This window comes from Pleurodeles waltl, chromosome 8, assembly GCF_031143425.1.
Source record: "Pleurodeles waltl isolate 20211129_DDA chromosome 8, aPleWal1.hap1.20221129, whole genome shotgun sequence".
Lineage (NCBI taxonomy): Eukaryota > Metazoa > Chordata > Amphibia > Caudata > Salamandridae > Pleurodeles > Pleurodeles waltl.
In genome coordinates, this window is record NC_090447.1 from 591,200,751 (window position 1) to 591,272,839 (window position 72,089).

Here is a 72,089-nt window from a genome sequence, read left to right on the forward strand (position 1 = left end):
ACATCCTGGTCCTTCCTGGGCCCCAGCAGCACCCAAAATCCACAGCTGCAACTCTTGCAGCTAGCAAGGCTTGTTTGCAGTATTTCTGTGTGGAAACACCTCTGCTTCCTCCAGAACGCCGTGGGACATCTTCTGACCAAAGGAGAAGTTCCTGACACCTTCCATTGTTGCGGAATCTTTGGATTCTTCCACCCAGAGGCAGCCCTTTTGCACCTTCATCCGGGGTTTAGTGGGCTCCTGCCCCCCTGGACACTTGCGTGACTCTTGGACTTGGTCCTCTTCCTTTACAGGTCCTCAGGTCCATGAATCCGTCTTCAGTGTTTTGCTGGCTGTTGTGGTTCTTGCAGAATCCCCTATCTCGACTATACTGTCTTTCTGGGGTAGTAGGGTAATTTTACTCCTACTTTTCAGGGTCTTGGGGTGGGGTATTTTGGCACCCTTGCTGTTTTCTCACAGTCCCAGTGACCCTCTACAACCTACCATAGGCCTGGGGTACATTTGTGATTCGCATTCCACTTTTGGAGTATATGGTTTGTGTTGCCCCAATGCCTATTTCTACCTATTGCATCCTATTGTGATTCTACATTGTTTGCACTACTTTCCTTACAGTTACTTACCTGATTTTTGGTTTGTGTACATATAATTTGTGTATATTACTTACCTCCTAAGTGAGGGTATCCTCTGAGATACTTTTGGCATATTGTCACTAAAATAAAGTACCTTTATTTTTAGTAACTCTGAGTATTGTGTTTTCTTGTGATATAGTGCTATATGATATAAGTGGTATGGTAGGAGCTTTGCATGTCTCCTAGTTCAGCCTAAGCTGCTTTGCCATAGCTACCTCTATCAGCCTAAGCTGCTAGAAACACCTCTATTCTACTAATAAGTTATAACTGGCCCTGGCACAAGGTGTAAGTACCACTAGGTACCCACTATAAGCCAGGCCAGCATCCTACAACTTCCACACTAGAGGGAGTTCTATGGTGATTTCTGAAGCCTGGAGGTCCTCTGGGGTTCTTCAGAGTTTTTCCAGTTGTCCAGCAGCTCCTCAGCAGCCATTGTCTGGTCCTGGGTGCAGCAGGCAGGGTTTGGTACCTTTTCTTTGTTGCAGCAGGTCCACAGTTCTCGTGCCTTGGATATTTTTGGTGCTGGTCTTCTTTTGTCCATTGAATCTGATTTATTGGTCTAGGGATGCCCACTAAATACTGGATTTAGTAGGCATTTTAGGGGGAACCAATGAGTCATCTAACTTTGGGTGGCTACACCCAATAAAGTTACCACTTCCTGTGAGAAGAGTCACTTCCCTATCCTTGATTGGCTATTTCCCTTCCATCCAAGATGGAGGAAAATGAAATGGAGCGCACACCACACAGACAACACCTTAGGGGTGATGCATGCCAGGTAGGGCCGCTCCTCCTACTCTTTTTTGAGTTACCCGCCATAGCGTTTGCCAAAAGTAGGGGTTTGCACAGGGGGTACCATCTGCTGCTAGCAGCAGGCCTGGAGGTCTAGTTTCAAAGGTGTTAGCCATTTGAAGCTTGCCATCACAGCAGTGCACATCCCTGAGGGACGGGGTGTTGGCACCTCCACCGAGGAAGGGCTTTGTTCTACAAACCAAAGAGACAGATCTCTCCCTCAGGGTTTGTAGATTGGATCTTCAGAGGTGGCAGGCTGGATAGAACCAGTCAGCAACCATGCCAGGGTAGTTAGCTTTTGCAGGGGGCACCTCTAATTTGACCCGTGAGTACCTTTTATAATAAATCCAACACTGGCACCAGAGTGGATTTATAATTCTAAGTTGTTTGAGACCAAACAACCCAGTGTTCCAAGTGGCCATCATGTTGCTATGAAACTCGTACTGACCATTGTCCAGCACCTGTATTTTAAAATGGCTGCTCTGTTCACTCACTCTATCCTAGTATGGACAAGGACACAATGGGGCATATTGCTCATGCAGCTATGCCCTCACATACATTATGTGCACACTACCTTAAGGCCAAAAGACCAGCCAGAGGGGTGACATACCTATTTGGTATGCAGTGTACCGTGGACAGGGCACAAAGGCAGTGTGCCATATTGAGCTTTCACTTTAGGTTTGCATCAGGGCACTCAGCCTGCAATGGCAGTGCTGGGTGAACCTGGATGCAGGGCCTTAGAGGGTTGAACATCAGTGCTGCTGCCCTCAGAGGCCTACCCATAGTGCCTGGGCACTTAAGTACCATTTACTAGGGGCTTATGGTGGCAGCCAAGGGTGTCTCCAATTGTGCTAATCCATCACAACAGTTTAGGAAAAGAGCTCTGACCCTCGGAACCTGGTTAGCAGGGACCCTGGGCTCTATCAACTTCTAGGCTACATCAGACATCAGGCAAAAACTGGGGGGGCTAACCATGTCAAAAAGAGGCCTTTTCCCACACACACACCATTCTGCAAAAATAAACATCTTAGAAAGGCTTAATGTTAAAAACAGAAAATATAAACCAATTAGACCAAAGGCAGGATTTTACAACATCAGTAAAAAGTGCTTTCCTAATAATGCAATTTAGCATATACATTTGCTTGGTGCAATCAACTAATGAATGCCACTGTGTAAGCAAGCAAATTAAAAATCACAGTTTGTTTAAAATATACTGTTGGATACCTGTAAATGTTTAATGCAACAAAATGAAGTGGCTTATTTTTTACCCAACCACAAAAATGATAGTTATGCATGTTTCCCATGCTGTTTTCTCAGAAAAGCCAGTCTTGTAATCAGTTGGGACACTTCAGGTTTATAGGCACATTGGCCCTCATTACAACCCTGGCGGTAAATCCCGCGTATCGCCGTGTTGACGGCCGCCAAGATACCGTGTCCGCGGTGGTAATCCACCATGGGTATTATGACCCACACAGAGAATACCGCCACAATACAGACACCCACACTAGTCCCCCAGACCAAAGGTCATTGATAAACTGGTGATAGCAAAACCCACACCGTCATGCCAACAGGAATACGCCCACAGTATCACAACCCACGAATCAACTCAGCGGTCTTTCAACTGCGGTAAACCATTGGTGGTACACACCGCTGCGCTCAAAATACTCACACACTTATAAAACTAAACCACATTGGACAATTCAAAATACAGACACCTGACACACATACACACCACACACTCACAACACTATAAAACACATACCCACACTACCCACAACCCCTTACAACTAAAAAAAAGAGACCAAGCACAGAGAGACAAGCAAAGAGCACACACAAAATCAGAGGCACAGAACACCGTCACTCATACACCATCCACGCACATCACAGTATACACCCCAACACATCACCCCACACATCACCTCACACATATCACTCACACCACATCCATGGCACCCCAAAGATACCCCAGGTTTTCTGAGGAGGAGCTAATGGTCATGCTGGAGGAAATCATCCGGGTAGAGCCACAGCTATTCGTATCACAGGTGCAGCAGATGTCTATTGTGAGGAAGATGGAGTATAGCGAAGAATCGTCATCAGGGTCAACGCCGTGGGACAGCATCCAAGAACCAGGGATGACATCAGGAAGAGGTGGAACGACCTACGGGGGAAGGTGCATTCTGTGGTTTCAAGACACCAGATTTCTGTGCAGAGGACTGGCAGTGGACCCCCACCTCCTCCCTCACAACTAGCAACATGGGAGGAGCAATTATTGGCGATCATGCATCCTGAGGGCCTCACAGGAGTAGCAAGAGGACTGGACTCACATACCCCCACCCATACCTTCACTCCCATCACCTCACATATACCCCACCATCACAACCCACGCATCCCAATACCAAGCCCTGCATGCAACAACAATACATGGACACCCATCACAGCCCTGCATGGATACCCATCACCACAGCAAGCCCAGTCGATAGACTCACCCAGCCCACACAATCAGCAATCACACAATGCCAAGGCGACAGGGAAAGGACAATTGTACAGGGAAACACACCCATTGCACAAGATGGCATATACATATACAATAACAATGCATTTCCATCCCAACAGGACCCCTACCCAACGTCACCGGAGAGGAGGTGCCACCAACATCCATTCACCCCACAGAAGAGGCCCACAGTGATGACAGCAGCTCTTCACACCTGGATCACGATGACCAACCTGGCCCATCAGGGACCTCTGGACAGTCGGTTCCCCTGCCACAGTCCCAACCCACCACAGAGCCTCCCCCCTCAGGAAACACCAGCACAGCACCCACCCAGCGGGCCCATACCTCTGTCCCTAGGGCACATCAATCAGCAGTGTGTCCACCACTACAGGGACCCCAGGCAACCCCACTAACACAGGACAACAGGGAAGCTGGAAGGACTGCTTGCCACAGGGGGAGGACAGACCCAGGGAACCAAACCTCCAAGAGGCACTCTCCAACATCATGGGAGCATACCACCTTTCCCAGGAGACCATGGGCACAGTACTGGCCAAGTTACAGGAGACCCAGCGGCTGCAGGAGGGACAGTACCTGGGGATCAGGGAGGACCTCACAAAAATCTTCACCATCCTGGTCACCATTGCAGGGGTGCTGGCTGACATGGGCAAGACCTTGATGGAGGCAGTGGCACAACAAAGTACCCCTGACACTATCCAAACCGAGTAACAGCCTTCCACCTCCGCCGGCGCTATTAGACAGGAGTCCCCGCCACAGGACCAACAGGCTACCCTCACGCTACACCCTGCAGAAGGAGAACCACCCCACAAACCGTCCCTGTGATCCAGGCAGAAGGCAGAGAACATTGCCAAGACCCCCGCCAGGAAATTGGAGTCTCCTGATAGTCATCCTTCTGTCCCACTATGTTACCCCGTCCACCTTGAACTGCCATTGCTCCCCTTCCTATGACCCCTTGGACAATGCACCTGTGATACCCAGAGACTGGACTCTACCCTGGACTTTTCTCCACCATCACCCCAGCCCCTTGCACATACCCCTATACATATTAGCACATAAATAAACACCCTTGAAAAAAATACCAATCTGGAGTCAGTCTGATGATTCACAAGTGTATTAGTACAACATTATCAAAGCATTGCAACATCTATGTTAATTGAATTATACCAATGTATGGCAGTTGGTGGGCAGCAGCACACGTAGAAGGAGCGAGAATGGGGTACACAGATCTGAAAAAAGGGAATCCAAAGGAAACAGTCAGTGGCCATAGACAGAGGGTTATGTCCAAAAGTATACTGAAATGTGAAGAGAAGTTACAGTCTCTTACCTGTGTGTCACTGGAAGTACTGCTGGATAATGTTTGTTCTGTTGTCCATATCTTCTTCATCTGCCTCCTCTTCCTCATTGTCCTCCGGCTCCACCGCTGCCACACGACCATCACCAGCGTCATCCTCCAGCAGAAAAGGCACTTGGTGTCTCAAGGACAGGTTGTGCAACATACAGCATGCCACGATGATCTGGCACACCTTCTTCGGTGAGTAGTACAGGGATCCACCTGTTAGGTGGAGGCACCGGAACCTGGCGTTCAGGAGGCCGAAGGTCCTCTCAATAATCCTCCTTGTTCGCCCATGTGCCTCATTGTAACGTTCCTCTGCCCTTGTCCTGGGATTCCTCACTGGGGTCATTAGCCATGAGAGGTTGGGGTAACCAGAGTCACCTGCAAATATCAAGGGACAACTGTTAGACACACACTAACCCTTAGGGACAACCCCATACCCAGACACCTACTTATACTGTGTGGGGACCTTGGGCTGACCTATTAGCCACACCCGGTGCCTCTGGAGTTGGCCCATCACATAAGGGATGCTGCTATTCCTCAAGATATAGGCGTCATGCACTGAGCCAGGATATTTGGCATTCACATGGGAGATGTACTGGTACGCCAAACACACCATTTGCACATTCATCGAATGATAGCTTTTTCTATTCATTTACACCTGTTCATTTCTGCGGGGGGGGACAATTCCCACATGTGTACCATCAATGGCACCAATGATGTTGGGGATATGTCCCAGGGCATAGAAGTCAGATTTCACTGTGGCCAAATCCTCCACCTGGAGGAAGATGATGTAGCTGTGCATGTGTTCCAGCAGGGCAGACAACACTCTGGTTAACACGTTTGAGAACATTGGCTTAGACATTCCTGGTGCCATGGCCACTGATGTTTGAAAGGAGCAACTTGCCAGGAAATGGAGCACTGAAAGGACCTGCACTAGAGGGGTTATTCCTGCTGGCTGGCAGATAGCTGACATCAGGTCTGGCTCCAATTGGGCACACAGTTCTTGGATTGTGGCACGATCAAGTCTGTATGTGATGATAATGTGTCTGTACTCCATTGTCGACAGGTCCACCAGGGGTCTGTACACCGGAGGATGCCGCCATCTCATCATCTGCCTCAGCGGTTGTAGCCTATGGAGGAGAACAGTGAGCAGAAGGTCATTGACCACATATATATCACAACTGTGTTTAGATTAATGTTACAGAAGCAGTGTGTAAATTCAAGAGTCAGTATATGTGCCAATATGTGCTGTGACACTGTTAGGTGCCATGCCATGTGCCCCAGCCTGACCTGTGAGGAGGGACAAGGGGAAATGAGGTAACTGCGCTGGTGTTGTGCTGCATCGCGGTAGGCATCGATGACCGCCGCGCAACTCCACATTGGTTGTCATTGGGCCCTATGGGTACCAGGAGTCAATGACGATGTATGCCTGCGGTGACGGTACGCACCACTGCGGACGTCACCACCATTTTCTACCTATTCTCTCACTTGCTACCTGACCATCAACAGGAGGGGACATACATTACAAGTGCTGCTGTGACCTGAGTCTGGAAGCGACAATGGCTAGAGTGTCTGGGGAAAGGGCCCCTGCCTTTACTGCGGAGGAGTCGGAGAAACTGGTGGATGGGGTCCTCCCCAGTACACATTACTCTACGGTCCTCCAAACAAAGATGTGAGTACCATGTGAGCATCATGCTTGGGCAAAGCCTGTTTGGAGTGGTGTGGATGTAAGCCACATGTTGTGGGGTGCTAAGGCGTCCTGGCCTGGATGCTGCATGAGAGGTGGTCACTGTATGTGCGTCAGGGCATTGGTGGGAACTGGTGGGAAATCATTCCGGATGGGTGAGTAATTATATTTTCTGCTGTCTTTTCCCTCTAGGTCAGCGCCGACCAGAAAAAGGCTATTTGGCGTGCCATCGCCAAAGATGTGTGGACCCTGGAGGTCTATCACAGGCGGAGCACCGACTGCCGCAAGAGATGGGAGTACCTGCGCCACTGGACCAAGAAGACTGCGGAGGCCCAGCTGGGGCTGGCCTCCCAACGTGGAAGGGGTGCCCGTCGCACCATGACCCCCCTTATGTTCCGCATCCTGGCGGTGGCCTATCCGGAGTTGGATGGGCGCTTGAGGGCATCACAGCAGCCACTAGGGGGTGAGTACAGTTTCAGAAAGCTGACTTTGCGCACTTTAGGAACTAGCTGGGTGGGGGATGTGGGCTGTGGGTGCCCCTAGGCCAGGGCAATCATGGCAGGGTAGGTCCCTTGTTTGCAGGCTCTGAAGCACCCCTACCCCAATGGTACAAGTGGCCAACTACTACTGGGCAGGGTCCTGTGGGTGTCATGGGTGGCATTAGGCATTGTACCCCATGGGCTGGTGACTACCTTAGTCAGTCATTGGGCTTGGCCTACTGCATAGGACAGCTCAGTGTGTGTTGTGTACGCCAACGGTAGTGGTGTTGCTGGCATTGACCATGTGTATCCTCTGTGTATCCCCCCCTTCTTGTTTTGTCACCCTGAACTTGTGTGCATTAGCTTCATCTGGCGGTGGAGCAGAGGCACCGGCGACGGAGGGAGCTGCATCCCACATGGCCCATGAGGGCGAATCCACTGAGGGTGAAGGCACCAGTGGAATTGAGGGCGAGGGGAGCTCCACAACGGGGACAGGAGGGGATACCAGTGACAGTGACTCCTCCTCCGATAGAAGCTCCCTGGTAGTGGCGGACACCTCTGTGCCCACCCCAACAACAGGTACAGCCACCACCCCCCTACCAGCACCGCCCTCCCAGCAGCCCCTCAGAGTGTTTTCCGTGCCCGCTCACCCAGGAGGGTGGGCATCTTCTTCGCCCTGGGCACCTCAGGCCCTGCCCCAGTCAGCCCTGCTGCCCTCAGTGAGGAGGCTATTGACCTCCTGAGATCCCTCACTGTTGGGCAGTCAACCATTCTGAATGCCATCTAGGGTGTTGAGAGGCATTTACAACAAACAAATGCATACCTGGAGGGCATTCATTCTGGCGTGGCGGCCCAACAGAGAGCATTTCAGGCTCTGGCATCATCACTGATGGCAGCCATTGCCCCTTTGTCCAGCCTCCCACCTCCAACTTCCACTACCCAGACTCAATCCCCTCTTCCTCACCCTATCCCAAGCACACCATCAGACCAGCATGCACACACATCAACACACGAAAGTGGCTCCGGAAAACATAAGCACCACACATCATCACACAGGCACTCACACAAGCACCATAACCGAGCATACATACCAACATCCACTTCCTCCACTGTGTTCCCCTCCTCCTCTTCGTCCACCTCCCTCCCAGTAGCGTCTCCACTCACACCTGCATACACTACATCATCAGCCACTGCATCCATCACCAGCACGCCCATCACAACACACCCCACATGAGCAACCGCCACCCCCACAACCATGCACACGTCCCCTGTGTCCTCTCCCAGTGTGTCTGTGAGCCCACCTACCAAAGTACACAAACGCAGGCACACACCCACTCAACAGCCATCCATCTCACAACAGCCTCTAGCCCATGCACCTTCATCCAAACTCAGCAGACGTACACCTCCCACAACTACTACCTCTTCCTCCAGTCCAACACCCCCTCCGTCTTCCCATCCCTGTGTGTCAAAAACTTTTTTCCTGGCTAATGTTGACCTCTTCTCTACGCCTCTCCCACCCCGTCCTTCCCCTAGGGCCAGGATTTCTAGATCCCAGGCCAGCACCTCAGCCACCAAGTCGGTGTCTGCTGTGGTCCTTGCAAGTCTAAGAGGATCGAAGGGGGCACCCGTCAGGGCTGACAATGTGCCACCTATCCAATGCTAAAGACCACCCGATTCCGCCATCTGCCAAGGTTAAGAAGGGGACGGCATGCAGTGCGGACAAGACGCACCACCCACCCAGCAAGGCCTCATCCAAAATAAAAGAGGACAGTGCCAAGGTCCCAGCAGGGTCTACTAAGGTGGGGAAGGGACACAAAAGCAGGGCAAGTCACTTCAGGGCTCGGAGCCTCCTGGTGAGGGACTGGTGACCACCATTTGTCCTGACAGGCCAGCAACCTTTACCACGGTAAGCACCGCCACAACGACCACCACCTGCACCGCCACCTGCTCTGGCATCTTCACTGCCACCTGCACCGCCACCTGCCCCGCCATCTGCACCGCCCCCTGCACCGCCGCTGCCACAACGACAGTCACAAGCATCATCCCCAGTAGGCAGCCATCCGGGGCTGCTGGAGATGGCCTGGTGTCTCCCTCCACTACTACAAGCACCTGCACCACGGGCAGCATCAGCAGCATCTCCGCTGCTGACACTGCCACAGGCACCGCCACCTGCACCACCAAATGCACCGCCACATGCCCAGCCGGTGCCACTACATCGGGCAGCAGCCCCAGTGGGCAGCCATCCGAGGCTGCAGGAGACGTCCTGGACCCTGCACACACCACTTGAGGAACCACCTCCAGCACTGGCACTACCAACAGTTTGCAACCTAAGTCGCTGCAGGATGGAGTGTGGCTCTGCCTCCATGGAGTATCATGCTACCTGTTCCCTGAACATCTCGTTCCTCAGACACCCAGGTAAGAGAATGGGAACTGCCGCACCCCAGGTGCAGCATCACTGGGCACAATGCCCCCTCCAGAGCCAGTGGAAAGATGCATCCACTCACCCAATCCTTGGCAGGATGAAGCAGACCGGGCACAATGCCCCCTCCAGAACCAGTGGAGAGATGCATCCACTCACCCAATCCTTGGCAGGATGAAGCAGACTGGCCACAAGGCCCCCTCCAGAACCAGTGGAAAGATGCATCCACTCACCCAATCCTTGGCAGGATGAAGCAGACTGGGCAAAATGCCCCCTCCAGAACCAGGGGAGAGATGCATCCACTCAGCACAAGGCCCCCTCCAGAACCAGTGGAGAGATGTATCTACTCACCCAATCCTTGGCAGGATGAAGAAGACTGGGAAGAAGGCCCCCTCCAGAACCAGTGGAGAGATGCATCCACTCATCTAATCCTTGGCAGGATGAAGAAGACTGGGCACAAGACCCCTTCCAGAACCAGTGGAGAAAGGCATCCACTAGAGAGACTGTGGCTTTGCACTCCCCAGGACCAAGCAGTGGGCACACCACCCACTTGAGAGACTGTGGCTTTGCACTCCCAGGAGCAAGCAGTGGGCAAACCACCCACTTGAGAGACTTGAGAGACTGTGGCTTTGCACTCCCCAGGACCAATCAGTGGGCAAACCACCCACTTGAGAGACTTGAGAGATTGTGGCTTTGCACTCCCCAGGACATCTCTGTGGGCATGTTCCTCCCTCGAGGAGCAGTGGCATAGTACCATCTTCCGGCTGAGGTGCCCCAGTCCCCTTCCCCTTGAGGTGCCTATGTTTTCTCGACCTGATGCCCCTGCAGTGTTCTCTCCGTTTTGAGGCAGGAGTTAAGTGTGGGCTTCGCCCATGAATGTTTGGGCCACTGGTCCACGGACATTTACAAAGGACAGTGTACAGCCTTCTGTACATATTGTAAATATTTGTATATACTATTTTTTTATATTTGTTAGCTATATTTGCATGTTCCAAAATATCACTGATTTAACTCAATTCCTTTTGTCCTTGCGTTCTTCCAGGAGGTAACAGGGTGTATCTGTAATGTTGTTGGATGTGTTAGTGTGTATTGTGTTGTGGGAGAGGGTGGTGGGTGGGGCTGTTGCGTGTTTCGTGTTTGTGTCACTCTCTTTTTCCTCACCCCGTGTGCTGGGTGCAGTACTCACCGTTGTCGTTGCCGCCACCTTCTTTCAAATTCCTGGTGTATTAGTAGATACACCAGGATGGGGAGGACCTGCGGTTCGGGCTCTATGGCGTCCTGGTTCTCCGTTGAGTGTCGAAAGGTGATGGGTTCCCCTTCTGTGTACTGTTTCCGCCGTGCTTTTGATGTCGTTGGTACTGCCCCGGAAAAGCTGACGGATTGGCCTCTCATAATACAGTGGGTGGAACATTGTCTTCCGCCTGTCTGTTGGTGGTGACTGCCGCAGTGTTTGTTTTTAACGCCCTGGCGGTCGGAGTGTTGAAGTGGCTGTCTATGAATGCGGTTTCCGCCGTGGTGTTGATCCCATTTTTTTGTCCGCCAGCCTGTTGGCGGTATTACCGCCACTTTATCTCCAATCGCCAGGGTTGTAATGAGGGCCATAATCTCTAGGTGCAACAAAACCAGAAGCCGTACTGATTTAACAATCATTATTTTGTGTTCTATCAATAAGTCTCTGAATGACAATGGACCAATTATATTTGTCAGTATCATTCAGTTTAAAGGCTTGCTCCAAAATACATGAAACGTATGCCTTATTTAGACTTTTACAAAACCAGATGCTTATCCTGCCCACCAAATTACAACTGTCATAGGCTTGTAACCAGCCGCACAGTAGATTGGACCTCCATCATATTTGTGACGAAGTATCCTATCTGCCAAATATTAAATGTCTCCTAATATCTAACATTTTCCACAAAAGAATATCTTGCATTATGAAATATAACCATATCCCATAATGCATTCCAAGACATTAACCCATATGTAGTTTGGAGCCTCTGAAAACATGCTAGCATATTGTTTTGACTGAATACCCAGCCCAAAATAGGAGATTGGCATCTTCCATATACCTACTATATTGCTTGCTTTTGACTCCACTGTATCAGCACACCATTAGTCCCTTTGAGAAAGTAGCCTCTTTATAGGATGGTTACCCCCACTTTTGGCCTGTTTGTGAGTGTGTGTCAGTGTGTTTTTACTGTATCACTGGGATCCTGCTAGCCAGAAGCCCAGTACTCCTAGTTTGTGGCCTAATGTGTGTGTTGTCAGTAGTGCTTAACTGTGTCACTGAACTTCTGCTAACCAGACCTTCAGTGCTTATGCTCTCCCTGCTTCCAAATTAGTCACTATAGGCTAGTGACTTCATCTACCAGTTCCAATTGGCACACTGAACCCCCCTTATAAATTCCTATTATATGGTACCTAGGTACCCAGGTCATTGGGGTTCCTGGAGATCCATATGGGCTGCAGCATTTCTTTTGCCTCCCATAAAGAGCTCAGACAACCCCTTTAACAGGACTGCAACTGCAGCCTGCGTGAAATAGTGCACACACTATTTCACAGCCATTTTCACTGCACTTAAGTAACTTATAAGTCACCTCTATGTCTAACCTTCATTTACTAAAGGCTAGGTGCAAAGTTACTAAGTGTGAGGGCACCCTTGCACTAGCAAAGGTGCCACCATGCTGTCCAGGCCAAATCCCCGGACTTTGTGATTGCGAGGATGCCATTACACTTGTGCACTACATATACGTCAATACCTATATGTAGCTTCACAATGGTTACTCTGAATATGGCCATGTAAGGTGTCTAAGATCATGGTATTTTCCCTCTATTCCAAATCTGGTATTGGGGAGCCAATTCCATGCATCCTGGGTGCTCCACCATGGACCCCCAGTACTGCCAAACCAGCTCTCTGAGGCTTGTACTGCAGCTACACCTGCTGCGACCTCACAGACAGGGTTCTGCCGTCCTGGGGTCTGAGCAGCTCAGTCCCAGGAAGGCAGAACAAAGTGTTTCCATTGGGAGGAGGTTGTTACATCCTCTCCCTTTGGAAATAGGTGTTACAGGCTTGGGAGGGCTAGCCTCCCAGAGCCTCTGAAAATTGCTTTGAAGGGTACAAATGTGCCCTCCTTGTACAAGCTACACCGGTTCAGGGACCCCCAGTCCCTGCTCTGGCGCGAAGCTGGACAATGGAAAGGGGAGTGACCACTCCCCTGTCCATCACCACCCCAGGGGAGCTCCTCCAGTGTGTCCCAGACTTCAGCCATCTTGTTTTCCAAGGTGCAGGGACACTCTGGAGGCCTCTGAGTGGCCAGTGCCAGCAGATGATGTCAGAGACCTCTCCTCATAGGCCCATACCTAGTTAGGTAGCCAATCCCTCTCTCAGGGCTATTTAGGGTCTCTCCTGTGGGTTCCTGTTCAGATTCTGCTTGCAAGTTTCCATCAGGAATCCTCTGCAACTACTGCTTCATCCTCTGACCTCGGATCAACCACAGACTGCTCCAGGAACCGCTGTAACTGCAACAAAGTATCCAGAAGGGCTACTTCGACTCTGCAACTTCAGCTCCAGCCAGCAACTGCAAAGTTCCCATGGTGTGCATGCTCCGGGGACTTTCAGCCTTCACCCTGCACCAGAAGGACCTAAGAAATCTCCTGTGGAGTGACGGAGTCACTTCCCTGCTCCAGCAGGCACCTGCTAAGATGATGACTGGTTCATTTGGACTCCTCTCCTGGCGACGAGCGTGCTCCTTGGAACACAGGAGGTGGACCCCTTCAACAAAGACTGTCTTAAGGTCCTGCGTTCCACATTTGGAGGAGGTAAGACCTTGCCTTCCCCGTTTGCGGCAGTACCCCTGTGCACCATGTCATCTTCACCTCCTAAGGGCTCTGTGAAAGAATCCTTCGTGCACAGCCTGGCTCAGGTCCCCAGCACTCTATCATGCAACGCTCAACTCGCTGAGTTGTTCTCTGGTGGCGTGGGACCTTCCTTTGTAGTGCTGCAGAAACCACAATTTGCACCTTCTTTGGCCCGGTGTCCTGGGACCTTCATAGGTGCTGCCTGGTCATCTGTGGGTTCCCTCCAGTGTTGGGAGCCCCCTCTGCCTCCTCAGTCCGAGTTGAGGCCCCCAGGTCCCTCCCGGGTCCAGGCAGCGCCATTTTGATTCAATCCTTGACATTGCTTGAACCAAGGCTTGTTGGACATATCCAGCACTACAACTCGCCTGTATCCAACATCTCCACGTGGGACATCCTTTTCATCATGCAGGAACCCGTAGCCATCTTCTTTGGTGCTCTTCTGCAGACTTCTTCCAACAGGAGAATCCTCTTTTGCACCATCTTCTAGGTTGGCAGGGGCTCCTGTCCTTCCTGGAATCTTCTGCGACTTCTGGACTTGGTCTCCTCTCTTTACAGATCTTTGGGTCCAGGAATCCACCATTTGTTGCACGCAGTCTTGCTTGGTTCTTGCAATAACTCTAATCACAACTTGTAGTGTGTGTTAAGGAAACTTGCAGTACTTTACTTCTACTTTCCTTGGCTCTGGGGTGGGGTATTTTACTCACCGTTGTGGTTTTCGTACTCTCCCAGCGATTCTCAACACACTATACTTGTCTGGGGGGAATTTGTGATTCGCATTCCACTTTCTTAGTATATGGTGTGTGTTGCCCCTACACCTGTTTCTTCCTATTTTATTCTATAGTATTTTCTATTGTTTGCGCTATCCTATGACTATTTACTTACCTGATTTTGGTGTCTAGTGTACATATTGTGTATAATACTTACCTCTAGCAGGAGTATTGCCTCTAAGATATTTTTGGCCTTGTATCACTAAAATAAAGTACCTTTTTTTTTGGTAACACTGAGTATTGTCTTTTATTGTGTATAAGTACCGTGTAAAGATAGTGGTATTGCAGGAGCTTTGCATGTCTCCTAGTTCAGCCTAAGCTGCTCTGCTACAGCTACCTCTCTCTGCCTAAGCTGCTAGAACACTACTACATTTCACTAATAAGGGATAACTGGACTGGGTAAAAAGTGTAAGTATCCATGTTCGGAGATACTGGGCTCCAATTTTTATAACTGGGGCCTTTTGTCACTAATGATTGGGGTCCCCTTACCGCAGACCACCTAACTGGGAATCAAGTACATCTAAGCCCTGAATTACCAAACGTAACACTCACCAAAAGGGTGCAGACTAATCAGAACTAGGTGGCCAGAACCACACTCAATCAACAACACCACACTCACATCACATCACACCTACAGGTGCTTCATTGACTCCCCATACACAAATGAGCACAATTCAAACAACTCACCCATACTTTCAACGCACTTCATAGCACAGGCCCAGCATACCTCAATAATCACATCTGCTTTCACAAATCTTCCAGACACCCCACTCGTCCAGACTTTTAATTGTACACATCTCACTCATACGGAAAAACAGATCTGGCAGTTGAGTCATTCTCTACACTGCACCTAAGGCATAAAACAACCTGCTGCTACACAAACAAAGAGCCACCTTCTCACTTCTTGAATTGCAGAAGAAGTTGAAGACCTGGCATTTCGAGTAGTCCCACCATGCGCTAGGCTTGGCTAGACTCACACCTGCTCTGTGCAAGGATTCCCTCATGGGCAAGGAGCACTCTACAAATCTGCATAACAATAGAGCAAGGCAGATTAGTCATAGGACCAGGTTTATATGATTGCTCATAATTTACTCTGTCTTCCTGATGGAGTTACCGTCCCCCATTTAGCAATAATTGCCAAGCAGGCATACATTTTTAAAGCATTGGCAGAAACCGGTCACAGAAGCCCTGTCAATGATATTTGCAGTTTCAGTTTTATTTTTATTTTCAAAAAACAAATCTCAAATTGGGATATTCTTTTTGAAAATAAAAAAGAAAATGCTCCTCTTGCCGTTGGAGTCTTCTCCCATGCTGAGGGGAGCATATAGGAGTGTTCAAAGCCCTCTACCACTGGGGTTTTCCTGACAGTGACCGGCAGTGAAAGTTGACATCTAATTCCACCCATCTAAATTAGGTGGGTGGATTTAGAGGTCTACCTCCGATGGCCCATACTCCACTGAGCCGCTGGAGAGGTTTAATCATGGCAGAGACAAAGGGCCAGTATTACAAGGCCCTTGCACCTCCTTGCGCCACATTAGCATAATTTATGTTTTCATGTTAAGGTGGTGTTAGGTAGGCAGTTCTGAGATGCCATATTTACAAAGAGTTAACATGGAGGCATTTCAAGAAGTGTCAGCATTTGGTCTGTGGTGGTCTCCTTGGATAAAGGCGCCAAGGACTGGTGACATTTGTTGTTACTTTTCTTTTTTACCAAGGTACTTGTGGAGTGCAGCTTTTTTCTTTAATCTGGCGTTCTTGGCCTGAACATGTGGGAGCTCTGTGACATGGCACATTCAAGACTGCTCCCCCTTCAGCAATCCACTACAGTAAAAAGCATGAAAACATCAAGGGGGTTATTCTAACTTTGGAGGAGTGTTAATCCGTCCCAAAAGTGACGGTAAAGTGACGGATATACCACCAGCCGTATTACGAGTTCCATAGGATATAATGGACTCGTAATACGGCTGGTGGTAAATCCGTCACTTTTCCGTCACTTTTGGGACGGATTAACACCTCCTCCAAAGTTAGAATAACCCCCCAAGTCTCCTCCTCTCACTGTTCACTTAACTCCAGGTTGAGAAGACCAGTGTGTCATCCGTGCTTATTGTGCTTAGAAAGTTCCCATGCTTCAGAACGTCCATCAGGTCCAGTGGCCAGCATAAAAAGTACCCCAGTCACCACCCAATCTCTATTTTGTCACAGAAATACCAATGACAGGCCCTAGGACACAATCCTTCCTAGGGAATTTAACTACACTAATGTATTTCTGAGCCTGACAGCTTCAGGGATCCACCTGGCCTTCCTAGCATGGTACAGTTAAACAAATGCATTGTTTCTGGAAGAACCTCACAGTGTTTTGTTTTAGGCTTCTCCGCTTCCATTGAGAGATAATTTCAGGGAGGTCTTGGACAGGTGCAACAGCAGCAGCATCCCAGTTCTTAAGCATTTTAAAAATGTTTCCAGTACTTCCCAGGTCCCATAGCCTCCTAGTCACTTGCATGTCACCTGTGTGTCTTGCAGCAGTCTGAAGTACCCCTTCCTATGGCACATCAGCCATATTGTCACCCTCTCCTTCAGGGTCCCTAACAAGGTTAACCTCTACGGACTTCCAGAGTGAGTCACGAGGCAGAGACAGTCTCAGACAGTACAAGAGCAGTGTCCCTCCATTGCAGACAGGCTGACCTACACAACAGTTTTTTTCTTTCGTTTTTGCACTTCCCTCATCGCTCTAAGCTTCTCCTTGTACAGGGGTTAAAGATGGTGCTGGAGAGTTTTAGAGGGTGTGCATCTCTGCTTAATTGAGAGGTGCCATATCTCAGCTTCACCTTTGATGGGGACCTTCTGAGAACAGCCCACAGATTAGTAGAACTTGTGTACAGCATTCTGGGATTTCCATGATGGCAACATCAAACTGTATTTTCTAAGAGTTCTCACTGGAGCTTCGCTATGCCCCTAGTTGACCCTACACAATCACTTTCTTTCTTCCAAGACTTCAATCAGAGCCCTTGGTGTGAGTGGTGGTAGAGCCAGCCTGTTTCTTCTTTATAAATGAGGGGAGGGCATGGCCATTCTTATCAGTGAAATGTAGGATTTTGTCTCCAACTTCTTATTCTACCAAGGGAAGTTACATCTCTCTAAATAGGTTTATTGTTAAGAAGTGGCTTGCCTGCTGACAAGCATAATAATTAACTTGAGGCAGAAATGTAGTTTAAAGTCTGATTCTCACTAAGGGTTGAATCCGGGAAATATTTCAAAATCCAAATCATGTGACTATGGCCAAATTATTTTTTTTGCACTTGAGACCTTTTTAAGCATATAGAAATGGATGTAATAATTTCTCTGTGTTGACCAAATATTTGACACAGTTTTCACCTGCAATGTAAAAACAGTAAAGCTCCACATATTCATAATAAAGCACTACAGACTCACACTCTAGTAAAAGAAATGGATGGGAGCATTTCTTTTGGTTGCCCGATTAAATGAAATGGCATGCACAGATTACAACCAGATTATTGAAGGTCCATGGATCCATCTACGAAAAGCTACCTGTGTGCAAATACTGGACTGAATTAGACGGCTGTCCTACTCACTTGTAAATGAGTATGCACATAGACACATGTGTAACCGGTGCACAGCCTTTTACCCCAGTTGCACAATAACAAACCTTATTTTTAAAGGTGGCCTCTGGCATTCATCATTCCAATTAACTTTAAAAGAAGCCTACTGTGAGATAGACACCATTAGTGAGACCGGCAGAGGTTCAAATATCAGAAGTGCAACATCAAAAATCCTAGGTGGGATTACATGGGTTAGGATCCACTTCCTCACACCCAAAAACCAATAATTCTGAGGGGACAGGGCTAACAGGTGTTACATGTGTGTAGTGCTTTCCTCTTATTTAGTTTCTAAGCACTAACATAACACAACAGAAATGCACTTGTGAGGTCAAAGAAGACTTTTATTGTTATTTTATTCTTCCCCAACCACAATGTTTATGAATGAATGACGAATTAGTAGCTTTCAAGTCCGCGTTAATCAAACAAAATATATCAGTTTGCAATATACACAGCAGGTTATATTTATAAGATATTGAATGCAAAGCAAAACAAATACTTCACCGTGTAGGAACTATTTACAGCTACATCTTTCTAAGGTCTGCAAGCTGAGACCCCTGTCAGCCGCGAGAAAGAGTGTCATCTACCCACACGGGATGCTGGCAACTGGCGCCAAGCTCCAGCACGAGGTCCGGCAGATTCGAATCTGACTCTCTGCAGCCTGTTACATTCGTTACAAAGGTGTGCCCCCTCCTCTCAGACCTGGGAAACTGAGCAAGCCTTTTGGAGACTGGCCAGGTCTCCAAGACTACTCCTGTTCCCAAGCTCAAGGGAAGAGAAACGACGCCCATGTACTCTCTCTTATCAGGTCTAGTCTACTGTGAGAGGAAAACATCTTGGTTCTCTGGTGCAAAAACACAGCTTGGAAAAATACAGAACTATTCTCAACTGCAATGTCTAACTCCACGTTAAAGGCAATGGGCAGCTAACCTAAATATCAAATGCAATGTCATGTTAAAGGCAATAGGCAGCTAACCTAAATATCAAATGCAATGTCTAGTGTCATGTCAAAGCCAATAGGCATCTAAGCTGAATACAAAATGCAATGTCTTATATCATGTCAAAGCCCATAGGCAGCTGAGCTGAATATAAAATGCAATGTATAATATCATGTCAAAGCCAATAGGCAGCGGAGCTGAATATCATGTCAAAGCCAATAGGCAGTTAAGCTGAATATCATGTCAAAGCCAATAGGCACAATACAGAATGTAATGGCTAATGCAATGTCAAAGCCCATAGGCGGCTCAACTGAATACAGAAAGTAATGGCTAATGCCATGTCAAAGCCAATAGGCACAATACAGAATGTAATGACTAATGCAATGTCAAAGCCCATAGGCGGCTAAACTGAACAAAACATACCATGTGCTACTGGTGAACATTGAGCAACTAATATGCGCAGTGGTGAAACACAAAGTCATTGGTCAAAACAAAACTCCATCAAATAGCAGGACATTCCGCCCTTTGACCAATGAATTTTTGTTTCACATATCTCTTGTGTCAAACCAAAAACAAAAAACATCAGCACAAAAAAAACATTATCAGCAAATCAAATTTCAATGATCAAAGCAATCCCTGTAAAGCAATAGAAGTGAATTAACACATTGATCTCATAACCTTTCACATCAGATACATCTACATAGAAAAGACTGGGCAATTTTTTTTTTTTTTTTTTTTTTTTTTTTTCTGAATGAGTCTCTAATTCAACAGTGTTAGCAATTTGATGTGGCATGAGTTCTGCTCATGTAAAGGTGCACGGTCCACCTGAAAGGTTTTCTGGAAGGTAAGCAAAAGTCAGAGTTCCATACGAGAGGGGGAGAAAAAAAAAAAACACAGCAAACAAGTTGAACTTGAACTGAAGGCGCAGTTTGCGCAAAATGGATCCATGGTGCTGGCACTTTACTCAGCCAGGTTCAGGTTGGGGATTCGGTCCCTTCCCCGACCCCACACGCACACACCGGAAGGGGGACCACACAGCGCACTCAGGGACAGTGGCGAAACGTGGTAGGATCTGCAAAAGAAACAAGTATGACTTTTCTTGCAAATAACATTTTTCATTTAAACTGCACCCTTTCTCTTTCTTTCCCTGTTTTATTATCAGGACGTTTTTGGGGCCCTTTGTTATATTTTCTGCAGGTTCTGGAGGGTCACTTGGGGCGTCAGCCCACACATCAACACTGAGGTTTTTATCTGCTGCGCCACAGCTTCCTTTTTCTTGCACTGTCAGAAGGGCTGGGGCAGACTCATTCTTTACCAAACCTCCATTCACTGCATTTTTGCCAAGTTGGGCCATTCTGTCTCCAATTTGTATGAATGAATCAGATTCTTTTCTAGGTATCAGCATAATTTCGATTTTTCCTTGGTAATTTGCAGCAATCACTCTCCCTAAAACCTGATCAATTTGCCATTTCTGTTCTGGTAACTTTCCTCTCCCCAACTGCTCTGTGACTGCTTGCATGACAGATTGCTTTTGTGCGTGCTGCACAGTTTTTATCAAATCTAGGGGAATGGGCATCTCTCTCATCTCTGCCCCCCTGTAAGTGGCCTTTTCACATTTCTGGGGCACCCACATAGCCATCCCCACTAAGGCAGAATTCTGGGTGAACACTTCTCTCTCTGCATTTTTCTCATTAACATCTGCAAGGTAATTGAACCAGTTAGGTACAAGCCATGTGGCTAAAACATTATCAAAGAACCAAAAATCAGCGTAAAAATGACACATCTCACGTAGCTCTTGCTTTAAAATCTGACACACATTATACAACTCTGTTCCTTCTACGGTGCCAGAAAACAACATTTCAGTCAATGAATCATCAATAAAACAAACATGCTTTTTATCTTCAGTAGACACGAATTCAAATGGTGCACACAATTTCATTGGTAACTCTTTTATCTGTGGTACTCTAGCCCTGTCTTGCAAGTACCAGATCCATTGTATGATTCTAGCTAGGGGCACTATTTTCTTCCCTTGTTCATGATTTAAATGTACATAAGTATTTCCTTCTTGCACTGCGCAGAAACCTAAAGTCTGCATTATTTCATTTGCCAAATCACAAGCGCGCAGCTGCATATTATTTTTCACAGTGACCATATACAAAAGTGTTAGGATTTCTCTCAAATGAGGGCTATTCTTTTTCCAAAAATCAAACAAGCTAATGAAACTCGGGGTGTCTTGCTCTAAAATCCTTCGTTTTACTTGTGCATTTTGCAACGGTAACTCGTAAATCACATTCTTGTCCGTGTTATCAGTTAAGGAATGCACTTTGGCTGCCAAAAACCCTGGCTCACACGGAAACTCAGTGCAGCTCGGAGCTGTCTTAACCCCCTCATTATTGGAATGGGACAAGAAAGATTCTTCATTTTTATAACTTTCAGCATTATTTTGAATTATCGTATCCTGGCTAATTTGCTCACGTAAATTCCTATTTTCATGTTCCAACTTCCTACATTTCTCTTGCATTTCTCTGTAAGCAGATAAAGGTATCCAGACCTTTCTGTCATCATTACTTCCAAAACACACGTTTTCTACATATATACAACAGGAATTATTTCTCAAAACATTATCAGGCCTTTTAGCTACACATGCATTTTCTTCTGTAATTCCCCAAACAGAAAACAATTCACAGTTTTTCTTAGCACCATCAGGCAGTTCATCAACACATGTATTCTCAGACATGGTCTGCCGTGCTACTGTGATTCTCCAAACAGAAAACAATTTCTGTAATTCTCCAAACAACAAAAAAAACAATTACACTTTTAAAGTGTGCACTTAGAAATCTACTAACTCGTCAAACCCCTTCTTAATCACCTCTTAATGACCGACCCCACGACTCCAGGTACCAATTGTAGTGCTTTCCTCTTATTTAGTTTCTAAGCACTAACATAACACAACAGAAATGCACTTGTGAGGTCAAAGAAGACTTTTATTGTTATTTTATTCTTCCCCAACCACAATGTTTATGAATGAATGACGAATTAGTAGCTTTCAAGTCCGCGTTAATCAAACAAAATATATCAGTTTGCAATATACACAGCAGGTTATATTTATAAGATATTGAATGCAAAGCAAAACAAATACTTCACCGTGTAGGAACTATTTACAGCTACATCTTTCTAAGGTCTGCAAGCTGAGACCCCTGTCAGCCGCGAGAAAGAGTGTCATCTACCCACACGGGATGCTGGCAACTGGCGCCAAGCTCCAGCACGAGGTCCGGCAGATTCGAATCTGACTCTCTGCAGCCTGTTACATTCGTTACAAAGGTGTGCCCCCTCCTCTCAGACCTGGGAAACTGAGCAAGCCTTTTGGAGACTGGCCAGGTCTCCAAGACTACTCCTGTTCCCAAGCTCAAGGGAAGAGAAACGACGCCCATGTACTCTCTCTTATCAGGTCTAGTCTACTGTGAGAGGAAAACATCTTGGTTCTCTGGTGCAAAAACACAGCTTGGAAAAATACAGAACTATTCTCAACTGCAATGTCTAACTCCACGTTAAAGGCAATGGGCAGCTAACCTAAATATCAAATGCAATGTCATGTTAAAGGCAATAGGCAGCTAACCTAAATATCAAATGCAATGTCTAGTGTCATGTCAAAGCCAATAGGCATCTAAGCTGAATACAAAATGCAATGTCTTATATCATGTCAAAGCCCATAGGCAGCTGAGCTGAATATAAAATGCAATGTATAATATCATGTCAAAGCCAATAGGCAGCGGAGCTGAATATCATGTCAAAGCCAATAGGCAGTTAAGCTGAATATCATGTCAAAGCCAATAGGCACAATACAGAATGTAATGGCTAATGCAATGTCAAAGCCCATAGGCGGCTCAACTGAATACAGAAAGTAATGGCTAATGCCATGTCAAAGCCAATAGGCACAATACAGAATGTAATGACTAATGCAATGTCAAAGCCCATAGGCGGCTAAACTGAACAAAACATACCATGTGCTACTGGTGAACATTGAGCAACTAATATGCGCAGTGGTGAAACACAAAGTCATTGGTCAAAACAAAACTCCATCAAATAGCAGGACAATGTGGGACCATGAGATTCACAAAAAAGAAACATTTTACAGGGGAAATGGTAGTTGATGTTATAATTCTGAAAGGGATGTAACGGATTATACCTTTCACATATGAAGTATGTGGGCACTCATAATTAGGGATTTACCATCCTAACAGCTCTTATCCATATATGTAATAACTCAATACAACAAAGCAAGAGAATTGCAAACTTATGAAGTTTCTCTCATTTCACTGCAAGCCAAAAAATACATGAACAACATTCATTAGCAATTGCTCTGCTTTCGATATTCTCAGTAAATAGCATTTCTAGAAATACAGAAATCAATAAAAATAGCAAGTAGAAGATGAGGAACCAGTTTGTTGTAAATGTCCTAGATAGTACACCAAAAAAAGCAATTTAATCCCTTGCCAGTTCCAGAATATGCACCTTTTGTCAAACTAGTACTGCACAGAACTGTTTGAATTTGTCATTGCTGGTTTTGTCTAAGTCATTCTAGATTTTGATTTTTGTTTACACGCATCTTGTACATTTTAAAGCATGATGTGCCTCAGATTTCAAAGATCGTTTTCATCATGTTTAAGCAACAATAATTGAATACAGTCATCTTTCAAACTTTGCAAGAAATGTTTGGTTCACCCTATTCTATTTCTCGCCCAGCTACTAGCAAATCATTGTCAAATACATGTCACTTCTGAAGAAATATCACAATGCATCTTGCATCACTAGTATATGGGGATAACTTCCATCAAACTATTTGTGACAGGTGCCACGCCCCTGATGACGTAGGCAATGACGTAGGTAATGAAGTGTATGCCCTGCCCCTAGGTTGTCAATCAATCACCGCACCTGTCATGTGTCCGTGGCTATGTGATTGATAGCCCTAAGAGCCAGCACCTGGTTGTGTGCCCGGAAATGTTCAGGTTGTCAAAGGGTTGTGAAAAATTACAACCCTAACAGTTTGCGTAGTGGGTGCTCACCCAATTTTTTTTTTTTTTTTTTACACTTAGACCGCATATAAGACTCCCATAAACGAGCAGTGTTAAGTATCGGAGTATCCTGGTCAATAAGAGCCCTTTATCACCAATATGAAGAGATACAATCCCATCCTCAGAAGGGCATCCTCCGAAGGCGACATGACAACTTTCGTTAGATATAACAACCGTCTGCCCTTGGCGTTGGACGAGGACATGCTGCCGGGAACCCCTAAAGATGCAGGTTTTGACGTTACGGGGTTTCACAGGGACCCTGACAATCGGTTTGAAAAGCTTCCCCTCAAGGATGTGCCGATGTTGATATCACCTATAAAGGGTAATGGTGGTGGTAGCGAAGCCTTGTGTCTCTGTGCAGAGGGTGGAAATAACAACATCAACATGGAAGAGGCTATGCAACCGCATAACTCGCCGGTTTATGAAGACATGGGGTTTTTGGTGACCCAGGCCCCTGAGTCTGTCGTCGTGCAGTAGCCGTGCTCAGACTCTGGTCATGCGACAATGGAACTCGACGACTCTCAAGATTTAGGAGGGGTCGCAGAGTCTTGAGAAAGTGTTGAGGTCAGTAAGAACTGTCTATAGACAATTAGCATGTCTACAGGTATTTTATGTATTCTTAACTAATAGCTGCCTTTCTTTTGAACCGTAGGAGTCATCTGCCAAAAGAAGAGCTGTGGAGGAGTTGCAACCAAAGGTTAACGCCATAAATTGTAATTGCTTTTGCTGTTTAAATCAAAGTGAAAGTTCCACAAGCCAAAACAACGAATCGTGTAAAAATGGTGTTTGTCCCTACACTGTCTCGAGCATTGAAAAGGAACCGCCGAGCATTCCCTATGCCGACTTCTGAGCTGTTAAAGGTTTTGCAGCGACGGTTGTGAAAGCTTGTGTGAAACATGACTATTATACCCTGGGTTACGGCCACAAAATTAATGTTGCGGGCCAGGAGGGCCATGAATGTCTAGACCCGTCGTATGACTCGAGAATAACCAGGCATATCTGCAGCTTGCTAGATATGTCCAAATGTATAAACTGTTAAGATGGGTTTACGGGATTTCGACTTTAAAGAAAAAATTTAAACTTGATACGATTAAAGTTTTGGCGATTGCACTCTGTGAGCTCCGATACGCGTGCGATCCGCACTCAAAGCTTGAAAGTATGCAAAGTCTGGCTGCTGCTGTTGACAGAAGTATAGTAGAAAGGATCATAAAAATACGTATGTGTGATGTTTACTTTAAAAACAGAAGAATGAATGCTTTAGCCCCGCCTAGACTATTTTAAGAATGATGAGACAACCTGATAACGTATCGTAGTTGTATTATTTAACGTTGCATACTTACTCACTTTTTAGGACAGGGGTCAGAACGATGCCACCTAAGATGGTTATGAATTACACCCTGGATACTCTTGTGTTATGAAAATGTCATATGCGTTGATCAAAGAAAGAATAGCTGAAATACAGCCTCTAACGTGGAGCCATATGCAGTTTTGTGAGCCACCAGATACGAAGCAGTGTGACAGTTCTGAGTGTGTAGCGAAGCGGCGGAGCAAAGCATATCGCCTTACACGTGGTGAATACCAGAGCGAATACAGGCAAAGGTCGATGGATTTAAGACTACACCCGACGAACGGATTATGCAAAACCCTGCAGCATGTACCGAACATTATTTCAATGATAAGGGCTTTGCACTGTCCAAGCGAGAACTGTACGAACCTTTAAACGCCGTCAGCACCCTGTGTGCTCCAAGTTATATGAGGGGTGAGAGGGCAGTCATGTCTATAGCTAATGAATTTATATCTATGAAAATAACAACACATGTGACGCTGAGGCCTATTGGCTGTCAGACCCCTCATAATGTGTGTACACAATGTTGTGTTATGTACACATAATGAAAATACCTCCAAGTGTCTGATAATGGCTTTGAACCGTGTCTGGAAACTGTAAAGTCTGCAGTGTTTATGTACTGTTACCATTTTTATGTTTAATAAAATGACCTTACACAAAACAAACATCTTTCATTTCATGGTTGCGGTGTGTGACAGCATGACAAGGGCTGTTTTAAGGAAGCTTTATTACGATACATTAGGGGTTGGAAGCTTGGGAAGAGCTGAAGATCTGTTTAGAAGGGCTTGAGTTGAAAATGAACCTGTAAACTGATCAGGGGTGAAGACATGGTTATCGGGGAAGAGGCGTATTCACTCCACAAACCAGCCAGGAGATGTTTTAAGAGGAGGGCCATAGTCGTTGGCGCGCAGCTAGATCATCAGTGGCAGGCTGACATAATCAGTCTTCAAGATCTAGCAAAGCATAAAAATGGTGCAATGTATGTATTAACAGTCATAGATGTATTGTCCAAGTACGCCTATGCAGAAGCGTTAAATGATAAAAGTGATACCAACGTCACCTCCGCCTTTAAATCTTCGCGAGAGGTCGAGTACCTCAAAAACTACAAACAGACGCTGGAAAGGAATTTTTAAACAAATCTTTTCAGAAATTATTAAAGCAGCGCGCTGTGCAGCATTTTGTAACGCACACTGAGGTAAAAGCGGCGGTTGTGGAGCATTTTAACAGAACTTTAAAATCAAAGATGAGGCGATATTTCACAGACAACAATACCTACAGATACGTGGATGTTCTACAGGCTTTTATAGATGTTTATAACGCCAGTTATCATAGGACCATCAAAATGTCTACCGTGGAGGTAACAGCTGATAATTTGTTAATGGTGTGGAGAACTGTGTATGGGAGTCGTCTCGAGGCGAAGGTCAAGAAACCTGTTTTAAAAGAAGGGGATCATGTCAGCATTTCAAAGTTGAAGGGCGTCTTCACCAAAGGCTACCAACAGACATTTAGCGATGAGATATTCATAGTGGAAAGTGTGGAGCTCAAAGAGTTGAAGGATTACAACTGGGAAATGGTAGTGGGTGTCTTTTACAACAAAGAGTTACAAAAGGTGCCCTACGATCCGAATAGGGTGCACAGGTTTGAAAACGTTCTGAAAAGGAAAGACATCGGAGATAAGAGACAGGGGCTGGTCAAATGGTGGGGGTGGCCCGAGAAATGTAACAGTTGGGTTTCGGCCAGCTCGCTGTACGGTGTGTAGGTCGCACTGTAAGCGTCGAGATGGAGACCTCACCTTTTTATATTACGCTACCATCCAGCACCTCGAAGAACATGTTCCCCGACAATCAGATTTCTAATTATACAGTGAAACTGGCTAAACCGGTAGACCTGAAGGGGTCCTGGGAGGTGGCCCTAATGGAGATACAGTACCCTGGAACATGGAATACATTTACAAAGCACAAGGCTAAATTCAATATAAAGCGCTCTCAGGACCCTTTGAGCACCCACGCAGGATTTCCTCATGGCTATTACCCAACCGTTACCTCAGTGGTTGATGGGGTCAACAAATCTATTGGCAACATTGAAACGTATAAGAACATTCATCTGGTGGCGGATAACGTTAGAAGAAAAGTGTTTCTAAAAGCCCCGGAGCTCGATACAGTGTTTAACTGTTCAGGTAAATTACAAAGGGTTTAAGGGACATGTCCCGATATTAACAGCGGATTTTACACACTTTACGTGTATAGCGACATAGTAGAACCTCAGAGGGTAGGGGATAGTTATTCGCCATTGTTGAGATGTGCTGTGAAGGGAGAAAATAACACAATGGTTAATGTACAACATCACAAACTCGACTACGTGGCAATTTCCAAAAAACATTTTGACACTATAACCATCATGGTCTACGACAATCAGTCACAGGCGGTGGCCTTTAAATATGGGAAAGTTAGGCAGTTATGATGGTCATCGTGAAAACATACAGCGATCCCTCTATGTACATGGACTATGATAGAGTTCAGGCCAGCTATGGAGGACCTCCACCCTACATTCAAGGGGCCTCTGTTATATACAGGCCGGATTGGGGGCTTTTTTCGGAGTTTGTTTAGAAGAGCCATGCCTTTCTTGAGAAGAGGGTATGAAACTGAAAAACCTCACATTAAAGCAGCTGCTACAAACATAGCCCACAACGTTGTGGGCTCTGTAACGTCGGCTGTCGGGGTGCTGTACAAGGCGTGTGCGGGTGTTAAAAGAAAGCAAAGGGCTTCGAGGCGCAGGGGCCCGCCAATGCCCTATAAAAAATAGAGGACTTCTTCAAAACGCCCACACAGAAGAAGAGTCGTAAGACGGAAGAGATCTACCAAAAAGAAGAAGAGAACACACTCTAGTGCAAATATTTTTTAAATCAACTATCATGGGCTTCATACACTGCGCCTCAGGTGTATGCGCAAAATCTGAGCTAGATTTGTTTTCTCTAAAACCTACACAGACCAGCATCGAGAACAGCTTTTTCATGGAAGTATTGCCTCTAGACGCTCTGATGCCTCTGGCGCCGATAGAGTTTTTTGTGTCGGGGTCTATGGCTATGTATTTGGATCTCAATAACACTCTGCTGCACCTCGTGTGCAAAATAACAAAAGCGAACGGCGCCAACATTGATGCCGATGCTAAAGTGCCGCTGATCGCCTGCCCTGTCTCAACCATGTTTAATCAGGTGGACATTAACCTGGGCAATTGACTCGTCATGCAAAGTAATAACATGTACGCCTACAGGGCCTACATAGAGAGTATTCTAAATTACAGTCGCGAAACCCTGGACACACAGCTTTCAGCAGGGCTCTTCTACAAAGATACTCATGTGCATTGTGAGGACACAAACCATTCAAAACAATGATTTTAAAAAAAGACAACTTTGCTGCAGGCAGTAGACAGTTTGACCTTCTGGGGCGCATACATTCAGACCTTTTCTTCCAAGATAAATTTCTCATCAACAGTATCGATCTTAAGATCAAACTCAGTGGCAACAAGGATGAGTTCCTTCTCATCAGCGGCAATGCAGAACAGTGTAAACTGGTTACTTTGTCTGCAAGCCTGTTTGTAAAGAGAGTGAAAGTGTCACCGAGCATCAGACTGGCCCACGCCGAAGCTTTACAACTAGCGAATGCCAAGTACGCCATTAAAGGAGTGGCTCTGAAGATATTCAGCATCCCCGCTGGTGCTAGATTAACGCAGCAGCCAAATCTATTTCTGGGGCAACTCCTGAATCTCATCCATCATAGGGTTTGTGGACAATACAGCTTTTAATGGTCTCTATACCTCTAACCCTTTCAACTTCATCACTACGACATCAACTAAGCCGTTTTGGTCCACGAGAGAGCTGTTATTCCTGTAAAACCATTCACCCCGAGTTTTGGAACATCCAATTTTGTCTGAGAATATAATGGTCTGGTCTCGATAACGGGGAAACACCTGCATGACTCAGGAGTCCTTGTTTCGAGAGAGGGGTATGGGACCGGCTACACGCTGTTTGCGTTCGATCTGACTCCTGACATGGAAGACGGTGACCACTACAACTTGATCAAAAACGGAAATCTAAAAGCTGGAATACGCTTTACACAGGTGCTGGCTGCTAACGTGAAAATGATTGTATTCTTTGTATTCAACAGTGTCATCCAAGTCAAACAGGCTGACAGATTATGTTTGACTATCATTAAAAGACTGTAAAATGGACATTGTGCAGACGCGTGACTTTTTAAGTAGGCATAAATACGCTAAGAAATACTTTTTAGGTGTATTTCCTATTGACGGGCTACCGGAAGAGATAGGCTCAGAAAGACCCCGTACACTCGTCTTTAACACCGATCTGCATTACAAGGGAGGTACACATTGGCAGCCCTGTTTCTGGATGTCGACAAGGTTAAAGTGTTTGACAGTTTAGCGGAGTTCCCAGAGCATAACATTTATACAAAACCGATGATCAAATATGTAAAAAAAAGCATCACCCATGGTCCAGTTTAACAAAATGTGTGTACAGGATTCTCTAGCCATCACCTCCGGGGAACACTGTATATATTTTATTAGTAAAATGCCTGAGGGCATGATGTTTAGAATTTTTTTTAATCTGTATTCCGCTGATCTAGTAAATGATGACGGTATTGTTATGAAATATGTGAATGAAAACTCAAGGACTATGTGGAGCGTTGTTAAAACAGAATGCAGTGTTTGTCAAAAGTGCAAGGCCTTGTAACATCACTATTTGTACTGATGACTGTCTAAAATAAAAACATTTTAAACACGTACACAGACTTTGCCATTTTTATTCACACACCACACATTTTAAAAAAGATGAGTGACAACTGTTGAAAAGTTAAAACAGTTTTCAGCACAAACTTTTACACGGGTAAAGAAATAAATGAAGTAAATATCTTTCGAGACGCAAACCTTTTAACAAAATTGTACAACTGTTCAAATGTTGTGATAACATTAGAGCTGTGGCCAAGTGTTCATTTTAAACATTCTCTTTTTAGACTCCATAGTTAGAGCGTCGCTGCTCCTAGACGGTCTTAGCTGCGGAAAGAAAGGCGATGACGACACGGTGGGACTCATAGTAAAAACACCAGGGGTCGGATCTTTCAAACTTTCAAGCCTTCGCCGGTGGTCGGCATTATCAATTATATTGAGGTCCATAGAGGTGCATAGGAACTGCTCCCATCTTCTAGGAGCGTTTTGGGTCGATAGTGTTTTGCTGTGCATGACACCTCTGACCAGATCGTACAAGTGTGATCCAGCAACCGTTTGTCCCTTGTAAATAAATTCACCCCGGTTGTTCCAAGAGGTCAGATCTTTAGTAGCAGCCACTTTAACGAGCAACATTTGCACTGCCCCTCTACACTTCTGACTTCTATTTTTTAAAAGGTCTTCAACAAAGGCGTCCGTGGGGGTTCTGGGTCTTGAGGCGCTACCGGGTCTGCTGGTGGCTGTTCTGTGGTGGGTGTGTACAGAGTTATATTGTTTTTTTCAGTGTTCTATTGTTTGTAATACTGTAAAAAGTTTTGAAGGGCTCCTGAGTAAAGCGCTGCTTTGTCGTGGTTTTAAATCGTTTCCGGTCAAAATGGCTTTGATCTCAGCATCAAGACGCTGCGTCTCATTTTTGCGTATGTCCCAGACGTTGGTGGTAGAAAGGCCCAACTGTTCCAGCTGTTGAGGTGGCACCAGGTACATTTTTGGGGCTTGTTCCATCAGGTCCTTGACAGGAGACCTGTAATTAGCAGTATAGCTATACCCAGCAGCGCCCCTATAAAACCTCGAGACTGTTTGACCAGTTTCTTTTTCGAAAGGAGCAATGCTCTTTTATTGCTGAGCTTCTAAATAATGTGGTGCTTCTGCTTCAGCACGAGGAACCGGTTTGTTGATATTGGGACATTACCTTGTAGGGTGTTTAGGGCTATTTTTGAAATGGCAGCCACTAAATCGTCCGAAGCTGCGCACAGGATAGCCTTTCTTTTCAGGGGGCTGGCTGTGACCAGCATTTTTAGGAGGTCTAAATTACGCCGTAGCCGGGCAGACATGGTAGCGACTTTATATTACAAGGGTTAAGGTGTAAATGATATAAAGGATTTTTTATAGGCTTTGGGGACTGTTTTAGGCGTGTAAGCAACTGGGAAGTCAGGTGGGAAAATACCAGATGGTAGTCTGTAGTCTTCTAGAGTATTAGGTTTTAAATCTACCAGCAAGTAACCGTGGGGTCTTGCAGTAGCGTTGTTAAATGCTTTCATGAAAAACGTTTTGTTTCCGGGGTACATCTGTTTAGCTATAATTGACATCTGAAACTTGTTGCGGGGATTTTTAAATAAGACCAAGTATGAGGCGTTGAGAGTTATAGAAAGACTGCTCCTACCCTTGTAAAACAAGTTCTGTACTATGTAACATATGCTTAGATTACGATGATGTGAATATTGAGTAAAAGCCCTCTCGATCTCAGGGTGGTCCCCGTCTTCGCGCATGAGATCATTCACAATGACCATGTGTACAAGGTGTTTAGGTAACAAGTCATGGTCATTGAGATTACTGGGAATATCTCCTATAAATCTGGTGTGCAGGAACTTTAGGGATAGTTCAGTGTAAAGATCTTGCCAGCAGGAATAAAGCCATACGATGTTGTTAGGGGTATGAGATAAAACACCAGTAGCATTTTCTAACAGTTTCTTTATAAAATAACTTTTACCGCTATTCGAGGGACCTGCTAAAAGGCAGGAAAACGGGTGTTGCAGTCTTGTGTCCCCGCTAAGGTCTTTTAATAACCGTACGGCAGTATTTTTTAGTCATCGGTCAGGACCCTTTTATCAAACACTACTCTTAGGGTTTTATATAACGGCTGTATTCTAATTTCCTACCTTCTTTTGGATTTTCGTGATTGTTCAATGTGTAGCACTCGTGCACCAGACCCTTCAGACTGTCAAACTGTATTTTAACCGTATTGCTAATGTTTAAAGTGATACCTTTGAGTTTCATGCAAACCTTGTTGTTTGAGGTTTTGTAACTATAGGTCGTGTGTCCGGAGGAGGTGAACTCGAGTATGTACTCATCCTTTTTGAGCTCACTGTTCAAATCCCCTAGATAATCACCTAGCGCAGGATCTTTATCACCCTCTTTATTAACAAAAATAACAGAGTCAATGTTGTGGTACAAACAACAGTCCTGAAGCTTATCCAGCAACCTGTAAATCTCTAGATGAGCATTTGTGAAGCAAGCTATGAAGACGTTTATAGTGTTACACGTTGCGGGATACTCTTTGGCATATTTCCAACATAGAAAGGCCTTCTCATTGTCGATAAATTCGCAAATGGACAGTGCAAATAGATACTTAAAAAGATAGTCTGGATCTGTGACGATGGATGTGGTTGACAAGTTGGAATGCTGTGGGAATTTTCCCCATAAGGAATTGAGACAGAGCTTAGCTAACTGACGTCTGGCGGGGTTAACCTTATTGAACGCAGGTCTCAGCATAATACCCTTGTGAACGTGGTAATCAACAATGTACTTTTGTTTTGAGGGCTCATCAGCGCACCATTCAGGATACCTCGATACCTCCTGTTTGTCTCTGAGAAACAAGATGATGTACTCAGAAAAGAGGCGGTTGTGGTGTGTGGAAAGTGCCAAATTTTCATTATTTTTCTGAGCCGGTACCCTTTCTCGAGGGCTGTTTGAACATCGATAGTACACCATGTCCCCTCCAACAGCCTTTGCTCATCACTATGTCTACACTTGCTAGTCTGTTTACTTTCAGTGTATGTTCGACATAGGGGGAACATTAGTTTGCTATTGACTCTGTACGGAAGTACCGGGAAGTAAAGCTTCTGTGGAGGGTGGATTTGACACTTAACGAAACCAAAGTACTCATCTAGGGACTTAAAGTTCCTATATATGATCCTAGGATGCCCCACCGGGTACAACTTCACCTTGTTCACAAACGGATACAGACTGGTGAAGTCGTAGTAGTGTATTTTCTCACCCTCACCAGCGACGCGGTACAGCTGTGTGGCGTTTGTACGAACTCCGAATAAGGCGTCACGGGTTTCCACTGTGCTGGAAACTGTTGGCTCTTAATGAAAACGCAGAGTTCCGCATCTTTTGTTAGCTCATCTAACCATTCGTGTTCCTAAAGGGTTCTCAGAACAAAGCAGCTGTTTTCAATATATTGCGGCTTCACCAGAGTACGACGATGAAGATGTTCAAACGTGGTGCCCTGCAGTCTATTAAACTCATGGGGTCTGTAACAATGCGGACACGCGTGGTAAAACCAACCGTTGAACTCTAAGGCAGTTGGTACCTCGTTAATGAACACATACCCGTCTAGGTAGTGACGGCCCAAACGTTATTCACTTCCCTGCAATGCGCGTTGAATGAAGATGATCTCTTTCTCTGAGACGTACAGGAGCCACTGAATAGATGGGGTGGATTAACATTTCTGTTTACTGTTATAGAAGTCAGGCAGGAGTAGAGATATTATTTCAGGTTTTAAAAAACATGTACTTATAAATAGACATTCACATGGAACCCAGCGCAATGTTCTTAAATGGGTCAACTTCTTGGGTAGAAAATACAAGGTGTCTATGAACCTAATTTCAAAGTCACAACCTTTAACAGCATCAGTTTAGAGACCTGGGTGATGAGCTCTATGGACATCTTTTCACAAATCAGGTCCCGGAGAATAACTCTGTTTGAAAGGAAAACTATTTTCACGGTTTTCATCGTACCATTGTAGAAAGCTCTCTTTTTCAGATGGCATCATGTACTCGACGCCATAACTGTTGGGCTGAGGCATAGGACCTCTGTAATTCTGATTAGCCCATGTGTTAAAAAAGTGAGGGAAATAACCTTCACCGCCTTCAAAACCAAAGGCTTTTGGCAACTTGCTCAAGTTCATGGGTAGAAAATACAAGGTGTCTATGAACCTAATTTCAAAGTCACAACCTTTAACAGCATCAGTTTAGAGCCCTGGGTGATGAGCTCTATGGCCATCTTTTCACAAATCAGGTCCCGGAGAATAAAGAACGAACCGTACGTTTTCCAATTGTGAGCCAGCACGGTATACTCGTAGTATTTCAGCTGCATGAACGTGTTGAGGAAATCCCTCACACACGACCTGCCTTCAAATTCCCAGTTTTATCGGCTGTTAGATGATGAGCGTAAATGTAGTTAGGCTGGTGCACACCCGTCTCCTGCATACACTCTATATCAATACGATATAGTCCTGTTTTTTTCTGGGGGAAGCCTTCGAGCATGTAACACTCGTGTGCGGTTCCGACTATAAAATACGCTTCACACCTGAGACATTGCATACCTTTACAATCGTGGTCAGCGGCCTTGTAGTGCCTGCAAGTCCAACAGTTCAATTTATAATCGCACTGTGCAAGACTGACATGTACGTTCAAACAGTCTTGCAACCGTCAAAACATCTTACTCTTCGAACAGTTCACCTTCTGAGAAGCGTTGTTGACGCACCCGTCCCTCTGACACATTTTACAATGCATTTCACACTGGTGTCTGATCCGATTGCTATAAATGTGGTTGCAATGCTCGCACACGTACGTGGCCCCTAGAAAGTTCCTCAGGTTCAAGATACCATAAAAGTGGTTTTCGTGATGGAGCATATAAACGGTCTTGTTTTTCACACGCTCATCGGTAGTGAAGTACTTCCAAGAACCACTGTGGTACAGAACTTTTACCATAACGGCAAAATGATTCTCAAAAAGTCCCAGGTCCCTAAAACCAACCAATCTGTTGGTTGGTATTTGGAGCGTCTCACAGGATTCTGCCGCCATGGACATAATGACGTGGTGTGAGGTAGCTCGGTCTGTCAACAAACCCGCGATGCTCGCCTCCAGGCGCATATTGGTAGCTCCTGTGTTAAAGTCGAGCAACCATCATTATTTCTTGCCGAGGACTTTACTATACATGATGCTCTTTAAGGTTCTGGAAACACTGCCTTCACGATCCCTCACAATGAGGGTGATGATTCTGAAGGTCCTGTACGCCAATAATTCAGCCTTGCTCTGTAAAAGTTTAGAAAGGTTTTCTAGAAATGTAACAGCGTCAAACACATCTCAAGACGACCGTCTGGTGAACAGAGGACTGGGAGACCCTGCCCCTGAAAACTTAGCTGGAAGAAATCGTTAGACCCTACATTGTGTAACAATCGTTCTATGAGCGTTAGTACTGCCTGGTGGATAGCTATACTCCCCTGATCGGAGGAGTTGATACAATCTAGGTTAACAAACCTAAACTCCTCATAATGCTCTGTAGCTTTAAACCACTCTACGTTGTGACTATACCATCTCACGCTCTCAAGAAACACTATGTCGGAAGTCCCAGGTTGAGGATCTATAATGGAGGGAGGGCTATTTTGGAGAGTCTAACCGTTGTTTAGGGTACCTGTATTGTTTAACCTCCGCACAGCGCATATTCTGGCTTTCTTTAATTTTCTTAATAAAAGCTGGTGCCCTTTGACGCTATCTGCCCACTTTTGCTTCTTACCGGTCCACCCGCTTTTAGGGAGTCTCCCACCGCCTATTTGAACGACCTCCGTGACACGCTCTGGAGCTGAACCCGCTGAGGACACTACTACAGGTCCCTCAGATGTATCTTCTAAGTGTTTGGGATCTTTGAATCTCCCTACTTGTCGCAGAGGGGGTTTGAAGTTTGTGACAGTCCCTGTGTTCTCACTGAAATGTATCTTTTGGGAACAGAGAGGGTCGGCTTTAGACGCTGATGGCAATATCTTTGGAACTTGAGGATGTTCTATATGATTTTTAGTTTTGATAGTGTGTTAGAAATGCAGGGATTTAGTTAGTATAGCCCCAACCTTTTGGTTATATTTGAGCCTCGTGAATGTTGGACAATTGCCCCATTGGTTGGTTTTCGGTCCTAGTCACGTCGGCATCAGCCCTATGTCCTTAGCGGATGCTTCACAGGCCTGGATCACCTTGGTTCTACAGGCTCCGGACTCTGAATTACCTCCCTCAGAACTACCCTCAGGGGTCGCTTCCATTTTCCAGCCTTCCCTGTTTTTAATGTCTTAGAGTGGAGTGACGCTTTTAGCTTTCTGACAGCCCCCTGGATGTCTTTAATGAATGTCTCCAGCACATTCCTAGGGTCTAAAATATCTAGTTTAGGGATGTCTGCTGTGTCAGCATCAGCAGCGCCTTTGTGTAGATCGGGACTCTGGGGTTCAAAAAACCAGTGCCTCAGTGTGAACACCCTGGGACTTCGGAGGCCTGAGAGTCGCAAAGAGACATGTCAAAACTATGGTTTTGACAGTCGCTTCACCCTAAGCTACTGTCTGGGTATGTTGAGACCAGTGACATTATTATTACCCTTGACACGGGGCAGGTAGGGTCGTATGCTCCAGGGGGTGTGGGAGGTGACAACAGGTCAGGGAAACTTAATTGGTTATTGTAGTAACCCAAGGCCTCTGTGGTGTAGGCATCATAGTGACTGTGTACCGGTGTTTGCCCTTGTTCAAGGTCTACACTATGCGTGGCTGCTGCTAGGGTTTCGGAACTCTCCGGACCACCCGCCAACCCTTTGAGGAGGTCAATACAGTGAAAATAAGGGGTCTGCTCCACCTGGTTTGTTTCAGGATTGCCACCCTCGGACCCTTGATTGATATTTATACATGGTTTTGGGGATACTCCCCCCCCCCCGGAAGAATGTAGGTATTATCCAGCACAGGGGGTGAACAAATTGAGAGCCCCTGGTTCTGTGCGTTTGTCTCAAAGGTAACACTCATTTTTAATAATAAGTCTAGATGACCTGTTTTTAGGACCGGCAGCACCTGCTTCTGCCTCCTATACTTCCTGAAAAGCTTGTTCACTTTTAGTTGTACGATGGGTTGGAGACACCCTTTAATGGGTTTACAATGTCCTTGTTGATGTGTGTCAGCGCTTGGTAACGCATGTTCTTCGGAGCCGTTAGAGGGTGGTTGAACTATGGAACATGCAGGTGTGTTCAAAGTGTCTTGTGTAGGCATCAGACGGATAATGGTGTTGTTGCTGTATGATGTACCTGGTTCATTTAGAGCTGCCTCACTCTCAACAGATGTTTCAAAGCTTCATGGTGATGTCCTTGAGCAGCGTCGCAGTTCGTTCAGGCTTACCCTGGTCCCCTTCAGAATGCTCTTGAGTCGTCTCTGCGGTGAATACATAAAAGTACGTATAAGAAAAATTATATGACATCACTTACGATTACCACCCCCTAGCCACATGCCCTGCACTTCTAGCTTTTTACAATACATTTTTACAGCCCTTACTACACGCACAAGGAGTAACTGTTGAGAGATAAAGATATTAGGGTTATTTTTGACTCTACCGCTGTGAAAAAATAACTGTTTTGTTCCTTAGAGGCATTCCATTCTTTGCGGATGGCCCTTCGCCAACTGCCTTAGACTTTCTTTTCTGACCCTTCTTTTTTGCGATGGGTTCTACCTTTAACTGTCCTACATGTTCCAGGTACGCTTCCATGGTGACTGTAAAGAAGAAAAAAAGACATCAGAGCCGCATTTACAATCTAATAACAGGCCTGATTCCAATAGACGTCTGAGGGTTTCAACCTATACTATTCTAATGTTAACATAACGTTTGCAACAAGTCCCTATTTTATTAACCTGCAAGAGTTGGAATAGGCGACATAGTGTTTACAGCGTCTTGATCGTCTAGGATTTGCTGCAGAGCATCCACAGCCACCTGTACTTTGGCGTTGTAACTTGTAAAAACATTTTAGAAAAATTACCAAATAAACTACCTAGGGTAAAACACTGAGGGTTGACGATGGGTCTCTAAGTTATAAAGCTCTAAATACTTGTACCTTGTTGGAAGGCTTCAGTTTGTTGAAATGTCCACCCTAGTTCTGGGATATCCTGCGTACAGACCAGACAAATTGACATTAAAATAATATCTAACGAGAGTCCTTGGTTTTAGGTCTCAACACCCTTTGACAACCTATCATTTTAAAAAACCCAGGCACAAGTCACGAGTAAAATAAGTTATAAACAATAACCGTACAGGGGGTAAAACGTTTTTAAAATAGAGACATCAAAACCCATGCTGGGCCTGGTACAACATTTGCACAGAATTCCAACATTTATTTTGACAGGCTCTAAACATAATTTACAACCTAAAAGCATTTACCGCTAGCAAAGCACTAACACATCCCAAAAAAAACCTGAAAATTGAAAATGCTATCAAAACTTTTACACCAGTATGCAAGTTGCAAGCGTTAGCTAAAGTTGCAAAAGCGGATGTAATACATTAGAAAAAGACCACATGCGCATTTCATATTAACATTGCACAATACACCTTGCACCATTAATTAAATATTACAAGAGCATGTTTCATAAACAAGTCTCAGGCACACCCTCACTTTTCAACATGGGACATTTACATGTATTAAAACAGCCCCACTGGTCAGACAGGTTGAAAACTGAGCAGAATAAAACACCACAAAACATCAGGGGTTGAACTACTTAGAATAACGTTAAAAACACTCTTGTTACATTTCAGCTTATCACACCTTAACACTCGGCGAGCGCCCAATTGATACAACACCTTTTCCCAAACAATTCTCTGGGACAACATCACTTTTCAACATAGGCAATTTACACATATTAAAACAAACCATTGGGGGTTGGTAGTTTGAACACTGCACAGAATAAAACAACACAAAACATCAACGGTTGAACTACTTAGAAAAATGTTTAAAAAACATTGTTGCTTTTGACATACTCACGCCTTACCATTATTACCCCTAAACAACATATTTTTATACATTTAGATGATTACAGTGCGCATAACATACACATGGGAAAGGTAGGGGTAAAGAAAAGACAGAAAACAGACAAATCGGGTCACATTCTAATATTTAGGATTAACAACGCAATTTTTCAATATTGTAACACAGCAGCAGCTTACTAATATTGCCCTTACCCATTTTAGGGTTAAAATATGGATGGTGCATGAAACATAGATGCACATTTTTATGTAAAAATATCTGTAATGCACCCTCTTACACAGTACCCACAGTTAAAAACAAATTAATGTTGCAGGGAGCCCTCCTGGAGGGCTCCGGACTACTGCCGGCCATCCACCCCACCACCACCCGACAACAGCAGGTTGAGCTAAGCGGAAGCTCCATACAATATTCTTGTAGCAACAGGACCATTGTGGGCCCGTTGCTGTATTTTGTATGGGACCAGGATGGTCTGATACTATTAGAATAATGTAAGGAGACGTTGCATTGATCCTAGAGTCACCGCCTTGCTCCAAGAGCATGGCGGTGACTCCAGGAGCATGGTGACGGCTCCTTACATTATTCTTATAGCAACTGGACCATCGCAGTCCAGCTGATGGTGTATTTTTATTTAAAAAGCCTCAAGGGGCCGCCGCCTTGCTCAGAGGTGAAGTGGCAACCCCTGAGGCTTTTTAAATAAAAATACGGCAGCGGTTCCACTGCTGTTGTATTTTTATTTAACAAAGCATAAGGAAGCACAACAGCGGCTCCCTTATGCTTTATTAAATGAAAATACCACAGCAGTTAGGCCAAGGTCTCCAGAGGCACCATGACTTGCAGTCCATAGCATCAAAACTATATCTTTCCTGAGTATTACAGACCAATTGTCCCTTAAACTGCTTCAAAAAACGTACACAATTGTTCTCTCCCAGATGGTATGTTAGAATATGCCAGCCCTTTTCCACGCCAGACACAGATATAATCATGTATCAATGCCATTGCATGCAGTTTTGTCCTGTTGTAATAAGCATTATGAAATGTAATTCCATATTCCCCTAACCCATAAAGTCCCATGTTAAACAGACTGCTCTCAGGAGTGTATTAATTAAATACAAGCCATAACCTGCGCAAAAACGTAATTGTAAAAATGCATTGTAAATATGTGACAGTTACTTATCAGTAGTATCTGCTGGTCTCCCCCTGCGTTCTGGGCTGCATACTTCTGGGCCATGTTAGTTGTCTTGGGGTAGGGTCCTGGAATAGCTCTGCGCTGGGTACAACTCCAAATTGGTGGGAACTTAAAATTGTCCCAGATGGGTCTGTGCACAGCATTACTGAGGTTTTTTTTATACTGATGACAACTGTTAATTATTCCCATATAATATTTTAGAGAACAATGGTTTGTGCATTTTGGGGCATATTTATACTCCGTTTGCGCCGGAATTACATGGTTTTTTTTGACGCAATTCCGACGCAAAACTAACTCCATATTTATACTTTGGCGTTAGACGCGTCTAGCGCCAAAGTCCATGGAGTTAGCGTCATTTTTTAGGGTGGACACCTACTTTGCGTTAATTATATGCAAGGTAGGCGTTCCCGTCTAAAAAATCGACTCCGAGGCATGTGCGTCGGATTTATACTCCCGGCAAAATTCACGCCCGGGAGTGGGCGGGTCAAAAGAAAATGACGTACGGCCGCTTTTGTGCCGTTTTTTAGCGCCTGCAAAAGGCAGGCGTTAAGGGACCTGTGGGCTCTGAAGGAGCCCAGAGGTGCCCTCCCATGCCCCCAGGGACACCCCCTGTCACCCTTGCCCACCCCAGGAGGACACCCAAGGCTGGAGGGACCCATCCCAGGGACATTAAGGTAAGTTCAGGTAAGTGTTTTTTTTTGTGGTATAGGGGGGCCTGATTTGTGCCCCCCTACATGCCACTATGCCCAATGACCATGCCCAGGGGACAGAAGTCCCCTGGGCATGGCCATTGGGCAAGGGGGCATGACTCCTGTCTTTGCTAAGACAGGAGTCATTTCTATGGGGTTTGGGAGTGAAAAAAAATGGCGCAAATCGGGTTGAGGCGAAAAAATTGCCTCAACCTCACTTGCCCCATTTCTTGACGCCCAAGCCCCATAGCGTTAGCGCAGTTTTTCGGCAAAAAGTATAAATATGGGCCTTTGTTTTATAGCCCCTTTGTACAACGTGTCCTGTTAACCATACTATGGGAATAGTGATGCCTGTCAGAGGGTCATATCGAACGACGTCTTATGACACAGCCCTCACAATCTCTGGTCATAAATTCCAACCTTCCTCTGCATTTTGACAGCTCTGGGACAACCCTTATTTTTGAGGGCCGGCACCTATTTTTCTTCCTCAAGCATTTACTGCGAGCAAAAGACATGTGGGAAAGAGGGAGGAAGAGAAAAACGAAAAAGCGTCACAAAAGGAGAAAGCAGAAAGCTACAAGAGTGAGCTGAAGGGGCTGGGAGTGGCTTTAATGGATTGAAGAGCCCTGAGATGGCTTCAGGATTACACTGCCTCAGTATTCCGTTTTGCACATTTAATTGCAGCAGCCACGTGCTCCAGAGGAGGGCTTATGGGCATTGGCACGTTTTTATTTACAAATTAAGCACTGCTTGTTAAAGCATAGAAAGTTCACTAGGTCCATTTCACCACTTACGGAGCAAGGGTGAACAACGCCAAGTAAGAAAGTTTTAATCCTAAAGGTTAAAAAAAATGTTTGATCCAAAATAGTCAGGTATTGGTTTCTGGTAGCCAGGGAACTAAATGGTTTAAAAAAAAAAAGTTCTGACACAAAAAAGTTTCAATGCTAAATAACATAGAGAAAACAAAACTTACTCTGATAAGTTGCCTTATCCAGCACTTACTGATAAGTGAACCAGTTCAAGTTTCAAGAAGGTAGCAGAGTCAAAATCAAATGTGCCCTTGAGAGCATGCAAGTGGCTTGAGGAGGCTACCCCTCCAAGCCATGTAACACCTATTTCCAAAGGGAGAGGGTGTAACACCCCTCTCCCAAAGGAAATCCTTTGTTCTGCCTTCCTGGGCTTGAGCTGCTCAAGCAGCAGGAGGGCAGAAACCTGTCAGTTTGGTGGCAGCAGCTGGGGCTGCCTGGAAAATCTCAGAAGGCTGTAGGAGCAATGCTGGGAGTCCTCTAAGGAGCCCCCAGAGTGCATGGAATCATACAACCTATACTTGCAAAAGTATTGGGGTATTATTCCAACATGTTTGATATCAAACATGCCTAGGTTCAGAGTTACCATATGTAGCTGGACATAGGTAGTGACCTATTTCCAGTACATGTGTAAAATGGCATCCCCACACTCTCAAAGTCCTGGAAAATCAGTCTGGAGTTTGTGGGGGTATCTCTGCTAGTGAAGGGGTACCCTCACAGGTACCTGGACCCTGTCCCCTGGGCTACGAAAGCCTACCATAGTGACCTGGTGCAGTGACATAAAGTGAAAATGGGTGCATGCATTCGGTTCATGCGGACTGCAATGGCAGACCTGAAGAACCCTTTGTATGGGCTCCCTATGGGTAGCAGTATAACTGTTGCAGCCCATAGGGATCTCCTGGAACCCCAATGCCCTGGGTGCCTATGTACCATGCACCAGGGGCTTACATGGGTGCACCAGTATGCCAAATGTGGGATGAAATACAGAGTTTTGGGAGAGAGAGCATAATCACTGGGGTCCTGGTTAGCAGGATCCCAGTGAACACATTCAAACACACTGACATCAGGCAGAAAAAGGGGGTGACCATGCCAAGAAAGAGGGTACTTTCCAACACAACGCCTCCCCCAAATGAAGTACAAGAATGCTAACCTTGCCCAGATGAGTCTTCATTGTCTAAGTGGAAATATCTGTAGAGTCCATCTGCACTGGAATGGTTACTCCCAGGTCTATGTTCCACTATATAGTCCATTCCCTGTAGGGAAATGGACCACCTCAACAATTTGGGGTTTTCTCCTTTGATCTGTTTTAGCTGTAAGAGAGGTTTGTGTTCTGTCTGAACAATGAAGTGAGTACCAAATAGGTATGGTTTCAATTTCTTCAGGGCCCAGAGCACAGCAAAGGCCTCCCTCTTTGTGGCTGACAAACGCTTTTCTCTTGGGAGTCAATCTTCTACTTATGAAAAGCTACAGGTTGGTCCTGGCCCTCTGTATTAACGTTTGAAAGAACATCCCTAACCCCTGCCTCTGAAGCATCAGTTTGTTCTATGAACTTCTTTGAGTACTTAGGGCTTTTAAAAACAGGTACATAGCACATGGTCTGTTTGAGTTCCTCAAAAGCTTTCTGACAGCTGGCTGTCCATAAAACCTTTTTAGGCATCTTCTTGGATGTGAGGTCATTAAGAGGGGCTACAATGAAGCCTTAGTTCTTAATGAACTTCCGGTAGTACCCATTGAGGCCTAAGAAGGCTCTTACCTGGGTTTGTGTGGAAGGTAGAGTCCAATCCAAAATGGTTTGGATTTTCCCCTCTAGTGGTTGAATCTGTTCCCCGCCTACCAGTTATCACAGATAAACCACTTTCCTCTGCCCTATCGGCCACTTTGAAGCATTGACAATGAGGCCTGCCTTTTGCAGAGCCTCCAAAACATTCCAGAGGTAGTCCAGGTGATCATCCCAGGTGGAGCCAAAGACAGCTATATCATCTAGATATTCTATAATGTAGGCTTCCAAACCTTGGAGGACTGTGTTCACCAGCCTCTGAAAAGTGGCAGGTGCATTTTTCAAACCAAAAGACATTACTGTGAAATTGGTAGAACATGCAGTTTTAGGTTTAGCATCTTCTGATAACTTAATCTGCCAATAGCCAGCAGTAGGATCAAAAGTGCTAGGATACTTGGAAGATGCCAGTGTATCTATGAGCTCATCTGCCCTATGGATTGGATAAGCATCAGATTTGGTCACTGTGTTGAGCCCTCTATAATCAACACAAAACCTCATCTTTCTTTTCCCATTCTGAGAGTGTGGTTTTGGGACTACAGACCAATGGACTAGTCCATGGACTGTGCAGAGTGCTCAATCACTCCCAGGTCTAGCATCTTCTGCACTTCATCTTTGATGCAGTCCCATACATGGTCAGGTTGTCTGTTGGTTTGTGTACTTTTTTCAGGCAAATTTTCCTCTGTGTCAATGGTGTGTTCACGCCATGTGGTTTGACCAGGAGTAAGGGAAAACAGTTCGTAGAACTGGTCTAGGAGGTTTCTAAAGTCTTCTTTTTGTGACTTAAACAGGCAGTCAGCAAGGACTACTCGCTCAACTGAGCCATCATCTTCAGAATGTTAGAAGAGATCATGGAGAGGGTCTCTTTCCTCTTTCTGTCCCTCATCAGTGTCCATGAGCAGGGTTAGTCAGCCCTGTCATAGTAGGGCTTTAGACGGTTCACATGAAGTACCCTGAGGTGACTTCTAGGAGTACCCAGGTCAACAAAATAGGTGACCTCACCCTTCTTTTCCACTATAGTGCGGGGACCACGGGCTCAAGCACCCACACTTTCTGCCCCAGTCAGAACAGCCTTCTGCTCATGCCATTGCTTTTGCAATTCTTCGGATTGCAAGGCTCCAGCAAGAATCCTTTGCATCCTTTACTTCATCTTCTACTGACGGAACAACCACTGACTGCCCCAGGAGCTCTACAAAACTGCAACAAAGAAGCTAAGATGACTTCTGCAACATTGTATCTTTAGCTCCTGCCAGCAACTGCAACAGTTTCCAGGTCTTGCATCCTCTGAGACTGCCTGTCTTCAGCCTGCACCAGAAGAACTGAAGGAATCTCCAGTGGAGTGAAGGAGTCACTTCCTTGCTTCAGCAGGCACCTCTCTGCAGTAATGACCAGTGGCTTTGGTCGCCTCTCCAGACCACAGGCGTGGATCCAGAAACATGGGTGGTGGACTAAAGTAACTCTGGCAGTCTCAACGTCCAGCTGTCTAACTTTGGTGGAGGTAAGAGGTAAGAGCTTGCCTCCCCACACAAGACTGTCCCTCCATGCACCGCATGACTTGCAGTTTTCAAGGCTTGTGTGCGACCTTCCAAGAAGTTCTTCATGCACAGCAAAGCTCAGGCCCTCAGCACTCCATCCTGCAACGCTCAGCTTACTGAGTGGTTCTCCAGGGGTGTGGGAACCCTTTGTGTCGTGCTGTGTGGGCCTCCATTTGCCCCCATGCTGTGGACTCCTGTGTACATTGCCTGGTCTTCTGAGGGCTCTCTGAGTTGCCGAGAGCCCCCTCTGCCTCCACCTCCTCGGTAGAGGCCACCAGGTCCCTCCTGGTCCCATGCATCACCATTTTCTGCTAACTGCAATCTTTGAGGGTGCCAAGGCTTGTTGGTGGAATCCAGCGACACAAACCAGACTGCATTCATCCATCCGGCGTTGGACATCTTCTGCACCAACCAGGATCCTGCATCTTTCTTCTTTGGTGCCATACTGACTTTGTCTTCTCACTGGTGGTTCTTCTTTTGCACCTTCATCCGAGTTAGCAGTGTTTCTTGGACTTGGTCCCCTTCTTCCACAGGTCTTCAGGTCCAGGAATCCATCGTTGGTGTCTTGCTGTCTCTTCTGGTTCTTGCATAATCTTCTACAACAACTAGTGTGTTTTAGGAAACTTGCTGTCATCATCATCAACACAAGCTTTATTCGATCAATGGGTCATCAAAGCAAATACACAATAAATAAATAACATCAAAAAAGATATAAATATTCAGTTCCAATTAAAAACCATATTAACAGTAAAAGAAAAGAATGGCACCCCCACTGCACCATCTAAAAAATCTCATCCAATCATAGTTAAAATACATTGCTAATAAAAGAGTTGCATATACGCCATGCTGCCAATAAATACTTGCTAACAGCATATATTAAAACTTTATAACAATGGCTTTTTAAAATCCTCAGGGCAAAAGCACATTCCATTATTCCCATTTCCCAGCAAATATTGCGGATCCACTTGGACCTAGGAGTGAATATGCGGGACAAAATAACATAAAGTATTCAACTGTTTCAGAAGTTATACCACACGCGGGACATATATCACTTATTGTTTTAGCACCCCGTCTACACATCAAAGTCTTCAGCTGCAGGGTCCCAAAGCGGAATCTAGCATATAGGCTTTTGCCTAAAATATCAGGTATAATGTCTAGATATAATTCAAACTGTGAGTACCATCTGAGGTCTATGAAAAGGTTGGTTAGGCAGCCATGGGATCTACAACTAATGAAATCGTTCCATGCATGAGACCAGTATACACGCTTCAACACTTTGGTGTGGGCTTTCTCAAGATTATGGGGGTTCTCCCAAAAGTCTCCTAGGCCCAGGTTGCTAAACCAATTAGATATGTGTTTGACCCAGGGGATGAAGGCTGAATTAGGACACTTTAGCAGATCTAAAAGTGAGGTCTTGTAAACATCCAGTTCTGGGACGGTCCGTAGCCTTACCCAATATAAAAGAGGTTTTTAAATATTTTGATTGGCTATCCGTTTCAGGCCCAGATCTAAAAACAGTGAAATCAGTGGAGTGCTGGGAGGGCAAGCACATAGAGCCCTCACAAAGCTGTTCTCTCCAATGGTTAGCCTGTTGCTGTCGGAAAAAGCCCCAAACCTCCACACCATAGACAGCAGCTCCCTGTGCCCTAGCAACATAGATCTTGATTGCTGGGGAGACAGTTTTTGCCGTCGTACCCCTATAAAAGTGCAGGATAGATGCTGCGCTATGCTGCAAAAGAGCAGCACTTTTATTAACCTGTTCTGCCCAGTGCAAATTATCAGTGAGCCTTACACCCAAATAATCTATGGAGCTGACCTTATCCAAAGGATCGCTATCTAAGTGAATGGTACATTTCTTCCGCAATCCAGAGCGAAGTGCCATCAGCTTTGTTTTCTTGTGATTCAACTCCAGACCATAATCCCGGCAAAATAGATTGAATCTGTGTATAAGAATTTGTAGGCCCATAGGGGATTTGGAGATAAGAAGGGAATCATCTGCAAAAAGAAGGATTGGAATTTTCTGGGGGCACAAGGAGGGAGCATCGTTCTGGCATGCCATCAAAACCTGTACCACCTCATTAATAAAAATAGAAAATAAAAACGGTGCCAGCACGCATCCCTGGCGAACACCCCTATTTATGGGTTTTTTATCTGTTAGTTCGCCTTGGTTGCCCCATCTCACTTGCACACAAGTATCTTCATGCAGTCGCTTCAGGAGTTGAATTATGTTAGCTGGTTATAGCATCTCCCATAGCTTCTCTCTTGGAACCAGGTCGAAGGCTGATCTCAGATCAACAAAAGCAATATATAATGGTTGTTTTGAGAGAGCTGTATATTTCCTGTACAACACAAAAGGATGATGGACGGAGTGCTGAACAATGCAAACACTCACCCCCAGTCACAGATCTGGGTTTAATCCATTGTTCTTTTGCTCACCATGCCACCCCAGTTTGGACTCAGCCATATGCAAATCAGTCTTGTCCCTGTTCCCTCATGGGAACAGTCCAGCCCGAACTGCCAAGCCAGGTCCTCCCTGGACCGGAAACAAGCATCCTGGGACCGGTTTCAGGGTTTCAACCTTCATCAGCCAGGCTTGCTTGAATCCAGTGGCACAGTGAGCAAGGGACCCATGTCTGGGCATACCCTTCCCATTTAGGGCAACTTTAACAACACAAAAGGATGATGGACGGAGTGCTGAACAATGCAAACACTCACCCCCAGTCACAGATCTGGGTTTAATCCATCGTTCTTTTGCTCACCATGCCACCCCAGTTTGGACCCAGCCATATGCAAATCAGTCTTGACCCTGTTCCCTCATGGGAACAGTCCAGCCCGAACTGCCAATTTTCAGTACAGCACGGCCAGCCTAAAGACCTGATCCACTGTACTAATTCTAGATCGAAACCATGCCTGGAGGGGAGAGAGAATCTGATGTTCCGTGGCTCAGCTCATTAGTCTGCCTAGGAGTTGTTTTGCATACATTTTTTGCAGATTATCTATAAGACTGATCGGCCTATAATTTGATGGGAGATTTACATTGCCCTTTTTGTAAACGGGAATGATTTCAGCACCCTTCCATGTCATGGGGATCTGCCCTCCTTCGGAACTTTTATTAGAGAGTGTGTTAATGTACCAGGTCCATATTGCTGGCTTGGACCTATAAAGATCCCCAGGAATCTTGTCTGGACCTGGTGCTTTTCCGGGTTTTAGCGAGCGGATTGCCTCAGCAGTTTCTTCTATAGAGAAACAGATGTAGCTCTCGGGATCCTGTGGAACCCCTCCTATAGAGGCAAGGGCAAAATCTGCATCTGGGAAAGGGGGAGGGTCATGTCCCACATCCTGATTGACGGGGGCTACGGGGAGTTCAGTTTTGTCATAGAGACATTAGAAGTGTTCCACCCATCTTTCGGGTTGTATGTGATTCCTTAGGCTAGTCCTACCCACTTTCTCTCGCTTATACAACTATTCCCAGAACAACTTGTTATTGTTGGATTCCGTAGCATCCAACAACTCCTGCCAGATTGAGTCTTCCTAAGATCTTTTTGCTCGTGTGATGGACTCCTTATATGTGCGTCTGGCTTGTTGTATTTCCCCGGGGATCCCTTTCATAATGGCTTTTTTTAACCCTGTCTTGGCCCTACAGCATGATTCATCAAACCAAGAGTTGTTTGTCGAAGTCCCTCCTTGCTGTCATGCCCCCAACCTTCCTGTAAAAGATACTTTGCAGTTTAACAACCATGTTTTTGTGTATGCGGAGAAATGGAATATCCTTGAAATCATGGTCTTGGTAGGGAGCCAAGTTATCTATAAAAGATAGGTAGATCTCACGTAACAGGTAGGGGGTTCGACACCACCTTCGGCCACCTGACCTTCATGGATAAATTGTTCGAAGTAGGGGTGGGAACCCTTGTAAATTGATTATTCGAGGTTCTAGATTGTAAGGTGTCTAAAAAGTCGAGTAGCTGGGTTAAAGTCTGAGATTCTGCTCCGCGTGGAACAGTTCGGGCATAAACGTTGATAAAAATTACATTAAAACTCTGTTGAAACGAGATTTGCAACCCCATCAAATCAACACAGTCACATTTTAATATCTTATATTCACATTGCACTCTTTTGTTTAGTAACATTAAGAGCCCTCCTTTTGCACGACCTGGCGCCTTTTCAGATGGTTGGGCAGATATATTAAAAGAAAGAAACCCATCTATGTCGATCCTGTCCTCAGCCCAGGTTTCTTGAAAGAGGCATATGTCTTGAGTGTTTATATATGAACACCAGTCCTTATCATCCAATTTCCTCCGAAAGCCTGCTAGATTCCATGTCATTATTGATAGACCATTTATGTCTGACACAACACTGTGTGTCAGGGGGCTTGCATTCTCTAAAATTAACTCATTAATAATAGGGCCGTCGAGAATAGTCAAAAATGGTTCCTTTAGGCTGCCCCCAGAAATAGCTTCCTGAACTGTGGACAGCCATACAGACTTAGGGGGTCATTCTGACCTCGGCGGTAAAAGGCACCTACCGCCGGTCAGAAATCCTCCATAATCCCGCCGCGGTCGCGGAAACCCGCCACGGTCATTCTGACCCGCAGAAGGCAAACCTCCGAAAATCCGACAGCCACAACAGACCGCCAGACCAGCGGTCGGCGGAAAGGTGGAGGTGACAAAACCTCCACCGTCACGCCAACAGAAACACGCCCATGCCATTACGACCCACGAATCCACGCGGCGGTCATTCAAACGCGGTATTCCATTGGCGGGACACACCGCCGCGGTCAGAATACACACAAACGAACAAAACTCAGCCACATTGGACGATTTGAATCCCACACACCTGATACACATACACACACCACTCCCACACACACAATACAATATAAAACACACACCCACATCACCCACAAACCCCTACGCTAAAAAATTCGTAAAGAAGGCAAGAGCGAGACACCAGCATCCAAAAAATAACAGCCACAGCCACTCAACACCATCACCCACACACTATCCACACACAAAACAACACACACCACCACACTCAACTCACTTAAATACACATACTCCACCCCACACATCATACACACCACCCCATGGCACCCCAAAGACAACCCCGCTTCACAGACGAAGAACTCAGGGTCATGGTGGAGGAAATCGTTCGGGTAGAGCCCCAGCTGTTCGGCACACAGATACAATACACCAGCATTGCCCGGAGGACGGAGCTATGGCAGAGGATTGTCGACAGGGTGAACGCAGTGGGACAGCACCCCAGAAATCGGGAAGACATCAAGAAGCGATGGAACGACCTACGGGGGAAGGTGCGTTCCATGGTATCCAGGCACAACATCGCCGTGCAGAAGACTGGCGGAGGAACCCCACCTCAACCCCCACAATTCACATCATGGGAGGAGGAAGTCTTGAACATCCTGCATCCTGACGGCCTCGCAGGAGTCGGCGGAGGAATGGATACTGGTAAGTTGAAGCTTCAATACTGCTTCCCCCCCACCTGCATGCCAAATCAGACCCCACCCCTCACCCCCATCCTCGAACCCCACCCTCACCCCCACCCCCATCCTCACCCCCACCCTCACCCCCACCACCATCCTCACCCCCACCACCATCCTCACCCCCACCCCAGCACACCTATTCCCCGCCAATGTCTCACCATCACAACCCACACATCCCAAAACCTAGGCCTGCATGCGTCCACTAAGCATGGACACCCATCACCAAAGCATGCCCAATGCATATACACATCCCCCCCACAAGCCACCCTCACCAAAGCCCCCACACACGAATGCCAGCACTTGGGGACACGAGAACCCACAGATACACCCATATGCCACACATTGAAACTATAACCATACCTCTATACCCCTGCAGGACCCGACCGTCAACACACCGCGGCGGAGGGGCCAGAATTCTCCACACCCCCCACCCAAGAGGCCGTCAGCGATGACAGCAGCTCTGTCGACCTGGACACCGATGACCAGCCCGGACCATCGGGGACCTCTGGACAGTCGGTTCCCCTCACACAGGCCCAGGCCACTACAGACCCAAACCCCTCTGGGAACACCAGCACAGCTCCCACCCAGCGGGCCCATGCCTCTGTCTCCAGGGCGCGTCAATCTGCGGTGTGTCTACCACTACAGGGCACCCAGGATAACCCACCACCCCAACAACAACAGGGACCTGGGGGCAGTGGTAGTGGGCACACCGGCCAGGGGGCAGAGGCCCAGGGAAACAGGGCAACTCGGAGGGCAGCTGTGCGACAGGGGGGGGAGGAGAGGCCCAGGGAACCCACTCTCCACGAGGTCCTCACCACCATCATGGGAGCATACAACCGCTCCCAGGAGACGATGGCGACGGTACTGGCCCGGTTCCAGGAGATCCAGGTACTGCAGGAGGAACACTATCGGGGGTACAGGGAGGACATCAGAGCCATCAACACCACCCTGGTTACCATGGTAGGGCTGCTGCAGGACCTCGTCAACAACAGGGCGGACACTGAACATCACCCAAGGGCCCCTGCCACTAGCCTGGACCAAGAACAGCCAACCACCTCCGCCGGCGCTAGTGGACAGGAGGCCCCCGCACAGCAGCAGCCCACCAGACCCCCACCTCCTGCAGGAGAAGAACCACCCCGCAAGAGGGCCCTGAGATCTCGCAAGAAGACAGAGTAGGATGTCAAGACCCCCGCCAGCAATGGATACCACCTGATGTCATCCCACTGTCCCACATTGTCACCCTGTCCATCCTTGAACTGCCCATGCTCCATCTCTCCACAGGCCTCTGGACAATGCACCTGTGTGACTGTTACTCTGGACTCTGCCATGGACATTCCTTCACCATAGCCCCCACCCACTTGAAACCACCCATCCCATTTTGAGCACTTCAATAAACACCTATTTTGCACCAAAATATCTGGAGTCTGGCTGTGATTTCAATATATTGTAATTGACATGACAGTGCAAATATGTCCTTGTACATGGTGAAGTCAACAAACAGCTGCCACAAAGCTGTAGTCCATGGGGAAACGAAGCACAGGACTCGTAGTGGGGACCCCAGATCTGAAATAGGGAGGGAAAAGCCAAAACTCAGTCATCATACACTGGGGCAAATAGACAGGCAGCAGAGATGCTGGAGAGTAGTTAACATTTACTAAATTATCTTTGAAATGTTACCTGTGTCCTATTGGAAGTACTGTTCAATGATTCTGTCCCTGTTGTCTGTTTCAGCGCCGTCGTCTTCCTCCTCGTCACTCTCCTCAGGTTCCACCGCTGCCACAACACCACCGTCTCGACCATCCTCCTGCAGGAAAGGCACCTGGCGGCGCAAAGCCAGGTTGTGAAGCATGCAGCAGGCCACGATGATGTGACACACCTTCTTAGGTGAGTACATTAGGGATCCACCTGTCATATGCAGGCACCGAAACCTGGCCTTGAGGAGGCCAAAGGTGCGTTCGATCACCCTCCTAGTACGCCCATGGGCCTCATTGTACCGTTCCTCTGCCCTGGTCCGGGGATTCCTTACTGGGGTCAGTAGCCACGACAGGTTGGGGTACCCAGAGTCCCCCACTAGCCATACACGGTGTCTCTGTAGCTGTTCCATCACGTAAGGGATGCTGCTATTCCTGAGGATGTAGGCGTCATGCACTGACCCTGGGAATTTGGCATTTACATGCGAGATGTACTGGTCAGCCAAACACACCACCTGGATGTTCATTGAATGGTAATTTTTTCTGTTCCTGTACACCTGCTCCCTGTCTCTTGGGGGAACCAAAGCCACATGGGTCCCATCAATGGCACCAATTACGTTGGGAATATGTCCAAGGGCGTAGAAATCACCCTTCACTGTAGCCAATTCGCCCACCTCAGGGAAAATGATGTAGTTCCTCACGGATTTCATCAGGGCAGACAACACTCTGGATAACACCTTCGAAAACATGGGCTGAGACATCCCAGAAGCAATTCCCACGGTTGTCTGAAATGACCCACTTGCCAAGAAATGGAGTACTGACATGACCTGCACCAGAGGGGGAATCCCTGTGGGTTGGCGGATGGGGGACATCAGGTCGGGCTCCAGCTGGGCACACAGTTCATGGATAGTGGCACGGTTAAGACGGTAGGTCAGGATAATGTGGCGTTCTTCCATTGTCGACAGGTCCACCAGCGGTCGGTACACGGGAGGATTCATCCGTCTCCTCGCCCAACCCAGCGGACGGTGCCTAGGAAGGACAACATGGAGCACACAGTCAAGCAACCCACAGGTACGTACTCACAGCTAGCACAGTATACGATTCTCTATGCAGTGAATGGCGTGTCTGAGTGGCTATGCAAGGCCTAGGCCTGTGTGACGCAGTTGAAATTGAGCCATGTGGGCCCTGGAAATGGCGGCTGCCTGACCTGTGAAGTGTGACAATGGGATGTGAGGTCAATGCGCTGGCGTGGCACACCGCGGCGGGCGGCGGGCGAAGACCGCGGCGCAAAGCCGCATTGGTTAACATTGAAGCCTATGGGTTTCAGGAGCCAATGTCGAAGGGCGCCGGCGGGTGGCGGGACGCACCGCCGCGGTACGCACCGCCGCGGACGTCACCGCCATTTTCTATCTACTTATCCACTTGCGACTTGAACTTTCACAGGAGAGGACCTATACTGCAAGTGTTGCTGTGACCTCGGTCTGGAAGGGACAATGGCTGCTGCGCCTGGGGAAAGGGCCCCTGCCTTCACTGGAGAGGAGTTGGAGAAACTTGTGGATGGGGTCCTCCCCCAGTATGCGCTACTCTACGGTCCTCCAGACCAACAAGTGAGTTTAATTCAATATGGATTTGGGGCCACTGGCTGGCTTGGGGGCCTGGCGGGGGGCCTGGCGGGGATGGGGGGCATGTTGGGCCTGGAGGGGGACCTGGCAGGGATGGGGGGCATGTTGGGGCTGGCGGGGGGCATGGCGGGGGGCCTGGCGGGGATGGGGGGCATGTTGGGGCTGGCGGGGGGCATGGCGGGGGGCCTGGCGGGGATGGGGGGCATGTTGGGTCTGGCGGGGGGCATGGCGGGGGGCCTGGCGGGGATGGGGGGCATGTTGGGTCTGGCGGGGGGCATGGCGGGGGGCCTGGCGGGGATGGGGGGCATGTTGGGCATGGCGGGGGGCCTGGCGGGGATGGGGGGCATGTTGGGCCTGGCGGGGGGCCTGGCGGGGATGGGGGGCATGTTGGGCATGGCGGGGGGCCTGGCGGGGATGGGGGGCATGTTGGGCCTGGCGGGGGGCCTGGCGGGGATGGGGGGCATGTTGGGCATGGCGGGGGGCATGGCGGGGGCCTGGCGGGGATGGGGGGCATGTTGGGTCTGGCGGGGGGCATGGCGGGGGGCCTGGCGGGGATGGGGGGCATGTTGGGTCTGGCGGGGGGCATGGCGGGGGGCCTGGCGGGGATGGGGGGCATGTTGGGCATGGCGGGGGCATGGCGGGGGGCCTGGCGGGGATGGGGGGCATGTTGGGCCTGGCGGGGGGCCTGGCGGGGATGGGGGGCATGTTGGGCATGGCGGGGGGCATGGCGGGGGGCCTGGCGGGGATGGGGGGCATGTTGGGCCTGGCGGGGGGCCTGGCGGGGATGGGGGGCATGTTGGGCATGGCGGGGGCATGGCGGGGGGCCTGGCGGGGATGGGGGGAATGTTGGGCCTGGCGGGGGGCATGGCGGGGGGCCTGGCGGGGATGGGGGGCGTTGGGCCACTGGCAAGGAAAATGCTGACAAACTTGAACGTGGTATTTCTCCCTCCCTGTACGTGTCACATAGGTCGCGCCCATGAGAAGATCGGGATTTGGCGTGCCATCGCCAAGGAAGTCCGGACCCTGGGGGTGCACCATCGACGGGGCACCCACTGCCGCAAGAGGTGGGAGGACATCCGCCGCGGGACCAAGAAGACCGCCGAGTCTCTGCTGGGGATGGCCTCCCAACGTAGGCGGGGTGCCTGCCGTCAACTGAGCCCCCTGATGTTCCGGATCCTGGCGGTGGCCTACCCTGATTTGGATGGGCGCGTGAGGGCAGCACAGCAGACACAAGGGGGTGAGTGCAAGCATTATCTACTCTGTTGTCGCGCTGTGGAGGTGTCTGGGTGGGGGAGGAGGGCTGTGGGTCCCCCTAGGCCAGGGCGATATCTGTAGGCTGGGCACCCCCGTAAGCCCCTGTGTCCCCAGCCACCACCCTCAGTAGTTTGTCAGTACAGCCATCCCTGGGCCGTGTCATCCATGGGTGCAGTTGTCAACTCTAGGCGTGTAGGGCATGTTCCACGGAATGCGTAGCGGACCCCAAGTGCGCAACTTAGTGCAGGGGGCATCTGTGTCTGTCATGTCCGCTAACTGTACCGGAGATCCATGTAATCAATATCCCTTTATTTCTCTCTCCCCCCCCTTTTTGTTTGTCTTTCTGTGCTTGTGTGCATCAGCATCATCAGGCGGAGGAGAAGTGGCATCGGGGCAGGAGGGAGCTGCATCTCACATGGCCCAGGAGGGCCATGCCACAGAGTCAGACTGGACCAGTGAGACGGAGGACGAGGGGAGCTCCACGACGGGGACGACTGGACCCTGCAGCGACACGGACACGTCCTCGGAAGGGGGCTCCCTTGCGGGGGTGGCACCATCCGTGCCCCCCGCCATTACAGGTACAGCCGCCACCCAGCGCACCATCTCCGCCCTCCCAGCAGCCCCTCAGCGTTCGCCCCGTGCCCGCTCTGCCAGGAAGCCGGGCATCTCCTTCGCCCCAGGCACCTCAGGCCCTGCCCCTGTTACCCCCGCTGCCCTCAGTGAGGAGGTCATTGACCTCCTCCGAACGCTCATTGTTGGGCAGACTACCCTTTTGAATGCCATCCAGGGGGTGGAGAGGGAGGTTCATCGCAGCAATGCGTACCTGGAGGGCATGCATTCGGGTCAGGCTGCCCATCAGCGATCGTTCCAGGCTCTGGCCTCAGCACTGACGGCAGCCATTGTCCCTGTCTCCTGCCTGCCTCTACTAACTCCCTCCTCCCAGTCTCCTGTTCCTCTGCCTGTCCCACCCACACCATCAGACCAGCCTGCACACACCTCAACACCCAAGAGAAGCTCATCCAAACATAAGCACCACAGATCACGCAGACATTCACACACGCAACATTCCGATGCAGACATGCCAACAGTCACTACCACCTCTGTGACCCCCACCTCCTCGTCTCCCTCCTCCCTCCCTGTGACGTCTACACTCACACCTCCATTCACCTCACCATCAGCCAGTGTTTCCATCACCAGCACACCCTCCACTCCAGTCCGCACACGTGCAGTCACCACCCCCACTGCCATTTACACGTCCCCTGTGTCCTCTCCCACTGTGTCTGTCACCCCCTCTTCCACACCACACAAACGCAGCCACCCACCCACCCAACAGCCATCCACCTCACGACAGCCTATCCCTCCTGCACCTGCACCCAAAGACAGCAAACGTGACTCACCTACAACCACATCCTCTCCCTCCACTCCCATTCCCACTGTACCTACCACTCTCCATTGTCCCAAGAAGCTCTTCCTCGCCACTACTAACTTCTTTCCTGACCCTGAGCCCCCCCCTCCTTCTCGTCGTGGTAAGAAGAGCACCTCAGCCACCACCAGCCCTGCAGCCCCCTTGACAAGGGTGCAGGGGTATTGGAGCCCGCCAGCCCGCATGTCTGGATCTTCGCCCAGCAGCAAGGGGACAGCCAGCCCACCCCCTGGGAAGAGGAGCAGAAGGCGGAAGGGGCGCCGCAGGAGCCCGCCTTCTACATCCCCCCCGGACACCACCCAGAGACAGTCACCAGCCACAGCTCCAAAGGGAGGAAAGGGCCACAGGCCCACGACTAAGGAGGGCAAGGGCAGCAAGTCGGAGAGGTCAGGCAGCAGGCCTGCTGCCCAGGAGGAGCCCACAACCCCCATAGCCGCTGCCCCGGGAGGAACCGGCACAGCTGCCCCGGGAGAGCCCACCACCCCCATAGCCGCTGCCCAGGGAGGACCCAGCCCAGCTGGCCAGGAGGGCCCCACCACCCACAGCCCAGGTGGGCATTGAAGGAGCACCATCCCCGCTGCCCAGGAGGGCACCACCAGGCAATTAGCAGTTGGACATAGACCGGCCGCCGTCTCCAGAACCGCTTAACTGGGCCCCGCCGTCTCAAGAACCGCTGAACTGGGCCCCGCCGTCTCACGCACCGCTCCGCTGGGCCCCGCCGTCTCAAGAACCGCTGAACTGGGCCCCGCCGTCTCAAGAACCGCTTAACTGGGCCCTTCAGGGCAAGGACCGCTGAACTGGGCCCCGCCGTCTCAAGCACCGCTCCGCTGGGCCCCGCCGTCTCAAGAACCGCTGAACTGGGCCCCGCCGTCTCAAGAACCGCTTAACTGGGCCCTTCAGGGCAAGGACCGCTGAACTGGGCCCCGCCGTCTCAAGAACCGCTCCGCTGGGCCCCGCCGTCTCAAGAACCGCTAAACTGGGCCCCGCCGTCTCAAGAACCGCTTAACTGGGCCCCGCCATCTCAAGAACCGCTGAACTGGGCCCTTCAGGGCAAGGACCGCTGAACTGGGCCCCTCCGTCTCAAGAACCGCTTAACTGGGCCCCGCTGTCTCAAGAACCGCTGAACTGGGCCCCGCCGTCTCAAGAACCGCTGAACTGGGCCCGCCGTCTCAAGAACCGCTTAACTGGGCCCCGCCGTCTCAAGAACCGCTGAACTGGGCCCCGCCGTCTCAAGAACCGCTGAACTGGGCCCCGCCGTCTCACGCACCGCTCCGCTGTGCCCCGCCGTCTCAAGAACCGCTGAACTGGGCCCTTCAAGGCAAGGAGCGCTGAACTGGGCCCCGCCGTCTCAAGAACCGCTGAACTGGGCCCTTCAAGGCAAGGAGCGCTGAACTGGGCCCCGCCGTCTCAAGCACCGCTCCGCTGGGCCTCGCCGTCTCAAGAACCGCTTAACTGGGCCCCGCCGTCTCAAGAACCGCTGAACTGGGCCCCGCCGTCTCACGCACCGCTCCGCTGGGCGCCGCCGTCTCAAGAACCGCTGAACTGGGCCCCGCCGTCTCAAGAACCGCTTAACTGGGCCCTTCAGGGCAAGGAGCGCTGAACTGGGCCCCGCCGTCTCAAGCACCGCTCCGCTGGGCCCCGCCGTCTCAAGAACCGCTGAACTGGGCCCCGCCGTCTCAAGAACCGCTTAACTGGGCCCCGCCGTCTCAAGAACCGCTGAACTGGGCCCTTCAGGGCAAGGACCGCTGAACTGGGCCCCGCCGTCTCAAGCACCGCTCCGCTGGGCCCCGCCGTCTCAAGAACCGCTGAACTGGGCCCTTCAAGGCAAGGAGCGCTGAACTGGGCCCCGCCGTCTCAAGAACCGCTGAACTGGGCCCTTCAAGGCAAGGAGTGCTGAACTGGGCCCCGCCGTCTCAAGCACCGCTCCGCTGGGCCCCGCCGTCTCAAGAACCGCTGAACTGGGCCCCGCCGTCTCAAGAACCGCTTAACTGGGCCCCGCCGTCTCAAGAACCGCTGAACTGGGCCCCGCCGTCTCACGCACCGCTCCGCTGGGCCCCGCCGTCTCAAGAACCGCTGAACTGGGCCCCGCCGTCTCAAGAACCGCTTAACTGGGCCCTTCAGGGCAAGGACCGCTGAACTGGGCCCTTCAAGGCAAGGAGCGCTGAACTGGGCCCCGCCGTCTCAAGCACCGCTCCGCTGGGCCCCGCCGTCTCAAGCACCGCTCCGCTGGGCCGCGCCGTCTCAAGAACCGCTGAACTGGGCCCTTCAGGGCAAGGACCGCTGAACTGGGCCCTTCAAGGCAAGGAGCGCTGAACTGGGCCCCGCCGTCTCAAGCACCGCTCCACTGGGCCCCGCCGTCTCAAGAACCGCTGAACTGGGCCCCGCCGTCTCAAGAACCTCTTAACTGGGCCCTTCAGGGCAAGGACCGCTGAACTGGGCCCCGCCGTCTCAAGCACCGCTCCGCTGGGCCCCCGCCGTCTCAAGAACCGCTGAACTGGGCCCCGCCGTCTCAAGAACCGCTTAACTGGGCCCCGCCGTCTCAAGAACCGCTGAACTGGGCCCTTCAAGGCAAGGAGCGCTGAACTGGGCCCGCCGTCTCAAGCACCGCTCCGCTGGGCCCCGCCGTCTCAAGAACCGCTGAACTGGGCCCCGCCATCTCAAGAACCGCTTAACTGGGCCCTTCAGGGCAAGGACTGCTGAACTGGGCCCCGCCGTCTCAAGAACCGCTGAACTGGGCCCCGCCGTCTCACGCACCGCTGAACTGGGCCCTTCAAGGCAAGAACCGCTGGCCCTTTGGCAGACGTGGCAGGGCAGGATCTATCTCGGGCAGGGCTGCAGGATGTCCTCTGGCCAACTTGCCTCCTCCAGTGGCAGTGGGGTCTGTTATAGACTGTATGGACTGTGGCTTTGCTCTCCCCAGGATGGCCCAGTGGGCAGGCCACCCACTGTATGGACTGTTTGGACTGTGGCTTTGCTCTCCCCAGGATGGCCCAGTGGGCAGGCCACCCACTGTATGGACTGTTTGGACTGTGGCTTTGCTCTCCCCAGGATGGCCCAGTGGGCAGGCCACCCACTGTATGGACTGTTTGGACTGTGGCTTTGCTCTCCCCAGGATGGCCCAGTGGGCAGGCCACCCACTGTATGGACTGTATGGACTGTGGCTTTGCTCTCCCCAGGATGGCCCAGTGGGCAGGCCACCCACTGTATGGACTGTTTGGACTGTGGCTTTGCTCTCCCCAGGATGGCCCAGTGGGCAGGCCACCCACTGTATGGACTGTATGGACTGTGGCTTTGCTCTCCCCAGGATGGCCCAGTGGGCAGGCCACCCACTGTATGGACTGTTTGGACTGTGGCTTTGCTCTCCCCAGGATGGCCCAGTGGGCAGGCCACCCACTGTATGGACTGTTTGGACTGTGGCTTTGCTCTCCCCAGGATGGCCCAGTGGGCAGGCCACCCACTGTATGGACTGTTTGGACTGTGGCTTTGCTCTCCCCAGGATTGTCCAGTGGTCATGGAGTCCCCTCGTGGATCTGGCGTCGTGTACTCAAGTGGCTGAGGTGCCCCCCCTTCCCTTCCCCCTGAGGTGCCTGTCCTATTTTCTTTCTGATGCCCCTGCAGTGTTCTCTCAGTGGAGTTCTTGTCGTGGGACTGGGCCTTGCCCCTTTGCACAGGACCCCTGTGATCCACGGACAGTGGTTGGACTACATTTAGTAGCTGTATATATTTTGTACATAGTTTATTTATTTATTAGGATTACTGGTGTACATATTTCAATATATCTGCCCGTTTATGATCTCTTCTTTTGGTCTTTGCATTATTTCGGAGGGGGGTGGTTTGTGGGTTGTGACAGTGATCTGTGGGAATGCATTGATGTGTGTGTTGTAGTGGGTGTGGGTGGGTGGGTGTGTGCCGGTAATCTTTTCCCTCCCCTGTGTCGTAGGTGCAGTACTCACCGATGTCTTCCGCGCCGCCGGGCGTGCTCCTGGTATATGAGCAGGAATAGGAGTGCGGGGATGACCTGCAACTCTGGTTCCATACTGCCGGAATCTCGCGTGGAGTGCGTAGAGGTGAGCGTTTTCCCGTTCGTAGTCTGTTTCCGCCGTGTTCTTATCGGCGGTGCTGCCGCCCCGGAAAAGGTGGCAGATTGGTGGGTCGTAATAGGGTGGGCGGTACATTGTCTGCCGCCTGGCTGTTGGCGGGAACCGCCGCGCTGTTTGTTTGTACCGCTGTGGCGGGCGGAGTGTTAAGTTGGCGGCCTGTGTTGGCGGTTCCCGCCAGGGTCAGAATTGCATATTTTAGACCGCCGGCCTGTTGGCGGCTTGGCCGCCGCTTTATCACCGACCGCCAGGGTCAGAATGAGGGCCTTAGTCTGAATAGGCTCACCACACCCTAATTGATCACTTACGATATTGCGGCCCAAATAACCATTGGCTGGAACCTGGCTTACTTCATCTATTTCTAACTCTAGGTTAATACCTCCCTTTCTTTGCCCCCTAAGAAGGCGAGTACGTGCATCAAATGCAATAAGGCACTCAACCAAGGTCTTATCATAAAACTCAATTGAAATAATGTCATAGTTCGACCCCAGGGGGCTCCACCGTTTGGCTTTGGAAATGTCCGTACGTATGACCGATAAGCAATCCCATTGGTAACGTAGCCAGTGGATCCTCACATCATCCTTTTGGATCCAGACAGTCCTCAATGAGCCCCGGCTGCAACTTTGGGACGTTATTCAAAAAGAGAGTGTTGGTCCCAGGCTTGGTGCTTTGATCTTTTGTCAGCGTAACTGAACCACTGGGGTCTCTCTGGGGGGAAATATCACAAATAGGATCAGAAGTAGAGAGGGGTGCTGGTAACCTATTAACATTAGAAGAAGTGCGGTCCCCCTTGCATGAAGGAGTGACGATTGCTTTGCACCTCCTAGTTGTCAAAATTTGAGGGGACAGGAGGGGGACCAATAGGGGCAACGTGATTTGTCAAAGCGGCCCCCTCAATAGAGATATGTTTGTTGCCTAGCTGCCCATGTGTAAGATTATCTGCGGGGCATGTTGGGTTCACATCTAGGCCGTCCCTATATGCCTTTTTTCTTTGATGGTAGATAGCTTGTCCCCATATACAGTCGAGGTGGATAGAATCAAGTCGGTCGTTGTAAATCCATCCCTACCCCCTTCATCTCTTGAATGGCATTTGCATCCACACGGATATACTGTATTTTCCTGCGGAAATTTGGCTAATTGCAGTACCAGGGTCCTAACGTCGTCCACTCTCTGCAGTATGAGAGACACATTGGTCTCAGAGGGAGATTGCTCCAAGTGGGAAGTAGAAATAGAAATGGGTGGACAAATAGTATCCTCTTTATTGAGCTCAACTGCAAGGTGTTCGTAAGCCCTAAGTGGATCACCCTTCTCAGCTAGGGCCTCGAACAGATTTCTGCAGGGTATATTTGGGATCAGATTTATCACGGGGCTTAGTGGAATGGCTGGAATAGATTTACTTCCTTCCTCTTGTGCTTGGGGTGGCCCTGGTCTAGATAAAGGGTCAGTAGCAGCGGCCGTTGATCCTTGGGGTGGGGGGGTAGTATTAGCTGTGTTAGCTAGAACCCCTCCTCTATTAGACAGAATAACAGGGTCTGAAACTTGACCATTCATCTTTTTTTGGTTAAAGAACTCTTGGATCCTCCTAGGCTGTAATGAAGCCTTCTTTGGAGGCAGGGCTCCGTTATTACCCACTGTACAATTTAAAATGGCCTCCACTTCTTCAAATAACTGGTCTATCTCTTCAAATGGTTTATGGCCACTTCCTTTGGTCTTAGTAACTGGTTTTCTGGGGTGCTTTTTCTGCTTTTTACAGTCAATCAGGGGATCCAACAGGTCTACAGCTTTCCTCTTCCCAGTGGGGCTGGTGGAAGTGACAGCAACACAGTAAAAAGTTGGAGTAATTTAAATCTTACGTGTTTGGTGGATCAACGGTAAGTAACTTGGCACCCAACCTTCACCAAGTGAGGGTTAGACATGTCGGTGACTTAAAAGTTACTTATGTGCAGTGAAAAATGGCTGTGAAATAACGTGGACATTATTTCACTCAGGGTGCAGTGGCAGGCCTGTGTAAGAATTGTCTGAGGTCCCTATGGGAGGCAAAGGAAATGCTGCAGCCCATGGGGATCTCCTGGAACCCCAATACCCTGGGTACCTAAGTACCATATAAAAGGGAATTATATAGGTTTACCAGTGTGCCAATGAGAATTGGTAAATTTAGTCACTAGCCTACAGTGACAAATTTAGAAAGCAGAGAGAGCATAAACACTGAGGTTCTGGTTAGCAGAGCCTCAGTGGCACAGTTAGGCACCACACAGGGAACACATACAGGGCATACACTATGAGCACTGGGGTCCTGGCTAGCAGGATCCCAGTGACACAAGGGCAAAAACAAACATACATACAGTGAAAATGTGGGTAACATGCCAGGCAAGATGGTACTTTCCTACAACTCCTTCCAGGCCCTTCACACCTATTTCCAAAGGGAGAGGATGTAACACCCTTTCGCAGAGGAAATCCTTTGTTCTGCCTTCGTGGGACTGGGCTGCCCAGGCCCCAGGGGGGCAGAAACCTGTCCGAGGGTTGGCAGCAGCGGTAGCTGCAGAGAAAACCCCAGAGAGTTAGTTTGGCAGTACCCGGGCTCTATGCTGGAGCCCCGGGGATGCATGGAATTGTCTTCCCAATACCAGAATAGTATTGGGGTGACAATTCCATGATCCTAGACATGTCACAAGGCCATGTTCGGAGGTACCATTGTGACACTACATATAGGCATTGACCTACATGTAGTGTACGTGTGTAATGATGTCCCCGCACTCACAAAGTCTGGGGAATTTGCCCTGAACAATGTGGGGGCAACTTGGCTAGTGCCAGGGTGCCCTCACACTAAGGGGGTCATTACGACCCTGGCGGAAGGCGGAGAAGCGGCGATAAGTCAGCCAACAGGCTGGCGGTCTTTATTTTGGAATTATGACCATGGCGGTTACCGCCATGGTCATCCGCCTCTTCTCCGTTCCACCCGCCGGGCTGGCCCAGCGGTCGTCACTATACCGCCGGCGGTATTTTGACCCGGCTCAATGCCATGGATTTCATGCGGTTTGAAACCGCCATGAAATCCATGGCGGTAAGCACTATCAGTGCCAGGGAATTCCTTCCCTGGCACTGATAGGGGTCTCCCCCACCCCCCACCCCCACCCAGACTCCCCCACTACACCCCCCACCACCCCTGCCACCCCCCAAAGGTGGCAGGACCCCCCTCCCCACCCGACCCCCAACATCACATCACCCATACCCACACTGTAGGAAAGTACCATCTTGCCTGGCATGTTGCCCCCATATTTCACTGTATATATGTTGTTTTAGTTGTATGTGTCACTGGACCCTGCCAACCAGGGCCCCAGTGCTCATAAGTGTGCCCTGTATGTGTTACCTGTGTTATGACTAACTGTCTCACTCAAGCTCTGCTAATCAGAACCTCAGTGGTTATGCTCTCTCATTTCTTTCCAAATTGTCACTAACAGGCTAGTGACCAATTTTACCAATTTACATTGGCATACTGGAACACCCTTATAATTCCCTAGTATATGGTACTGAGGTACCCAGGGTATTGAGGCTCCAGGAGATCCGTATGGGCTGCAGCATTTCTTTTGCCACCCATAGGGAGCTCTGACAATTCTTACACAGGCCTGCCACTGCAGCCTGAGTGAAATAACGTCCACGTTATTTCACAGCCATTTTACACTGCACTTAAGTAACTTATAAGTCACCTATATGTCTAACCTTTACCTGGTAAAGGTTGGGTGCTAAGTTACTTAGTGTGTGGGAACCCTGGCACTAGCCAAGGTGCCCCCCATTGTTCAGGGCCAATTCCCCGGACTTTGTGAGTGCGGGGACACCATTACACGCGTGCACTATACATAGGTCACTACCTATGTATAGCTTCACAATGGTAACTCCGAATATGGCCATGTAACATGTCTAAGATCATGGAATTGCCCCACCAATGCCATCCTGGTGTTGGGAGACAATCCCATGATTCCCCGGGTCTCCAGCACAGACCCGGGTGCTGCCAAACTGCCTTTCCCGGGGTTTCACTGCAGCTGCTGCTGCTGCCAACCCCTCAGACAGGTTTCTGCCCTCCTGGGGTCCAGCCAGGCTTGGTCCAGGAAGGCAGAACAAAGGACTTCCTCAGAGAGAGGGTGTTACACCCTCTCCCTTTGGAATAAGGTGTCAGGGCTAGGGAGGAGTAGCCTCCCCCAGCCTCTGGAAATGCTTTGATGGGCACAGATGGTGCCCATCTCTGCATAAGCCAGTCTACACCGGTTCAGGGATCCCTCAGCCCTGCTCTGGCGCGAAACTGGAAAAAGGAAAGGGGAGTGACCACTCCCCTGACCTGCACCTCCCCTGGGAGGTGCCCAGAGCTCCTCCAGTGTGCTCCAGACCTCTGCCATCTTGGAAACAGAGGTGCTGCTGGCACACTGGACTGCTCTGAGTGGCCAGGGCCAGCAGGTGACGTCAGACACTCCTTCTGATAGGCTCCTTCAGGTGTTGCTAGCCTATCCTCTCTCCTAGGTAGCCAAACCTCCTTTTCTGGCTATTTAGGGTCTCTGCTTTGTGGAATTCTTTAGATAACGAATGCAAGAGCTCATCAGAGTTCCTCTGCATCTCTCTCTTCACTTTCTGCCAAGGAATCGACTGCTGACCGGGCTGGAAGCCTGCAAAACTGCAACAAAGTAGCAAAGACGACTACTACGACCTTGTAACGCTGATCCTGCCGCCTTCTCGACTGTTTTCCTGGTGGTGCATGCTGTGGGGGTAGTGTAGGAGGCTGGACTGGCTTGTAGTGAGTACCAAGGGGTACTTGCACCTTGCACCAGGCCCAGTTATCCCTTATTAGTGTATAGGGTGTCTAGCAGCTTAGGCTGATAGATAATGGTAGCTTAGCAGAGCAGCTTAGGCTGAACTAGGAGACGTGTGAAGCTACTACAGTACCACTTAGTGTCATAGGCACAATATCATAAGAAAACACAATACACAGTTATACTAAAAATAAAGGTACTTTATTTTTATGACAATATGCCAAAGTATCTTAGAGTGTACCCTCAGTGAGAGGATAGGAAATATACACAAGATATATATACACAATAGCAAAAATATGCAGTATAGTCTTAGAAAACAGTGCAAACAATGTATAGTTACAATAGGATGCAATGGGGAAACATAGGGATAGGGGCAACACAAACCATATACTCCAAAAGTGGAATGTGAACCACGAATGGACCCCAAACCTATGTGACCTTGTAGAGGGTCGCTGGGACTATTAGAAAATAGTGAGAGTTAGAAAAATAACCCTCCCCAAGACCCTGAAAAGTGAGTGCAAAGTGCACTAAAGTTCCCCTAAGGACAGAAAAGTTGTGTTAGGGGAATAATGCAGGAAAGACACAAACCAGCAATGCAACAACTGTGGATTTCCAATCTAGGGTACCTGTGGAACAAGGGGACCAAGTCCAAAAGTCACAAGCAAGTCGGAGATGGGCAGATGCCCAGGAAATGCCAGCTGCGGGTGCAAAGAAGCTTCTCCTGGACAGAAGAAGCTGAGGTTTCTGCAGGAACGAAAAGGGCTAGAGACTTCCCCTTTGGTGGACGGGTCTTTCTCGCCGTGGAGAGTCGTGCAGAAGTTTTTTCCCGCCGGAAGGACGCCGATAAGCCTTGCTAGTCGCAAATCGTGCATTTGACGTTTTTGGACGCTGCTGGTGCCCAGGAGGGACCAGGAGGTCGCAAATTGGACCTTAAGAGAGAGGGGACATCGAGCAAGACAAAGAGCTCTCACTAAAGCAGGTAGCACCCGGAGAAGTGCCAGAAACAAGCACTACGAGGATGCGTGAAACGGTGCTCGCCGAAGTTGCACAAAGGAGTCCCCCGTCGCCGGAGACCAACTTAGAAAGTCGTGCAATGCAGGTTAGAGTGCCGTGGACCCAGGCTTGGCTGTGCACAAAGGATTTCCGCCGGAAGTGCACAGGGGCCGGAGTAGCTGCAAAGTTGCGGTTCCCAGCAATGCAGCCCAGCGAGGTGAGGCAAGGACTTACCTCCACCAAACTTGGGCTGAAGAGTCACTGGACTGTGGGGGTCACTTGGACAGAGTTGCTGGATTCGAGGGACCTCGCTCGTCATGCTGAGAGGAGACCCAAGGGACCGGTAATGCAGCTTTTTGGTGCCTGCGGTTGCAGGGGGAAGATTCCGTCGACCCACGGGAGATTTCTTCGGAGCTTCTGGTGCAGAGAGGAGGCAGGCTACCCCCACAGCATGCACAAGCAGGAAAACAGTCGAGAAGGCGGCAGGATCAGCGTTACAGAGTTGCAGTAGTCGTCTTTGCTACTATGTTGCAGGTTTGCAGGCTTCCAGCGCGGTCAGCGGTCGATTCCTTATCAGAAGGTGAAGAGAGAGATACAGAGGAACTCGGCTGAGCTCATGCATTCGTTATCTAAAGTTTCCCCAGAGACAGAGACCCTAAATAGCCAGAAAAGAGGGTTTGGCTACCTAGGAGAGAGGAAAGGCTACTAACACCTGAAGGAGCCTATCAGCAGGAGTCTCTGACGTCACCTGGTGGCACTGGCCACTCAGAGCAGTCCAGTGTGCCAGCAGCACCTCTGTTTCCAAGATGGCAGAGGTCTGGAGCACACTGGAGGAGCTCTGGACACCTCCCAGGGGAGGTGCAGGTCAGGGGAGTGGTCACTCCCCTTTCCTTTGTCCAGTTTCGCGCCAGAGCAGGGGCTAAGGGGTCCCTGAACCGGTGTAGACTGGCTTATGCAGAATTGGGCACATATGTGCCCAACAAAGCATTTCCAGAGGCTGGGGGAGGCTACTCCTCCCCTGCCTTCACACCATTTTCCAAAGGGAGAGGGTGTCACACCCTCTCTCAGAGGAAGTTCTTTGTTCTGCCATCCTGGGCCAGGCCTGGCTGGACCCCAGGAGGGCAGCTGCCTGTCTGAGGGGTTGGCAGCAGCAGCAGCTGCAGTGAAACCCCAGGAAGGGCAGTTTGGCAGTACCAGGGTCTGTGCTACAGACCACTGGGATCATGGGATTGTGCCAACTATGCCAGGATGGTATAGAGGGGGCAATTCCATGATCATAGACATGTTACATGGCCATATTCGGAGTTACCATGGTGAAGCTACATATAGGTAGTGACCTATATGTAGTGCACGCGTGTAATGGTGTCCCCGCACTCACAAAGTTCAGGGAATTGGCTCTGAACAATGTGGGGGCACCTTGGCTAGTGCCAGGGTGCCCTCACACAAAGTAACTTTGCACCTAACCTTTACCAGGTAAAGGTTAGACATATAGGTGACTTATAAGTTACTTAAGTGCAGTGTAAAATGGCTGTGAAATAACGTGGACGTTATTTCACTCAGGCTGCAGTGGCAGGCCTGTGTAAGAATTGTCAGAGCTCCCTATGGGTGGCAAAAGAAATGCTGCAGCCCATAGGGATCTCCTGGAACCCCAATACCCTGGGTACCTCAGTACCATATACTAGGGAATTATAAGGGTGTTCCAGTAAGCCAATGTAAATTGGTAAAAATGGTCACTAGCCTGTTAGTGACAATTTGGAAAGAAATGAGAGAGCATAACCCCTGAGGTTCTGATTAGCAGAGCCTCAGTGAGACAGTTAGTCACTACACAGGTAACACATTCAGGCACACTTATGAGCACTGGGGCCCTGGGTTACCAGGGTGCCAGTGACACATACAACTAAAACAACATATATACAGTGAAAAATGGGGGTAACATGCCAGGCAAGATGGTACTTTCCTACACAACCCCCCCCCCCAAATGAAGGACATTAAGACTAGCCATGACCTGATGAGTCTTCATTGTCTAAGTGGAAATATCTGGAGAGTCCTTCTGCATTGGAGTGGCTACTCCCAGGTCTATGTTCCACTGTATAGTCCATTCCCTGTAGGGATATGGACCACCTCAACAATTTAGGATTTTCACCTTTCATTTGTTTTAGCCAAAGTAGAGGTTTGTGGTCTGTCTGAACAATGAAGTGAGTGCCAAACAGGTATGGCCTCAACTTCTTCAGAGCCCAGACCACAGCAAAGGCCTCCCTCTCAATGGCAGACCAACGCTTTTCTCTAGGGGTCAACCTCCTACTAATAAAAGCAACAGGTTGATCCTGGCCCTCAGAATTAAGTTGTGATAGGACTGCCCCTACTCCTAATTCAGATGCATCAGTTTGGACATAGAATTTTTTAGAGTAACAAGGGCTTTTCAGGACAGGTGCAGAGCACATGGCCTGCTTCAGCTCCTCAAAAGCTTTCTGACAGTTTGCTGTGCATAATACCTTTTTAGGCATTTTCTTGGATGTGAGGTCATTAAGAGGGGCTGCAATGGAGCCATAGTTCTTAATGAACCTCCTGTAATACCCAGTGAGGCCTAGGAAGGCTCTCACCTGAGTCTGAGTGGTAGGGGGAACCCAATCAATAATAGTTTGGATTTTCCCCTGAAGTGGTGCAATCTGTTCCCCACCAACAAGGTGTCCCAGATAAACCACCTTACCCTGCCCTATCTGGCACTTTGAAGCCTTGATAGTGAGGCCTGCCTTTTGCAGGGCCTCCAAAACTTTCCATAGGTGGACCAGGTGATCATCCCAGCTGGAGCTAAAGACAGGTATATCGTCCAAATATGCTGCACTGAAAGCTTCCAGCCCTTGCAGGACTGTGTTCACCAACCTCTGAAAAGTGGCAGGTGCATTTTTCAAACCAAAAGGCATTACAGTAAACTGGTAATGTCCTCCAATGGTAGAAAATGCAGTCTTAGGTTTAGCATCTTCTGACAATTTGATCTGCCAATACCCTGCAGTCAAATCAAAAGTGCTTAGATACTTGGCAGATGCCAGTGTATCTATGAGCTCATCTGCCCTGGGTATAGGGTGAGCATCAGTTTTGGTTACCAAGTTGAGACCTCTATAGTCTACACAAAACCGCATTTCTTTCTTTCCATCTTTAGAATTGGGTTTTGGTACCAGTACCACAGGAGAAGCCCATGGACTGTCAGAGTGCTCAACCACTCCTAGTTCCAACATTTTCTGAACTTCTTGCTTTATGCAGTCCCTGACATGGTCAGGCTGCCTATAGATCTTACTTTTGACAGGTAAACTGTCTCCAGTATCTATAGTGTGCTCACACCAAGAAGTGGTGCCTGGCACAGTAGAGAAGAGTTCTGAAAATTGTCCTAGGAGATTTATGCAATTGTCTTTCTGCTCAGCAGTAAGACAATCAGCCAAAACTACACCTTCCACAAGAGCATCTTGATCTGTGGAAGAGAAGAGATCAGGTAGAGGATCACTGTCTTCTTCCTGTCCCTCATCTGTTGCCATGAGTAGGGTGAGATCAGCCCTGTCATAGTAGGGTTTCAGGCGGTTGACATGGAGCACCCTAAGGGGACTCCTGGCAGTGCCTAAGTCAACCAAGTAGGTGACTTCACCCTTCTTTTCAACAATTGTGTAGGGTCCACTCCATTTATCTTGGAGTGCTCTTGGGGCCACAGGCTCCAAGACCCACACTTTCTGCCCTGGTTGGTACTGAACCAAAACAGCCTTCTGATCATGCCATTGCTTCTGGAGCTCTTGGCTGGCCTGAAGGTTTTTACTGGCCTTTTTCATGTACTCAGCCTTCCTTGATCTGAGGCCAAGTACATAATCCACAATATCCTGCTTAGGAGCTTTTAAAGGTTGTTCCCAATCCTCCTTTACAAGTGTGAGTGGACCTCTAACAGGGTGTCCAAAAAGAAGTTCAAAGGGGCTGAAGCCCACTCCTTTCTGGGGTACCTCCCTGTAGGCAAAAAGGAGGCATGGTAGAAGGATATCCCATCTCCTGCGGAGTTTTTCAGGGAGACCCATAATCATGCCTTTGAGAGTTTTATTAAATCTCTCCACCAGTCCATTTGTTTGTGGATGATAGGGTGTTGTGAACTTGTATGTTACACCACACTCCTTCCACATGGCCTTTAAGTATGCAGACATGAAATTGCTTCCCCTGTCTGATACTACTTCCTTTGGGAAGCCCACCCTGGAAAATATTCCCAGGAGGGCCTTTGCCACTGCAGGAGCTGTAGTGGTCCTTAAAGGAATTGCTTCAGGATATCTTGTGGCATGGTCCACTACCACTAAGATAAACCTATTGCCTGAAGCAGTAGGAGGGTCAAGGGGGCCAACTATGTCAACCCCTACCCTTTCAAAGGGAACCCCAACCACAGGCAGTGGGATAAGGGGTGCCTTTGGAGTGCCACCTGTCTTGCCACTGGCTTGACAGGTTTCACAGGACTTACAAAATTCCTTTGTGTCCTCAGACATCCTAGGCCAATGAAACAGGGGAACAAGCCTGTCCCAAGTTTTCATTTGTCCTAGGTGCCCAGCTAAAGGAATGTCATGTGCCAGTGTTAGGAGGAACTTTCTGTACTCCTGAGGAATCACTAATCTCCTGGCAGCTCAAGGTTTAGGATCCCTATGCTCAGTGTACAAGAGGTTGTCTTCCCAGTAAACTCTGTGAGAGTCACTGACATCCCCATTAGCCTGTTTGACAGCTTGCTGTCTGAGACCCTCTAATGTGGGACAGGTTTGCTGTGCCACACTCAGCTCCTCTCTGGCAGGCCCCCCTTCACCCAATAGCTCAGCAGTGTCTGCTTCCAGCTCCTCTGGTGTAGGTTCTGCACAGGGAGGGAATTCTTCTTCCTCAGAAGTAGAATCCACTGTAGAGGGAGGGATAGTAGGAAGTGGTTTGCTTCTACTAGCCCTAGCTTTAGGGAGCACTTGGTCCATTGTTCCAGGATCCAAGCTTCCCTGTCCTTTTTGCTTTTTGGCCTGAGCCCTTGTCAAAGCAAAAATATGCCCTGGGATGCCCAGCATTGCTGCATGGGCCTCCAACTCCACATCTGACCAAGCTGATGTCTCCAAATCATTCCCTAATAGACAGTCTACAGGTAAACCTGAAGCTACCACAACTTTCTTTGGACCAGTTACCCCCCCCCAGTTGAGATTTACAACAGCCATGGGGTGGCTTTGTGTTATGTTGTGAGCATCGGTTACTTGGTACTGGTGTCCAAGTATGTGTTGTTCAGGGTGCACCAGTTTCTCAATCACCATTGTGACACTGGCACCTGTGTCCCTGTAGGCCTGGACCTCAACACCATTTATTAGGGTTAGTTGCTTGTACTTCTCCAAGTTATGGGGGCAAGCAACCAAAGTGGCTAAATCAATAGCCCCTTCAGAGACTAAAGTAGCCTCTGTGGTCTCCCTAATTAGACCAACCCCAACTAAATTACCAAAAGTGAGCCCAGCTACTCCCTTGGATTGG